We start from the raw sequence: 66,611 nt of genomic DNA on the forward strand, positions 1-66,611 counted from the left end.
TGATCCTAGTCAACACTATTGCCAAGCCACTCTATCAAACCACCTCATCTACCATGTCAATAACTCGTAACTTGAGTTACCACATGATCATGTGGTGCCCAATCATCAACTTCATACATGGACACATCCATACATACATGTCCCATAAATGTAGATTGTTAATATATATATATATATATATATATATATATATATATATATATATATATATATATATAATCAATCTATAACATATAATCAATTTGAAATTTGTATGGTTTTAAAATTTATTTCAAAAAATTAAATATGTATAACAACTCCTATAATAATATTTTAAAAATTACATATTTAAATATTAAATTAAAATATATTATTACCCATTCACATATAATTATCTTTAAAAAAACTACTTTATTTTATTCAGATACATTATGTATATCTGATGATGGGCTCATGTGTTGCCATTCCATGTATACCATCTTCATAACACTCGATTGAGTTACTTAAAATTTTATTTTTTTAAATATATTGCATGCATGTAGGCACCACATATGTTGATCAAGTTGTTACATAGTGGTGCCTGTCCATGTGGGACTAAATGGCACCTTACTTGAAACTCGATCAAGTTGCCTTGCCACCAAGGATAATAGCACATGGAACTTAATTGAGTTATGGGGTGTAGACCTCCACACTGTCAAGATTCGATGTCAGCACCTTGAAACTCAATCAAGTTAATCCCAAGCTTACACGTTGGGAAGAGAAAATCATAATCTGAAAACTGTGGCCTCTATAGTATCCGATTCACTAAAAACACCTGGCTAAAGACACACAGCAGCCTTGTAGCTATCCTCTGAACCTCTGCTCGTATAGTTGATCCACCAAAATGTCCTCCTAAGTCAGATCTGACTCTAAATAACTATGATCTTCAACCCTATTTCCTCAACTGACCTCCTCTGATAACTTACTGACCTAAACTGACCTTGCCTGACTCTCAACTAATCACAGCATGACTGTAGCCTGATTCATCAAACTGTTGCTAACCTGTGTCAGATTCTTGTTCTCCAGACCCTTAAATTTTCCTCTAAAACTTGCAATCCTCAAATATCTTGCTCAAGAATCCTACTGAACATGTCAGCTGACCTCTGCCTGTGCTGACTGCCTGCTCATTCCTATCTTACTCAGGCCTGATTGAACTAATTCAACTAACTCAGCTGATTTAGATCCTCCCACCTCTGTGTCCTCTAACACTCTGACCTTCAAACAGGTCCTGCAATCCTATAAAGATTCAACACTACAATCTCTTATCTCACTTCAGTTGACCTTCAGTCTCCTGATGACTACCTGATTCCTATATTGTTCAGCTGTGACTACCTGATTCCTGTTTGGTTCAGCTGACTGACCTGACTCAGTTCTTTTCACTTATGTGTCCTCTAAGGTTTTATAAACCCCCAAACACCTAGGACCCCTTTGGATGACTCCGTCGGTCCTCGCTATAGGGAACTCCCGGACTACCTACACAAACACTGTGGTTGGGGGGAAGGGAGCATGGATCCTCTCAGGGAAGTATACCCACCAAATGAGTCAACCTCACCAGCCAGACATGCAAGACCAATGCTCTACACCATCTACCATGCTCTCCGACCATCTCGTAGCACCGCAGTATCCCCACAGGCCACTCACTCACACCACACCCACCACTCACCACTCACTCACCTCAGAGAGAGAGAGAGAGAGAGAGAGAGAGAGAGAGAGAGAGAGAGAGAGAGAGAGAGAGAGAGAGAGAGAGAGAGAGAGAGAGAGAGAGAGAGAGAGAGAACGCCACAAGAACATAACATTGTATACCGAAATGCGTAACACTGTATACCAAAATGTGAAAAAGAATGATAAAAGAGAGATTGTGCTCCAAGAGAGAATGTGCTACTAGAGACAATGTGATCCATTTTGGAGAAAGTGCTACCCTTAACTCCTCCTTGGGTGTCCTCCTCCTTGAAGTCCCAACCCCTCATCATGTTGTGTAAAGGGAAGATCTTTCGTCGTCGGGAAAAGGGAGATGGTGCTCAAAGAGGATCTTGCCCTGCCTTAGGAAAGGGAGAGGGGTGTTGTCTCCATGAGTACCTTCAGAGTTGGCCATGCATGTTGTAAGTGCCACTAGTAGTCGGAGGACCTGATGGGTCAGAGATATCGAAGGGCACCAGCGATGACGGCGGTCGGAGATGTTGGAGGGCACAGGCGGTGACAACCATGCATGTCGTAAGTGCCACTGGTAGTGAAAAGAACCTCATGGGTCAAAGATGTCGGAGGGCACCGGTGGTGATGGTGGTCGGAGATGTCAGAGGGCACCAGCAATGACGACAATCGGAGGGTCGAAAATGTTGGAGGAATCGACGGTGATAGCGGCAATCAAAGGTGGTAGGAGGTGATAGTGGGGAGTTGCTCTTGGTAGAGTGTGGAGAACCTGGCTTCCTGCCCACAAGTTGCCCACTACTACTCAATTCATCGTCTCAATGAATGCCATAGAAAAAACAAGTAGTTCTCTGTAGCAAGCTAGACCCCAAGCAAACATCCGAGCAGTAGGTGGGCTCCCATGCATACCTTATACAATTATCTTTCCAAGAAAACCTTCTCGAGAGATACGCAAATAATAAAAATGATTTAACTGGGCTCCTAGGCAACTTCACCCAGCAAGCTAGGAAAAAAATGATTGAACTGAGCTCCTGGGCAACTTCATACAGCAAACCATCTTTGTCTATATTACCTACTATCTGTATTACCACTGCAATCGCATGCATCCAACAAGCTATCTCTAGCTGTATTACAACTGTTGCCGCGCTCGGGCAAAGCATCCGGCGCACGAAGGATACTCTTACACCAATATAAGCACAAACCAACTAAACAATAATCATTGGCCTTGGGAAAAACTTCTGGCACGAAGTCCAGGCACACAAAGAGAAAAAATGAAATGTGGCCATGGCCAGTACATGCATGTAGGAAAACAAAAAAAAATAAAAATACTTAAGACAGAATTAACCATCCTAAGTGGTGTGGAATGAGGCCTCGGTCCCAAGCCCTGCAGAACCAGTGGTGGAGGCAGGGTGTGGGCGGAGATCGGCTAACTCAAGAGCTCATGCCACTAATGGAGCTCCATAAGAGTGTGTGCATGTGCATCCTGCAAGGTGGCGAGCTCTGTCTCATGCTCCAGATGAAGCGCCTGCATCTTGGACTCATGATGGTGCTAGGTCTCCGCCAAATGGAGAGCAGAATCAAGGTGGTTTATAAGGAACAGGTGATCCACTACTCATTAATAGAAAAGTTCCACTTCTCCCAAGCATCATTATCATGTGCCAAGGCAGCGTCCAACAGAACTTACGCTTCAGGGTAATCTCATAAACTTCCACAGAGATGGCCATACCAAGGCCTCTACCATCAAAGGGTTGAGAAGAGCTACACATGCTATGTTATGGTACTTCATAGAGATGAAGAAAGGAGTGTGCCCTTGAGAGTTTCTTTGCAACCTATTTGCACCCCATGTTAAAAGCTCTTTTACACATTCAGTTTATGCACCTCAGGCCGTAGCATACAAAGGCGTGCTCCCAAATCCGAGGGTGCTTCTGCCAGATTTTGTTATTGTTGCACAAACAAGGGCCCCATTACGTAGTAGTAAGTGGACTATGGTTGGATGATAGGACTTGGCCGCCACAAGGTGTAAAGGGGTAGCTCCATTCCCATCTCGAACATTGATGAACCGGGCAAAGCCCCAAGTTTGGGGGTGACGATAGGCAATTGGGCAATATTCAAGATTATCTGAAGGCAGTAGAGGTGCCCACTTTTGTAGTGTAGTGCATGCAAGTCCTCCCACACGATGCATCAAATATGAGGACATTAGCTCCCCATTCCACCAACAGCTCAATGTAAGCTACTCTTCCATTCTTGCAAGCAACCTCAATGGTGTCTGTTTGTGATGATTCAATGCATCCACCATAGTCCCATTCCACCAACAACTCAATGTAAGCTACTCTTCCATTCTTGCAAGCAACCTCAATGGTGTCTGTTTGTGATGATTCAATGCATCCACCATAGTCCCATTCTCCAAAAGTAGCGAAAGCACATCAGGTTGGCCATGGGAAGCTGCATGGTGGAGAGGAGAGAGGGGGGTGGCGCGAGTGAGAGAGAGGGGCTGAGTGTGCGCAGGGGAGAGAGGGGGGTCAATGAAGACTGAAGCAAGGGGGGGCAGTGAGGTGGCGAAGAGCAAGGGGGGTTTTGCGCCAGAGAGAGAAGGAGAGGGGGGGTGAGAGGGAGAGGGTGGGGAGTGGTCAGTGAGGGGGGCGTGATCCATGAGTGCAAGTGAGAGGGAGAGGGTGGGGAGTGGTCGGTGAGGGGTAGCATGGTCATCGGTGAGTGGAGGTGTGGTCCGCGAGAGAGGAGGATGGGGCGTGGTCAGCGAAGTGAGAGAGGGAGAGAAGGGGGTCGATGAGGGGGGGCGTGGTCCGTGAGAGATTGGTGAGGGGAAAGAGAGGGGGTGGGGCTGGTGCACACGAGAGAAAGGGGGTGGGTTGGTGAGAGAGAGAGGGGGGGTTATGGGGGTGTGTGGTCGGTGAGGTGAGAGAGGGGGAGGGGGTGAGTGAGAGTGAGGGAGAGAAGAGATAAGGGAGAGGGGGTGGGGCTAGAGTGCATGAGAGAAGGGGGGGTTGGTGAGCGCACAAGAGGGGGGGTTGCAAGACAGAGGAGAGGGGGTTGACGTCGGAAGGGTGAGAGAGAGGGGGGTGAGTGACGGTGGGGAGTGAAGCAAGGGGGGGGTGCGCAAGGGAGAGGAGAGGGGGGGTTGATGGTGGGAGAGAGAAGAGATAAGGGAGAGGGGTGGCGTGAGAGTGAGAGAGAGCGCACAAGGAGAGAGGCTTTTTTGGTTTTTTTTTTTTTCCTTTTAAAGGAAGAAAATACGTAGAGGGGGAGTTTTTTATTGGTTTGTTTCTTTGTTTGGTGTTTTTTTTGTTTTGTAATGGAAAAAAAACTAAGAGGGGGGATTTTTTTTGTTTCTTTTTTTTTATTTTTTGAAAAAAATACTAAGAGGGGGATTTTTTTTGTTTGATTAGTGAGAAGGGGGTTGGTTGGTGAGAGGGGGTGGGGAGTGAGAGCAAGGGTCAGTTGTTGTGAGAGAGAGAGAGAGAGAGAGATGAGGGGGTCAAGTGTGTGAGAGAGAGAGGGGCTGCGGGGGGTGCACGCGTGAGAGAGAGAGAGGGGGGGTCGGCGAGAGAGAGAGAGAAAAAAAAAAAGGGGGGGTGTGAGAGAGAGAGCAAGAGAGGGGGGGTGACGATGAGGTGTGAGAGAGAAACACTTTTTGTTTTTGATTTTTTTGTTTGTTTTTTTAAGTGTAATGGAAAAAATTGCTCAGAGAGGGTTTTTTTAAAGAGGGAGAGACCCGATACCTAGCACTTCACGAACACCAGAGTGAGTTGAGGCAGGTGTTCCTCTCAAATCACCACCCTTGGCATCCCCTTTTTTCCACTGAAGTTAGAGATGTCATACAAAAAGATGTGTAAGAAATCATTCAAATACATCTAGAAAATCTTGGTGGCGGTTGTTTGGAAGGAAACTGGGGCATTGCAAAGACCAAAGGGCATCATCCTGTAGGCATATGTTCCCCAGTGTGTGACAAATGCTGTCTTGAGATGACCCTTTTCATCAATCACTACTTGGTTGTAGCCACTAAAGCCATCCATGAAGGAATAGAGCACATGGCTGGCCACATCTTCCAAAACCTTCTCTATGAAGGGTAAAGGAAACCCATCTTTGGTTGTGCACTGATTGAGGGGTCAGAAGTCTACACATATCTTGATCTTGTTGGTCTTCTTTTTGGGGATCACCACTATAGGTGACAACCACTTAGATTTCTCAATGGAAACAATGACACCGGCCTCTTCCATCTTGTCCAACTCTTTCTTCACCACTTCTGAATATTTTGGATTCATGTGGTAGATGCCCTTCTTGACTAGTCGACTGCCTTCTTTCAGTGGAATTCTATGAGTGCAAATGATTGGGTCTATCCCTCGGAGATCCTTGTAAGTAAATGCAAACACATCTTGGTGTTCTCTGAAAAATTTGGTGATTCTCTGAAGAGTGGAAGGGTCCTCCGAGACCCAAGCTGCTACTAAGATGAGGCGTGGATCCTCTGATGTGCCCAAGTTCAGCTCTCTCACCTCCTCATGGTAAGTGGTGGGTGGAAGGGGAGTGGTGCCTAGTGTTGCTTGATGGAGAGATAAGGTGTCATGGGCTGGGGTGATATCCAGAGGGAAATCACCAATGCATTCCTCCGTCCAGCCAACGGGTATCTCTGCTACTAGCAAGGCTTCCTCCCTAGTCTTGAGGTGGGCTGCCCGCTCTCCTTGCGAGTACGTCGAGGAGGGGCTATAGGCACCTTTGCTTGAGAGACCTTTTTTCTAGGTTGTCTATAAAACTTTGAACTCCTCCAACGGTTCCTCTAGCCCCGACGGTAGCTTCTACATCCGCTTCCATGGATGTGTTCGCCAAGCTCAAGAAGGAGGTTAAGGATTTCAAAAGATCACAGCAGCAAGAGGATGCGGTTGTGGCAGTGCTGAGGAAGGAGATCAAGCAGCTCAAGGCCAAAGATCCTAAGACGAGTCCATGGTGCCCGGTATGTAGTTCCCAAGGCCATCTTCCAAGTGATTGTCCCACCAAGAAATATTTCTCATTTTTCTCAAAGGCGGGCCATGAGGACAAGGAGTGTTACTACGTTAAGGGACTTTGACTTATGCAACAACAACTTAAGCAAGGTGCCAACCCGCTTAAAAAATCCATTTGCAAAGACTATATGGTGACCCCAACAATAGTGCTTCAACTTCTGCCCAGGTCCCAAACTATGAACCAAACCCAACACCATCCTTGAACCATCAATCGACATACATAGATACCCCCACTGGCCCCTCCTACTTAGCTTCCTCACACACACTCCCCTCCCCCATAGCCCCTCAACTACCCCAGGCCACATCATCTCATCTTGGATCAACACTAACATACAACCCCCTACCTATGAAAATCCCATATCAAGCAGCCAACCTATTAGTTGTACCTTCCACCCATGCCTGTTCCACAAACACCCCAATTCTATCAAAACTCACCCCTGGTGGTTTATGCGGCAACTCTCATCCAATACCTCCTCTGGTCGCTTACAACACATATGGGGCCCAGCCTAACCAAAGGTTCCCCAATCATCGTGTCCTCCCAACAACCCCACCCGACCCCTTACATGCTACCGTAATGGGGGGAGCGGCCACATGCAAGCTGCCCTAGTGGAGCTGCCATAGGGTTAGAAGAGAAAGATGATGAGGGAAGAGTAAGGGAACAAGGAAGAACCCTACAACGACTAGTTCAAAGAGGAGAATGAAGGGGTGAATTAAGGGAACAAGGAAGAACCCTGCAACGTCTAGTTCAAAGAGGAGAACGAAGGGGTGAATTAACTCTAGAAGAACCCTACAATGACTAGTTCAAAGAGGAGAACGAAGGGGTGAATTAACTCTAGAAGATCTAGTCTTCGGGGACACAACCCTCCTCTCACCACCACGATCACAAATCACCAAAAAAGAAAAAGAAAAAATTTTGAGACTATCCTTGTCCTCTAGTAGAGTCCTACTGTGATCGCTAGATTTTGTCTTAGTTATGGATGACTAGGTCGGTCCTCGCCAGGGAACTCATGGACTACCTACACAAACACTATGGTTGGGGGACAGGGAGCATGGATCCTCTCAAGGAAGTATACCTGCCAAGGATGAGTTGACCTCACTGGGTGGCTAGACATGCAAGACCTATGCCCTACACCATCTACCCTGCTCTTCAACCACCTCCTAACACTGCAGTATCCCCACAGGTCACTTACGCACACCACACCACCACCACTGACCACTCACTCACCTCACACACATAGAGAGATAGACAAAATGCGAAAAAGAATGATACAAGAGAGACTATGCTCCAAGAGAGAATGTGCTACCACAGAGAATGTGATCCAAGAGAGAATGTATTCCATTGCGAAGAAAGTGCTACCCTTAACTCTTCCTCCTCCTCGAAGTCCCACCCACTCATCATGTTGTGTAGAGGGAAGATCTTCTGTCGAGAAAAGGGAGATGGTGCTCAAAGAGGATCTCAACCTGCCTTGGGAATGGGAGAGGGGTGTTGCCTCCATGAGTACCTTTAGAGTTGGCCATGCATGTCATAAGTGCCACTGGTAGTTGGAGGACCCAATGGGTTGGAAATGTTAGAGGGCACCGGCGATGACAGCCATGCACGTCGTAAGTGCCACTGGTAGTCAGAGGACCCGATGAGTTGGAGATGTGGGAGAGCATCGACGATGATAGTGAATGGAGGATTGGAGATGCCAAAGGAGGGCACCGGCAGTGACGACGGTCTCGGAGGCAGTAGGAGGTGATAGTGGGAGGAGTTGCTCTTGGTGGAGTGTGGATGATCTAGCTACCCTAATGATTTATCACTACAATCCCTTATCTAACTCTCAAACTGACTATGTTAGATATCACGCAACCCACAAAACTGTCTGATTGGCCTCGACTAACCTCTAAACTGTACCCTTCTACACCCTTAGCTGACCGATTCTGATACTCAGCTGACCTTGTTTGACACTGCTAACTCTCAGTAATGCTATCCGACTCAGACGTTACTAAACAAACTTCAGACCTTACTCAATAGACTTCAAATTTTCACTCACACAATCTCAATCAAATTAATACAAACAAAACATCATAGCACAGAAACTCATCCATCCACTCTCAATAGATTCGACCAAATAGATATCACGCAACCCACAAAACTATCTGATTGGCCTCGACTAACCTCTGACTGTACCCTTCTACACCCTCAGCTGACCGATTATGATACTCAGCTGACCTTGTTTGACACTGCTAACTCTCTAGGAGTCAATTTGGTCCCCACAAGGTCAAACTAACGCGGCGATCTTTTGCCCTTTAACGGTCATGCCCTACTCAAAGCCAACGATGTCGATTCACCTTCAATTAATGCAGCTGCCTCAAATCCAATATGACCAACTCAAATCCATATGGTTCTTTCTTCAATGGGGCCAAGCTCTCCCAAACTTGGATGGCTTAGATCTCTTAGACATCAACGATCGAGATCATCTAATGGAACATATGCTTTCAATTGAGAGATTTGGAACACATCATGAATACATGTAGTTGCCGGTAGCAGCACATAGACTCTCTCTTCTCTGGTCCAACCCTCATCTTCTCACGCTGCTTACCCTCTTCAATGGGATAATGCTTGCTCTTCTCTTCTCTTCTCCTCTTGCATTTTGTGCACAGCCCCAACTCAAATCCATATGGTTCTTTCTTCGATGGGGCCAAGCTCTCCCAAACTTGGATGGCTTAGATCTCTTAGACATCAACGATCGAGATCATCTAATGGAACATATGCTTTCAATTGAGAGACTTGGAACACATCATGCATACATGTAGTTGCCGGTAGCAGCACATAGACTCTCTCTTCTCTGGTCCAACCCTCATCTTCTCACGCTGCTTACCCTCTTCAATGGGATAATGCTTGCTCTTCTCTTCTCTTCTCCTCTTGCATTCTGTGCACAGCCCCAATAACTCTTTTGATGAATACTGTAGCCACCTCTACATATCTTCTTCTTCAAACACAAAACCTATTTCTTGAAACACCACTTTTGCAGAGTTGAGCAAAGCCTTGGGTAGTGCCAAGTTTTAATAGAGGTCTAGACAGAGATCCTAGGGCTTGCCTTTGCAACCTTCAGCTGATCCTCTGACTCACACAGACTCTCTCTTCTTCGGTCCAGCCCTCATCTTCTCATGCTGCTTACCCTCTTCAATGGGATAATGCTTTCTGTTCTCTTCTCTTCCCCTCTTGCATTCTGCGCACTCCTTAGCCCCAAAAAATCCTTTCATTCCACCAGCAAAATACGTTCTTCTTCCTTTCTAAAATGAAAATGCCACTCGTCTCTGGCTTTCTTTTTTATCATTTAGAACTCTCCTCACATTCCTTTACTTATATCCACTCTATTTAGTAGGCGTATGGCCCTGATCTCAGTCTACTATATTGTTTCTTTACTATGTCAATTACACACTTCATTCTAGACTGGTCTATGTACATCACGTTTTTCCAGGACATGCCTTTTCCTCTTCTAAGCGTGTTTATATCATGACTTCATAGGGCTCAAAAAACTCCTCACATATTTTTTGCCCCAACCCCATGGTGAAAGACTTTCAAGTGTTTCATCCTGTCTCCTTTGCTCTTCTTTTTTTTTAGATCAAAGGGTCTACCTAGTCCTCTCCTTAGCTATTGAGATACAACCCAATATCCTCCTGGATCAAAAGAGTACCATATCACCCTCCATAGCCACTCAACTGAATCTACCCTTCCACTTGGATCAAACACCTGTAAATAACCTTCATACGAGATCTTTCCATCCAGATCACGCTCCAAATCCTTGTGCAAAGACATACCACCAAAAACATCCACATGAACAATATGATTATCCCCTGTTGACAAACAAGAGCTCTAATATTTTATAGCATTAATGTCCCTAAGCCAAACCACCTCTTCCTTAGCTACAAGACTGCAATCACATAAAGATAGACTCCCTATGCTCCAACACATACATGCCATACGTACTTGGTCACCCAAATCATCAAACCTATCAACTTCTAAAAGGTCATACATGTTTCCACTAACAACCTCACCTAGCATAGAGCCACAGGTTTCCTTAAAACACCTTTCTTCCTGCAAAGTAGAATTTGCATGAAAATCATCATTATGTCCAGTCTTCACATTAGCCAAACCCTAGATCTTCCTCAAGTACTCTACATCCACCTCACAACCACTTAGCTGGATATCCACACAACCCATACCCAAAAGGTTTAGCATCATCTTCACCAACATCCCCATCAACCACATCCAAGCAAGTAACATCAATAGCATCAAGAAAGGTATCAACAACGCATGAAGAAGCATCATTCAGCTCAACTTGATCACACTCATCATCGATAATATCCACAAGATTTCCTAACACCTCTAGTGCATATACAGGTGTTTGCTCCACAATGCCATCTTGCTTCAAATCCCTTCCTTAATACATATGATTAAATCTATGTATGCTCTCTCAATATGCATCTCAAAATTCAACTCCAAGGTTGTATGAGTATCATTGCATAGGTTTTCCACCACACTGGCTCCAACAAGCTCTGATCCAAATCTATATCATCATCAACTTCATTTGAGGATCCTGTAGAATAAGCATCATAGCTTATCCTCTTATTGGCCAAAACATCAACCTCACCTTCCTCTTCCATAATTTCTACAATCGTATTCACATTACCCAAACGTCCTTGAGGTTGCACTTGTCCTTGTATGGGCACTTGTCCTTCTATGGGCACTTGATTTCCATTAACTCCGTCCCTATTGCCAGCACCCATATTCTCCTTTAGTCTTTGAACAATAGGATATATACCTCCTGGTTCCCTTCTTGGTTGAGGACATTGAGGTGATATATGACCCCTCTCTCCACAGTTGTAACACTGGAAATGATCCATTATGTTTCTTGGCTACCTCTCCCCTTGTGGTCTTCTTACTTGGTTCTGAACTCATTCTAAATTACTTGCATAGCAAGATTTAAGTTTCCTATCTGAATCTCTTTATGAATCCCATCTTGCCCTCTATTCAGCTCTACAGCCCTTGCAACCTCCACATGGGGCTCCCTTTCTACATGCATGTCCGTAGGGAAAGGTTCTACCACATGCCTACTTGCTTTCCTACCCTTTCTTTCTAGCTTTTGTTCTTCCTCCATTGCTTTGTAGCCATCCTCACTGCCTCTTCATAAGCTAAGTAATAGGGTCCTTAAGCTTCGCTTTTTCTTTAATGCTTCCATGAAACAATCCTATAAATCAATCTTTCTTTTTAGGAAGTTTGGTGGCACCTAATTTTCTCCCAAAACTCTCAGAATCCTTCTCCAAACTGCTTCAAACCTATTGACAAAAGCTGTAATTTCTTCTTCCTCCCCTTGATATAACCTGCTTAACTCTCTCCAAAGATCTTCTAGGTTGTCCAAAGATCTTCTAGGTTGTCCACCTTTCCATATATCCTTCTCAAAGCCTCCTTCAACCTATCCCAATTTCCTTTTTCAACCTTTGTAGCCACATCTTCATACCACTCTCTAGCTGCTCCTTCTAAAGCAATCCCACCACTGTCAACTTGTAAGCATCTTTATCTCTGTTATTGTTGCTAAGTGTTGCCAATTCAATCCTCTTTAGGAATCAATCCACATCTTCACCCCTCTCTCCTTTGAATAACTCATACCCTGCTCCAACCATAGGTCTTGAGTTGATCTTCAATTGGTCTCCAACATGTTGATCAAAGCCCTATATAAGAACTCTCTGATCCTCAGTGGGGGAACCAAGACATGAGAAGAGCAAATCAAAATTTGAAAACTATGGCCTCTATAGCATCCAATTCACAAAAAACATCAGGCTTAGGACACACAATAGCCCTACAGCTATCCTCTGAACCTTTGCTCTGCTTATACAGTCGGATACCTAACTTTCCTCAACCTGAATCAGTTGACGCACCAAAATGTCCTCCTAGGTGAGATCTAACTCTGAACAACTCTGATCTTCAACCCTATTTACTTAGCTGACCTCCTTTCACAACTTTTTGAACTAAACTGACCCCTATTGACTCTCAGCTCATCACTGCTTGACTGTAATCTGATTTAGCTAACTGCTGCTAACCTGTGTTAAATTGACCCCAATTGACTCTCAGCTGATCACTGCTTGACTGTAATCTGATTTAGCTAACTGCTACTAACCTGTGTTAAATTCTTGTCTCCAAACCCTCAAATCTTCCTCCAGAACTTGCAATCCTTAAATCTCTTGCTCCAGAACCCTAGCGGACCTCTGCTAGACTGCCTACAGATTCCTATTTGACTCAGGCCTGATTGAACTTATTCGGCTGACTTGGCTGATTCAGATCTCCCCACCTCTACGTCCTCCTCTGACACTCACAAACCTTCAAATCCTACAAAGATTCAACACTATAATCTTTTATCTTACTTCAATTGACCTTTAGTGCTGATGATTGCCTGATTCCTATTTGGTTCAACTGACTGAGCTTACTTAGATCTTTTCACTTCTGTGTCCTCTAAGGTTTACGAATCCCTAGACACCGTGGAACCCCCAATGATTTATCACTACAATCCTTTATCTGACTCTTAACTGACTCTGTTAGATATCACTCAGCTCACAAAATTGTTTGACTAACCCCGACTGACCTCTAACTGTCATACTTGACCCAAATTAGCTTCCTCTCAACCCAAAAAGATTAATTCTACCCTTCTACACCCTTAGCTAACTGATTTTGATACTCAGCTGACCTTGTCTGACACTACCGACTCTTAGCTGATGCTATCCGATTCAGACTTGACTCAATAGACTTTAGATCTTCACTCACAAGTGTTTTTTCTCCATAATCTCAATCAAATTAATGCAAACAAACCATCATAGCACAAAAACTCATCCATCCACTCTTAATTAATTAGACCAAAGCACTCTGTCTTCTTCAATCTTACAAAAACAAAACCAGTCTTAACAACCCTGAGACCCCGAGCTCAAACAAGAGTAGAAAAACACAAAACTAGGAGAATCTCCATAGCATCAAACTCTTTTTGATAAATATTATAGCCACCTCTACATATCTTCTTCTTCAAACACAAAACCTGTTTTCTTCTTCTTCAAACACCACGTGCAATTGAGCAAAGTCTTGGGTAGCACCAAGTTTTAACAGAGGTCTAGACAGAGATCCTAGGGCTTGCCTCTACAACCTTCAACTGATCCTTTGACTCACACAGCCTGTCTCTGCTATGGTCCAGCCTTCACCTTCTCACACTGCTTACCCTCTTCAATGGGAGAATGCTTGCTCTTTTCTTCTCACACTGCCTACCCTCTTCAATGGGAGAATGCTTGCTCTTTTCTTCTCTTCCCCTTTTGAATTCTACATGCTTCTTTGCCTTAAAAAAATCCTTTCATTCCACCAGCAAAAGACGTTCTTCTTCCTTTCTAAAATGATGATGCCACTCGTCTCTGGCTTTCTTTTTTTATCATTTAGAAATCTCTCGCATTCCTTCGCATATAGCCACTCTATTTATTAGGCATATGGCCTTGATCTCAATCTACTATATTGTTTCTTTACTACGTCGATTACACACGTCATTCTAGACTGGTCTATGTACATCATGTTTTTCCATGACATGCCTTTTCATCTTCTAAGAGTCTTTATATCATGACTTTATAGGGCTCAAAAAACTCCTCACAATGTGATGGGGCATTGCACAACATAACTTGATCAAGTTACCCTGCTTGCTTTTTGGTCTCCTTGGCCTACCCCATTTTGGCTTGAGTGCAACAAACCTAGGCTCCCTGATCTTGCAACCATCCGTTGTTGCCTGTTTTTATAGACCAAGAAAGCATATCCCATTTTTGATAACCTCTCCCATGATTATCTCTAACTCTACAAGTTTCTCCTTGATTGATTCAACCTCCTTATGACTACTATCTTCTTCTTAATCATCCCACACACCATGGTTATTATCTACCACTCTGATCTTAGTCTATGCTACCCTATTATCAAAGTCATGCAGCCTCCTTGATTGATTCGACCTCCTTATGACTACTATCTTCTTCCTAATCATCCATACTGTACTATCTACCATTCTATGATCTTAGTCTATGCTATGCTACCCCATTGTTAAAGCCATGCACTAAATGTGCTAGAAATCTGACACTTGTTCCCATGCAAATATGGGAGGAAAACTCAAATTGTAAGGAGGATGGGGGATACTTATGTGAGGATGGGAGAGACTTATGTGAGTACAGCTTTCCTTCCTCTTTCTAAATTAGCAATATGTAATGATGAGCTTCATTAATTTATCAAAGTAATTAATCATACAAATACATTGAGATGAAACCTTTCTTCTTACCCACTTCGATATTAAGATCCCTTCTTTTAGCTACACTTGCAGTCTCTTAATAAGCTTTTAATGCTTATAAATAAATTAGATTTTATTTTATGGAAGCCCATTAGAAAAGCATTTTCTTATTTCTTGGTGGGTCCACTTAAAGTATATAAGGTAGCACATAAATATAATATAAGGGGTTTTATAAAGGAAAACTTGACATGAATATATTCACTTACAGGTTATTTGATTATAATCTTTGAAAAAAGTCACTTTTTTATGAAGATAAAGGGGGATCTCTTTAGGGTCCAAGTATACCAAGAGTCCTTACAAATATCTTATAAACACATGTAATATATGTGGTAATTTATTGAGTTTTGTTTGATTTTGTAAAGAAAGCCTATGTGATAGTGCTTCATTTTGAGCAATCTTACACCGATGAGTTAACATTTATGATATTTTAATATGGGTGTACTCCTATGTATGCATGCATGCATATATCCATACGTACATGCTTACATGACATATTTCCCTTGAAATGAAAGATTTATCAAATGAAAGGATGGATTTATCATAAACAAGATACACATATTTTTGAACAACATCATTCATTCACTACATTCTCTTTGTGTAGATTTCATTTATTTTTTAAGGTCTTATTAAGTGTTTATTAGCATGCTTCTACAAAATTGACAACATACTATACTGGACATGACCTCCAATGCATGTGATAAGCATTTGGATAAGATTTCAATGCCGTGTACAAACGTGACATTGTCAAGAGATTACGCTACCCTTCCACCTTCATTTGTTGCATGCACGATGCTACATCGTCTCGCTAGTTCTTAATGGTTGGTCAACATAGACAAGGAACATTAATACCATGATGGTTGGATAAGATTTCAATGCCGTGTACAAACGTGACATTGTCAAGAGATTACGCTATCCTTCCACCTTCATTTGTTGCACGCACGATGTTACATCGTCTCGCTAGTTCTTAATGGTTGGTCAACATAGACAAGGAACATTAATACCATGATGGCAACTTCTCTTCAATGTTTGATTTTCTTAAGTGCTAAAAAAGTCTTTTCCAACCAAGGCAATGCTTGAAAGAAACAGCCCAAAAAGCTAAAGCATTATTCAAAGTATAAGCATTGTTCATGAAAAACCAGGTTTAATGGCACATAAATGTAATTTTAAGAATTGACCTTGTAATAAAAAATTTCCCATTTTTACCTTGCAAACAAAAAAGATAAAATTTTCACAAACCACAAAATTTAGGGGTATAAAATTGTATGAGTCCTATGAAGAAAATGTTTTATGAGTCCTAGTTAGGAAAATGTTGGAAGGGTGTAGAAGTTTTTGAGTTTGATATATAGTATTTGTAAAAAATTTTATGCTGGGTCTAAGAGTTAAACATAGGGGAGGATCTATGAGGTATCATTGTCCAATCACCTATTACTCAAATTCTAAGCCATAAAAAATTATGTCCTAAGTATTATAAATTTATTTTATGTCTCTCCAGTGTTCAAGAGATGGATATCTTAGCTTTCCCGTCTGTTTTTCAGCCACCACAGCACTCTAAAATTTTGAAAATGAGTAAGCACTTTACTCTTCTCCTTCACGAAATACACCCACACTTTTCACGTGTGGTCATCACTGAATGTTACGTAGTATCTACAGCTACCCATAGACATAGTCTTCGTAGGACCCCATACATCTGAATGCATAACATCTAGTACATTCCTGCTCTCACATTTATGTCATGTGGAAATACATGCTTTGTTTGCTTTCCAAATTGACATGCTTCACATACTTTTTGCATACCTTCAACTTTAAACTTAGGCAACCCTTTGTCACAATTTCTTTAGTCTGCATAGACTTCGTTCTTTGCACATTTACATGCCCAATTCTCTTATGCCAAATGTCTGTATCTGTAACTAGCTATATTTGTACTTAAAAATTTGTAAAAATTTAGGGTCCAAGTTTTGTGATTTGTTGAGAAAATTGTTGTGGGGGAACATTAGTGGAAAGCAACGGCAACGATAATTGTAATGGTGTAAGAGGGTGTATGAAGTTGAAATTTGAAGCCTTCAGAGGGTATCAAAGCCGTTCAAATCTTCTAACGAAGGCCTCTAAAGAAGCTCACTACTTTGAAAATTTCTCCAAATTTTAGACATATACATACATACATACATACATACATACATATTTAGTTAACTTTTGAAGGTCAAGCTAGTTTATGGACTTCAAAATTGAAGGTTAGTGTCAGTGTAAGAAAAACCAGTTATAATTTTACTCAGCCTTGAATGTAAAGACGGGAAAACGGATTAAACTACAATTGAGCTTGAAACGGATTAAACTACAACTGAGCTTGAAAGACGGAAAAACGGATTAAACTACAACTGAGCTTGAAACAGATTAAACTACAACTGAGCTTCAAATAATTTTAGTTATAAAACGGATTAAACTACAACTGAGCTTGAAAGTCATCCTTTTTTTTCATGGTTTGAAAAATTCTGACAATGATTAGGGGTCGGGGGTGACCGAGTGTCAGAAATAGTGAAAAAAAGATGATTTTCAAGCCCAATAGAATCTATTTTTAAATAAAACTTCAAATTTTGGAGTCTTTAAATTCAAGGCTAAGTAAAATTATAAACGGTTTTTTTCAATTGGAGCCGTGAAAATTGCAGTAAACTAGTTGGGAACCTGTGCTTCGCACATCTTTCGAGGCTTCCAAAATCAAATTCTACCCAAACCTCCTCTTCCCCTTTCCGAACCTCCGAATTCTTGCCACATGGCAGCTTTGTGAAACTCTTCCTTAAGATAATATAGAGAATAGAGATGGAGGCCTTCGAATTTCAAATTTCAGCCCTGGTACGGCAGATTGGTTAGGGCAGATCATTAATGAGGCTCATTAATGAGTCAAACGCGTCACACTCCACAGGGTTGGCTGGCTGGTCAGGCGCGACTATCGTTACCGTCTCTCGCTCTCTCTCGGCTTAAGTTTTTAAAGCCGATGACGCTTCGTATGTTTATGATTGGAGCTAAATGAGTATATACCTGCAACAGAGCTACTGCAAGAGCTAAGCTTGAGCTCCGTTAGCTATGGAGGCATCAGCAGAGAACGGGCTGGGCCGCGCTCCCACCACCATCACCACCACCGCCGCCACGCCCTCTCCTAACCATGGCGATGAACGGCTTATACTCGATCGCACAGAGGTCCGACACAGACGCAAGCTCTCCAAAAAAGATCCGGCCCCTTGTGTTTCCATCCTCAAGCTCTTCTCATTCGCAGACGGTTTTGATTACTTGCTCATATCCTTAGGGACCCTGGGTGCTGCCATTCATGGTGCCTCCCTTCCAGTCTTCTTCTTCTTCTTTGGAAAGCTCTTGAACAATTTTGGCACCAAACAAAATGATCCTCAAGGGTTGGCTAGCTCAATAGGAAGGGTATGGACAGCAATATACTATTCTCACATGTTCGGCTAGCTATATAATCCCCTTGATTTACTGTTGTTTTTTTTTTTAAAACTTTGATTTTCTTGATGATGCAGTACGCTTTGGAATTTGTTTACTTGGGGCTGGTGGTTTTGGGCTCAGCATGGGCAGGTGAGTTTTCCTTTTTCCTGAGATTCCTTAAGAGGTTTTTATTTTAATGTGAGGGTGGGTACTGAATTGGAATGCCACTGGGGTAGATTGGAACCCACTGCAAGGCCAGGAGAACACCCTAACCTAGCTTCATCTTAGGAAAGTAGAACACCCTAACCACTCCACAACGCTTGTGGTTATGGGTGATTATGGGTAGGTGAGTAGTGCGAGACATTACTGTAAGCATAATTAAGTGAGCAGGTGAGTAGTGCGAGACATTACTGTAAGCATAATTAAGTGAGCAGGTGAGTTGTGGGGCTCCTCCCATGACTTGTCCATGTGGGCTCATTGCCCCGCCGCTTGTCTGCTCATCGCCCCACGGCTTGTCTGCTGCCTTTGTAATGTGGGGAAAATGATACTGGGAAATGTTTGGAAGAGTAGTACCCCCTTATGTTACTTAGGTTAGGTGTGAGTTTTTGAGGTGGAATCAGGATTATGTTAGTTTGTAATGTGGAGTTAAAATGATACTGGCAAATGTTTGGAAGAGTAGTACCCCCTTAAGTCACTTAGGTTAGGTGAGAGACTTATTGAGGTGGAATTAGGAATATATTAGTTTGTAATGTGGAGTTAAAATGATGTGAATGTAGAGATTGCTTGTTGGATGCACTCTGGTGAGAGGCAAGCTGCAAAGATGAGGGTCAAGTACTTGGAGAGCATCTTGAAGCAGGATGTTGGCTTCTTTGACACTGACGCCCAGACTGGCATGATCATTGACAGTATTGCCTCTGATACCATTCTCGTCCAAGAGGCCATCAGTGAGAAGGTAAATCAACCTTCAGAAACCAAACGAATTAATTGCAATTTTTATGCTCTTTCAGGTGCATTAGCACATGCAAAATGGATCAAAGTCCTTAATGCTTTTGGCTCTAGTGTTCTTAATTCAAATTTCTACAAGCTTTTTGCTTCTAGGTTGGGCTTCTTAATGGATTTGTTAGTAATTAGTGCAGCTCTAATTTTTGCAGATGGGAACCTTCATCCACTTCTTGGCCACTTTTGTGGCGGGTTTTGCAGTGGGGTTTTCTTCTGTGTGGAGAATAGCCCTGCTCACGCTTGCTATAGTTCCAGCCATTGCGTTTGCAGGGGGTATACATGTTTTAATACTAACACGCTTGTCTTCCAAAAGCCAAAAAGCTTATGGGGAGGCCGGAACCATTGCAGAACAGGTACTAGACTGAAGGCCATAAAATTAATCTTTTTCAAAGGCTTTAAAAAAAAAACAAACAGCATTTTGTGAATCTCTCTCTCTTCCTCTTACTTATAATTGAACAATTTTGAAAACAAAGGGAGAACCTTTCCCTTGTTAAAATTTGTAGCATTAAACTTCTTGACCAAGATAAAATTCTTTCAAAAAGGGAAAAAAGTGAAAAAATAGATAAAAGAAAGAGGAAAAAGAACAATGACAACATAATTTCCTTGATTCCAATTATGGAAAATAGGTTAAGGCCTCCATTTACAAAGGCCAGTCCATAAGTAAAAAATTTCTTATCACATGCCTTGAGAGAGTGAGGGGGAGAAAAAGAGTTTGTGTCTAGAAATAAAGAGAGAAAACAAATCCTCTAAAAATATAAGCTTCTAAAGAACCTCCACATCACTTGTAGTCTCTCCCCTTCCTATTCCTTTCATCCTTTTTCTTTTCCTTTCTCTTTTAACCCCTCACATAAAGTCATAAATAAACAATTTTTGTTGGATGTACAAATCTCGCATGGGTAGTGGTGATTGCAAGGGACCCTTCGTATCTCTACTCCCCCAAGCTTGCCTTTTGTGAAAGATGGAGAGTTGGTTATGTAGAGTGAGGACCTATCGTAGCAAGCTAGAGCCTTCGTAGACCCATGAAGAGAATAGCACTCTAGGGGTGCTAGTAGCTCTAAAGAGCACGTTGGGCACATATGTTGGCCAACCATCTAACCTGATCTTGATGTGAGAACCATGACACATTGTGGATGGCATGGTACCTCTTGGTCTCCAAGAAGCCCATGTTCATGGTCTTGGGCCACTTCCCTCCCTGCCTAAATTTAGAGGGTTGTTGGAAGTAAAATCTAGTGGGGATTGCAAGATTGTGCCTCCAAGGGTGCTAGCGGCTCCAAAAAGCCTGTTGGGCACATATGTTGGTGAATTGTCGATCCTGATTGTGATGTGAGAACCATGACACATCATGGGCAGTGTGGCAACTCTTGGTCTCCAATATGGTATTCGAGTCCAAGTTGATGGTCCTTAACCAATTCCTTTCATGCTCAATTGGAGGGGGTTAAAAGAGGTGCAAATCTCGAATGGGTAGTAGGGATTGCAAGATCGGAAAAGGGACCCTCCTAATTTCAACTCCCCCAAGCTTGTCTTTTATGGAAGACTCGAGGGCTGGTTAGGTTGAGTGGGGACTTGCCTTAGATCGTAGGTCCATGTAGATGTGTTTGGCTTTAGGGGTGCCAACAGCTCTAGAAAGCACATTGGACACATATATTGGCTAGTCGTCGATCTTGATCTTGATGTGAGAACCATGACACATCATACACATCGTGGCAACTCTTGGTTTCTAAGATTCTCCTCCTCGACGACTTATTCAGGTTATGTACGAAATTGTATTTTACTCAATGGCTATGCCCTACAAGGTTGGCCAATTGGTAACCACTCCCATAAAGCGGCCATGCCCCACACCTATTCTATACTTAATTCTTTCCAAGACTTGCACCTTGTAATGCCCTCGTAGTTGTGCTTCCCTATAGTTATCATTTCAAGATGGATATATTAATCTCTCTCTCTCTCTCTCTCTCTCTCTCTCTCTCTCACGGTTTGTCTTTTGGAATGCCCATACCTAATCTAGACTCTATTCTTTCTTATACATAAATCTTGTAGTGAGCCTTTAAAGTTTAAGGTGCACATCCCATTGTTCCAAATCCCTAATTTCAAGCTGCACATATAAGCATATAAGCTCCTCGAGACTCTCTATAGTGTCTATATAATTCTCTTTCTAGATTGATAATTTTGTACTAGGTGTAATTGGATTTTGAAGATACATGACGTTTTCTCATATCTTTTACGTATGTGTGCATATTTCTTGTGGGATAGAGAAACATGCTTTATCTCTTGTAATATCATACCCAAAAAGTTCATGACAAAACTTGTGAAAATCTTTAAGTGATTAAAGCACTTCCCTAATGACAACCAACTTTCACTTGTATCATGTACTTTTCTTGCACTGCAGACTCTTTATACGTGTAACCACTTATTCATCTAGCATTTAACATTTTATATTAAGACTGTTAACAATTCTTAGCTAAACTTTATGGCTTTGGCTTTTAGAATCCATTTAAAATGAGTCAAAGTAGATCATCCCTAGCCTTTTTCCCTCATTTTCTTTTCCAAGACACTTGTAAACTTTCAAGGTGCATTTATACTCCATTTACCCATAAATTCAATGGCCTTGCCGTTCAATGTCCGATTCACTCTCCACTATGTTGGTGGGGTTTGACCCCAAAGGTATTTTTTGGGCTAAAGAAAGTCCTTGTTTGCTTCAAAAAAATTAATTAAAACTCAATGATATCTAATTAAATGAATGCATATTTTTAGACAAGACAAAGATTCTATTCTTTTGACTAAAAATCTCAATTCCCATTTTGTAAAATTCTCATGAAAATTCCAAAAGAGTGATAAACTCTATATGCTTATGTCACTAAATTCTTCATGTTTGTAGGCACATATGGGACCCTTAAAGTAATTCTCTCTCTCTCTCTCTCTCCATGGAAAAGCTTTTGTTTTCCTCTTTGGCTTGCATTTTGCAAATGGCAAGAGCAGGCATGTGGTATTATTAGATTTTTTAAATATTCAAAGAACCCTCCACACGCCTCCCCTCTCTCTCTCTCTCTCTCTCTCTCTCTCTCTCTCTCTAGAAACTATACCATAGTATTGAAAATGTCTAATCTTTGTTGTAAATTTAAGAACTATTTTATTAGTCTTTACACTAGTACTCAACCCGTGCGTTGCTGCGCAATGTAAAAAAACATTAAGAAGCGAAACGCATGAATGGAATACAAAGGGTCAATCGGAATACAAAGAGTCAATGGAAATGATTTTTCTTTTATTTTTTAGAAATCCAGAATTTCTTTTTTGAATAGGAAGAGTCAATTGGAATAGAAAAGATCAATCGAATACAAATAGTCAATTGAAGTACAAAGAGTCAATGGAAGGGATTTTTTTCTCTTATTTTTTAGAAATCCAAGATTTCTTTTTTCTCTCCTCTCCTTGTGCCTTGGCTGTCAATGGTTAATAGATAAATAGATATTCAAGGATTCACTAAAATATGTTTATTGTCCCTTAACATTTCTCTCTCTCTCTCTCTCTCAAATTTAGATCTACTTTATTGCGTTCGTTTTTAGTATTCATATTGGATTCTATGTACTTAAATAATAATAAAGCTTACAAAATATTTTTTTAAAAACTTAGAAACTAGAAAAAGTTTTTGGTGAAATTTTCATTTGTGTAAAAACTAGGCCTACGTTACGATCTCGGAATGAGATGGATGTAAATTGAATTTTTTAAATTCTCATTTTTGTATTAAGTACCTTATTTAGTTGTCTTAATTTAGTTTACTCTTAATTTTCTAAATTCTCATTAGTACCGTATTTAGTTGTCTTAATTTAGTTTCTAAATTCTCATTTTTTCTATTATGTACCGTATTTAGTAATTTTCATTTGTCTAAAAACCAGGCCTACGATACGATCTATGGATGTAACTTGAATTTTCTAAATTCTCATTTTTCTATTAAGTACCTTATTTAGTTGTCTTAATTTTCTAAATTCTCATTAGTACCGTATTTAATTGTCTTAATATAGTTTCTAAATTCTCATTTTTTCTGTTATGTACCGTATTTAGTTTACTCTTAATTTGCACACATGGTTTGAGCTGGTTCAGGTAATAATTTAGCCTTCACGCAATGGTGTAAACTGTAAAGATTTCTTGTGAATTGAATGAAATACCGCGGTTTAATACTTTGGAGTATACAGGCCATTGCGCAAATAAGGACCGTCTACTCTTTTGTTGGTGAGAGGAAGGCGCTGGAGGCTTACTCTAAAGCTTTGGAGGCTCCCCTGAGATATGGTTATCGAGCTGGGGTGGCGAAGGGGTTAGGGTTGGGAGGAAGCTATGGCATTCTCTTCTGCTCGTGGGCATTTGTAATGTGGTATGCCAGCACCCTCGTACGGCATGGAATAACAAACGGAGGCCAAGCCGTTTCTGCAATCTTTTCTGTTGTCGTCGGCGGCATGTATGAACGCTGCCTCTTATAACTTCTGTAGTTAATCCAACATTACCATTACTAATCCGATCTGTTGTGATTAGCTTGATGATAAACCGCATTAATCACATATTAATAATCCGTTTGTTGTGCTTAATCTGATGATCGATCAGGTGCTTAGGCCAGTCCTTGACTTGCCTGTCAACCTTTAGCAAAGGGAAAGTTGCTGGATACAAAATTTTTGAAATGATAGAAAAGGTACCAAGGATGAACGTAGAAAGCTCTGGCGGCGGCCAAACTCTCTCCCGTGTGAAAGGGGACATAGAGCTTAGAAATGTTGCATTTAGCTATCCATCAAGGCCAGACGTGATGATCTTCAAGAGTTTCTCGTTGAGAATAGCCTCTGGCAAAACAGTAGCCATTGTGGGCACTAGCGGATCCGGCAAGAGCACTGTGGTGTCATTGATAGAGAGGTTTTATGATCCCATTTCAGGTGATTATCATTAGTGTGAGCTTATCGGTGGGTAAATAATGAAGGATAATAAGCCGTTTTTTTCCCTTTCTTTGTTTTTTGGGTTCAATAAAACACAAATTGAAATGCAAGACTATATGTCAAATTAGGGCAAGTCTTGCTTGACGGGGTGGATATCAAGAGCTTGGAGCTTTCATGGCTACGTGATCAGATGGGCCTGGTCAACCAAGAGCCTGCTCTATTTGCAACCAGCATAGTGGAGAATATTTTGTATGGAAAACCAGAAGCCAGCATGAGAGAAGTGGAGGAAGCAGCAAAAGCTGCAAATGCACACGGGTTTATAAGCGAGCTACCGGAACGCTACAAGACGCAGGCAAAGGAAATTTAATTCGATAATCTTAGTCTTAGCGAGTTGATTATAACTCGTAAAGCCAGTTGATTATAACTCGTAAACCTTAGTCTTAGACAATGTATTTGGCCAACTCTCAACAAATGGAGCTTATATTGGCAGGTGGGCGAGAGAGGGGTTCAGCTGTCGGGAGGCCAAAAGCAGAGGGTGGCCATCGCAAGGGCCATCCTAAGAAACCCCAGAATCTTGCTTTTGGACGAGGCAACAAGTGCTCTGGATTCTGAGGCCGAGAAGGTCGTGCAAGACGCCCTGGACTGTGTGATGGTGGGAAGATCGACGGTTGTAATTGCTCACAGGCTTTCCACCGTCCGAAACGTTGACTTGATTGCTGTGGTTGAAGGAGGGGAGATCGTAGAACAAGGACCCCATCACGAGCTTGTCGCCAAAGCAGAGGGAGGAGCTTTTGCCACTCTGGTCCGGCTCCAAGATATGGCTCATGACAACCACCTAAGGTAAATTACATTTTAATCAAATTTTTATTTTCGAAGAAGTACTCTATATTATTTTAAAAAAATGGATTACAGTCGCGCACAGGTGGAGTATATGTGGACCCCCAGGGGCATGGTGTCGTAGAGCCAAAGCTATTTGGGCATCTACTAAGATTCCATCCCTCAATTTCTTACTCTGGAGAGCCATCTTCCAGTAATTTCCTACACAAGACACTCTGAGCAAATGGACGAATCTTGGATTCTTACCGCTCTATACTTGATAGCAGTCTTTTCAATCCATGGAGGAGTGTGGCTGTGGGAATATAAGTTGACAAGGCTTGAGCTGCACTAGAGGTTTGCCTGATCTGCTTGTCCAATTATTGAACCAGTTGGAGAGGCATAGTACCGGGGATTTGGGCCACCAATCCGGGATGCTCTGTGCACTCCATAGAGGAGGCCTCCCTGTCTGTCATTAAGCTGGAATGCGTGGATATCTCGGCTGATCCCTTCCAGTCTACTTTCCTACAGTCCCATAGATCTGACTATCTCATATACCTTTCTGGCTGAGTTTCTTGGCAAGGTTGGGGCTCTGTTGAGCAAGGGGTACCTCGAACTCCTCTATTGTTGAGTCTTCCTTGGGATACATAACTTGGGGCTACGGAATAGGAATCCATCTTATGTGCTGGAGTGAGGACCACAGGAAAATTCTGAACAGCTGTCCCATGCAGTTTTACTAAAAGCGTAGATAAAAGTAACAAAAACCATGGAAGAGGAGAACACATGTAATATAATTGTGATCTTCCCAATCTTAGAAAGCTGTGCTGAGTTCCAATAAGTTAGCTTGGCTTGCATCTTCTTCTCAAAGAACCGGTCAAACCTGTGCTTAGCTCTGAGTTCAGCATCAATAGGGCAGCCATTTGAATTCATACTTATCCGACCATGGCTCGGGATCAGCCGGGTATAGCAATAGTGCTTCGGCTTTGGCCAGACTGTTGATTGAGCCGGAAAGCTTGCAAAATTCATCATCCACCTGCAAGGAGTCAACATTGCTATGAGTATACGCTAGAATAATGTTGTTATCATCTGCAAAAAGTTACCAGAGCAAAGAGGAGTGGGGCAAGGGGGCACCCCTATCTCAACAACCTATTCAATTTGAAAGAGCCTGCTACATTACCATTCACCAACATAGTGGCATGAGCATTAGCTAGCAAGGATTGCACCGTCCTGCAGAATTTGGGTCTGAATCCCAACCTCTCAATGACTGTTAGCATAAAGTCCCATCTCACCCTATCATATGCTTTGTCAAGGTCAAGGTTCAGAAGCACGTAGGGGGCATTATGAGTCAAGGCATGGTCAATGCCACATTGAACATTAAGGATGGCTTTGTGAGTTACTTTGCCTTGAACAAACCCAAACTAGTTAGGGTCAACAACTCTGGGGAGAGTGTACTTGATGCGGAGAGCCATGGCGCTTTAGCATATATTTTGTATGAGGTGTTGAGCATTGTGAGGGGGCTCCAGTCTCTTCGGTGTAGTCTATTGGCTGTCTTCTGTATTAGCTTGTTGATAGCTTCCTTGTTCAGTTCAGTTGAAAGGCTCCCGTTTGAAACATAACATCTGCGTTGAACATATCACACAGGTCCCTCTTGATGAGCTCCCAGAAGTGCCAATGAAACTCTATCACAGGCCATCAGGCCCTAGATATTTTTCTTTGCCCATTCTCCTGGCTGCAGATTTCATCTTCTGACAAAGCCCTCCCAATAAGGTAAACATGTCATTCGGAATCTGTCTATCTATTCTAGAGAGAAATTCTTCCACTCTTCCTTCCCTAACGAGGCTCGGTCGACCACTAATATAGCAGACAAGTGTCTGACAAAGCAAGATTCTATATCTTGAGGGGCCTCTACAGTGCTACCGTCAGGAGCAACCACTTTAGTAATGGACTCTCTCACTCTCTTTTCTTTGACAGCTCTAAAGAAGAACTTGGAAGGTCAGTAGGAACTCTTCCCTTGAAGCAGAGAAAGGCTCCGCACTTGCTGATTCTTTGATACTCGGCGCAGATCCGGTCCATGGGGAGATCGATCTTGGAGTGAAAGCCCTTCTTGGGCGTAGAGGAGCTGGCATTAGCGGAAGGCTTAGGATTGCAGTTCTGGAGCTTGTTGGCGATGGCTTTGGGAAGTTCATGCATTGTTTGCTCGTTGATAGTGCTCAGGACAAGCTTGTCAACATAGGACAAGGGAGGTCAGCTCCACAGTGCATAAAGCTAGGCATGTCTGAGGGTCCATGCAAACTTCATGAATATTTGGCTGTTGCTTGATGGTTGAACCGTCGGATTCGTGAGGCCAAGAATTTTTGTATTGATAGGATCATGGATCGAGGTCGTCATGGTAGGAATGATAACCTCCGACTTGATGAGGAAGAGCTCGCTTTGGATGTTCATAAAACTCTTCATAGATTGCAGCCTGGACCTTTCAAGAGGGTGAAGGGGAAAACTTGGGCGAGGCTGTGGAGAAGTGGATCGAAGCAATGGAAGAATACTTTGATGTCATCGGGTATAACGAGAAAAGTAAAATGGCTCTTGCAAGGCTAAAGATAGTAGAAACAGTCAGAGTGGCATGGAGAAACCACTCCGAGACAAACGTTCTGGATCGAAACACCCAGACATGGAATGATCTCAAGATTTACCTAAGGAAGAGATTTTGTCTTCCCGGCTTTTTGGGAAACCAAGATGAACGACTTCTTAGAGTTAACCCACGGGAGCAGAACTATTGAAGTGTATCACCAAGCATTTGCTCTCCTCCTCAAATACTCACCACCATTGGTAGATGAAGAACAGCTGATGGCCAGGTTCATTCGGGGATTGAACGAACCTTTGAATATCCTAGTGAAGAATGTCAGGTTAGCTTCCATGGCCGAAGTAGTACAGATGGCGAAGGATTTCAAAATTCTAGAACCCAGTTGGACTTGGTTAGAGGCCTCCCTCACCTATAAATAGATCTTTAGTCTTTTGTAAAAAAATTCGTAAGTGCCAGATTCAACTGTCTATCAAATATATGGGAGGTAGCGACGCCACATGGGCGGCATGCACTAGCAGCCCCTTCAACCCTAACCCTAGGAATTTTGTTTTTCCCGCTCACTTACACTTGATGTTATCTACAGAACTACAACCTTCTATATTTTTTAAGTCAATTTACTGAAATAAGTAAGTCTCACAATTCATCAAGCCTTACAGCCAGTGGAAAAAAGGAAAAGGTTGGAAAAACTTCGGATTTGTTGAAAAAATTTACAAAATTGATCTGTTTTCTTGAGGGGAAGCCCAAAATTTGGCAAGGATTTTTAAATTTCAACCGATAAAAAATACACTAAATATCTGTTTTTTGTGAACACAACTTGGATGCCTTGTCAGGCACTTTTTGGTGGGCCCTAGAAACACAATGCTACCAACGGTAAATATTTAAAAGAAGTGCAACTGGAGGAGTGACTAAATGCAGCTGGGTGTGGGGCCGGGGGATGAGATTGTTGGTAGCATTGGTAATTTAAAATAAAATACAATTTTCTTATATTAAGTGCAATCCAACCACTTCTTATCACGTGAAGCCAAACCTCAGGGGTAGCAATGGCAGCAAGGCCCTGGTGGGAGACTGGGGGTGGCGTGAACAGGCCCTAGGTGTGGGGAGTAGGTTGCGGATTCGAATGCTACCATTCATGGTTCCCTGGGGCCCGTGAGAAATTCGCGTGTCTCAAGTCACGAGTCGCCACAACTTTCAAGTACCACCAGTTTTCCGTTCGCACAGTTCAACCAATAGAAATGGTGCCACGTGGGCAATTATACAGTCAAAGAGCACAAATATCAAGGTGGGCCTGTTCACGTGGGGCAGTGCACCGGTCCCTCGCTCGCAACCGGATGCCTAAGCTAGTGTTCACGCGTCGCATAGCTTTGGTTGGGCTTTAGCATGCAACCGAGACTCAACATTGTGACCCGCCTGAGCAGACCCACATGGCAGGGCAGCATGTAGAACTGTTAACCCATTCAGCCACCAATGTACAGTGGGTGGAGTGATCCATCAAACATTTGAAGGTTTTGTGCGGGATTCGGGAACTACAAAAGGAATTGTGGCTCTAGAAATTTCGTGTCTAAATGCAAAAAAAAAAAGGGCATCCTCGCTCAGTAGAGCTGCTTCTAAATTGCAGAATCTTCTCCCCCTTTCACGAGACACGTGTAAGAAGTTAATTAACTGAAAAAACCTGGAGTGCCATGGCTGGCAGTGTCCAGGGACATTTGTGAAATCTCATGTGTAAAGCAAAGATCAGGGTCCTTCTGTAGAACGATTTAATCTCTCTCCTCTCAAATTCACACATTTACCATTGTCCCGTTCGGTTCTTCTAAAAACTCACACGTGTGGTGCATTTGGAACAGGCAAGGCAGCATGTCGAGAAGGTCATCCGCAAGGTTCAGCAGCGATTCGGGTGGCAGCTTTCGGGGGAGCAGCTTCAGGATAGAAGAAAAGCTTAAAGTGCTGGATTCGGCCACCAACAAGTCTAGCTATATCTACTATTGGAGGCTGGCCAGGATGAACTCGCCGGACTGGCCCTATGTTGTGTTGGGCGCCCTGGGGGCGGTGTTATCAGGAGCCATCAACCCAGCCTATGCGAGCTTTCTCAGCAGCATGCTCACCATATTCTACTACACCGACCACCACAAGCTCAAGACGGAGGTCTTCAAATACTCCCTCGCCTTCCTCGGCCTGGCCGTTCTCGCCCCTTTTATCTTCTTTCTGCAGCACTATTTCTTCGGTATCGTAGGGGAGAACCTCACCAACAGAGTCCGTCAGCTCATGTTCCAATGTGGGTGCCGTCATTCCGTCATCCTCTGTCGGTGATTTCCCTTCGTATCTGGGTTCTGATTATTGTGTACTGTCTGTTACAGCCGTGATGCGAAACGAAGTGGGCTGGTTTGACTGTGACGAGAACACCAGCACAAAACTGGTTTCCCGACTTGCCACCGACTCTACGAATGTGCGTGCCGCTGTCGGAGATCGCCTGTCGCTCATTGTGCAAAACCTCTCCGTTCTTGTTACGTCCTGCATCATTAGTTTTGTGAGCTGCTGGAAAGTAGCTCTGGTGATGATAGCCACGATGCCTTTCCTCATAGCAAATGCCCTTGCACAGGTTCGCTACCTAAAGCTAAATCTGTTTCCGTCTTAAACCCACCTTCCCAATTTTCCTGATCACTTACGTCTTGACGGATGGTGGCAATTTTGCAGCAATTCGCCTTAAAGGGATTTGCTGGCGACTTGGCCGCTGCTCACGTTCGGGCAACCATCATCGCAGGAGAAGCAGTCAGTAATGTGAGAACCGTCACCGCGTTCAACGCTCAACACAGAATTGTAGGCCTTTTTGCCGGAGAGCTCCAAGCTCCCGAACGCAAAAGCTTTCTTCGTGGCAACCTAGCTGGGCTTTTCTTCGGTTTCTCACAGTTCTCGATGTACAGCTGCTATGGCCTGGCCTTATGGTATGGGTCCACGCTTGTGAGGGACGGGCAAGCAAATTTTACTGGTGTTCTCCGTGTCTTTATTGTTCTTCTTATTACAGCCATAGCCATTGCCGAAGCTCTTAGCCTCTCGCCGGATATCGCCAAAGCGGGCAACGCGTTGGCCTCCGTCTTCGCCATTGTTGACAGACCCACGTCCATCGAGGCCGACAACCCGAAATCGCAGAGCGTTACCGAAATCAAGGGTCAAATCGAGCTCCGGAACGTCCAATTTGCATACCCTTCAAGGCCGGAGGTCGTCATTCTCAATGATCTCTCTTTTTGCGTGCACGCAGGCAAGAGCTTGGCACTGGTAGGCGCTAGTGGCTCGGGCAAAAGCTCCGTCATTGCACTCATAGAGAGATTCTACGATCCATCAGCCGGAAGGGTTCTGATCGACGGGATCGACATCCGGAAGCTAAACTTACGCTCGTTACGACAGCGGATCGGGCTGGTTCAGCAAGAGCCGGCATTGTTTGCCTGCAGCATTTTCGACAACATTCTCTACGGCCGGGAAGGTGCTACGTCAGTGGAGGTGGAGGCTGCTGCCGTGGCTGCCAACGCGCACCGCTTTATCGGTGCGCTGCCAGCTGGCTATGATACACAGGTCGGCGAACGTGGCATCCAGCTGTCGGGCGGGCAGAAGCAACGCGTGGCAATAGCGCGAGCGGTCTTAAAGGACCCAAGGATTCTCTTGTTAGATGAGGCGACGTCAGCGCTAGATGCCGAGTCGGAGAAGGTGGTGCAGGAGGCGTTGGATCGCCTTATGGAGAGGCGCACAACAATTATGGTGGCGCATCGTCTTTCCACCATACGCAACGCCTCTACCATTGCAATTTTGGAAGAAGGGCGCATCCTGGAGCAAGGCTCCCACATGGACCTGGTTGCTAAGCCGAACGGCGCCTACGCTCGACTTGTCAAATTTCAACAGATGGCGAATCCGTCCATTATGTGAATATGCCCACCCATAAGTGCTTTTAAAACTTACCTCTTCCTCTTTACTTCTCTAGGAGATGTGGGATACAGGTTCTCTCACTGAAGGGCTTATATTCCTTCTCTCTCTCTCCCCCTCTACCTCTCATACATCTCATACACAAACATACCCATGTACCCCTCTCTACCTCTCATACACAACCCATGTATACCGGTGTTCCAAAAACTTACGTCTAAGACACATACCCTCTTCTTAATGAAGTAGGAAAGTCAAAGAAAATAACCTGTACACTTAATTTTTTTTTACACTATTGTTTTTTTCTCAATCAACTTATTACTTTTTAAAGAATCTTGCCCGTTGTTTTGAGCTTTCAGTTGGCTAAAGGAAAAGCTAAGGCAATGCGTGCTTGAGCACACATGTATGCATATCTGCATATGCATGAAAATACACACACACACACATCCACATCTCCTATTTTCGTTTCCCTCAACGTAAGTAACAATGATGAAAATGAAGTGAACACATTTTTAATGCACGTGGAGGTTTAGTGTTAATTGCATGCTAGTTGCATCTGTATGAGGGTGTGTTCAAGTCCCTTAAATGTATGATTTATGAGGACTTTAAATGCACGATGAGTTCTCAAACTAGGAAAGTGTGGATGAAAAGGGAGGAAAGTGTAACCATGCAAGGAACCATAACATTCGTTTGCGTAAGTAGAAAGTGCCACAGATTTTGCTTCTCAAATTGCAAAGACCTTGCACCACAAGTTAAAGTTTGCTTCTCAATTTGCAAAGATATGGCACCATTGCATATGGACATTTGATGATGGATTACAGACTCTCTCTCTCTCTCACACACACACACACACACACATGCACACTATGTACGTGTATGTGGTTGTGAAGAGTTCGAACTAATGTGAGTATATGAATAAAGCAACATTGAGGTTGGATAATGGAGCCATAATGGATGCAAACATTGTAAGGTGTGCACTTGTAAAGAAGACAATGATGAGTTGACATTGAGGCATGGGGTTTTCCATGATTCTATCATCCTATGCTCTTAGATGGGTCTCACTCCATCTTAATTGAAACCTTCACCCATGGGTAGGGTGTTCTTAGAAGAGGCAAAGTTTAAACACCTCTTTGTATGCATGCAACTTCACATTGTAGAGAATTACCACAATGGCTTAGGAATGTTTTTGAAGCCATGTGTACACACAGCAAATCTGTAAGCAGTGGCTTATATTTTCCTTGAGGGTCCTTTGGACTATGTAGATGATGCATGCAAAACCCTATGGCCAACACACATGGAACAACTTAAAAACATTGCTTAAAGTCACACATGTCAAAAATGCATGTTATGTTATATTTGGTTAACATTACTTCCAATGTGCGATCACCTCTTTGGTAACCACCATTCTTGGTCATGTCATGCACCTAATGATATAAGATTATGGGATTTAGCCAAGCCTACAACATGTGTATTGTGTAGCTAAGATAAAATTTGTATATACATAGCCTAGATATTAGACTTATTAGCTTTTGGGTCCTTGAACATACCATAGATGGTTGGATACTTAACAAATATGATGCCAAAAAAGTATGACATTTTTGCTAATAAGAAAGTACAGAATCCCATTATCATAATTGAGTTTTTCTTGAGCTCTTGTGGTAGTAGCTTACTTGCATACTTGCTTACTTGTTTCTTTGCTCTAGGATGCTTGTGGATTATACGCATTGAGTGGTTTACTTGCTTGCTTCTCTCTCTCTTCATCTTGTTCTTCATTTGCATGCACATATGCATTGAAGTAGGTGTTGTTCTTTCATTATCTTTATCCCATTGCTCTCTTTGCTCCTCACCCTCCCAAGGAAAAATGTGACACCATTGGTGGTAAGGTTGAAGCCCTTAACTTCTCACATGGAGGGGTTATCAATTGCTTGCCGGCTACCACAAATCCTTTTTATCTTTCCACCTCTTCCCCTCATACAAGGCTCAAGAGTTCTTCGTTTAACAACCTTAAAATAGTCGTCTCATCCCAATTGCTCATCTCAGAGCTTGTAAGCACCTATCTCAAAGCTAGCCAGTGCCCAAAATGCCGCTCCATAGCCAACTTGTGCTACCAGCCTAGTTGGAGCACTCGATTGTTGATATTTAATACGCAGAGTTGACATCGAGATTCCCACCATTGACTACATCAATTATGTGCCTTATTTTTTTCTTATTTTCTTTTTTTGGAAGTAGATATATTTATAATATTAACACTGAAAGTTCTTTACAAACCAATTCAAAGGGACCTAGGGCTAGAACCAATTCAAAGGGACCTAGGGCCAGAACTAATTCAAAGGGACCTAGGGCTAGAACCTAGACTAGGTTATTTACATTGCAATTCAAACAAAGCATGTTCCACCTATCTTCTTCCCAAACAAAGGAAGACTGGCTGCAAGAAATTAACACTGAAAGTTCTTTACAAACCAATTCAAAGGGACCTAGGGCCAGAACCTAGACTAGGTTATTTACATTGCAATTCAAACAAAGCATGTTCCACCTATCTTCTTCCCAAGCAAAGGAAGACTGTCTCCAAGATACATGGTACCCTAGTTGCATTCAGGCTATTATCATTGCTTCAGTAGTGCATCCTTTTGGGGGCAGCTTCTCCAAGATTTACTTTCTTGTCCACACCTTTAGCATTGTTTTGCTTCTAATAGTCCACAAAAAAGTACACCGAACGCTTCTAAGTAGTCTATATACAATTCAAAAATTACGTAGGGACACTTCCAAATAGTTTGCATATGGTTCCAAAGGTAGCCCGAACACTTTTCGAAAGTCTCCACTTTGTGTTTCACGCTATAGAGAATCTATATGTGTGTTCAATGGGTATATTGGAAATCTCTTATCTTTAAATTTTGAGTATTTAAAGTGACTCCTTTTTCTATACAAACTTATAAGTTTTTTTCAAAACTCATTAAAAAAACCTCTCATGTAAATGTAAACTTATCTTTAAAAAGTGAATTAAAAAATACCTTCTTTTGAACTCACGTAATACATTCACATATTTTTGAGTGAATCTCGAACAAAAAATACATGGGACAAGTTCAAACTTGTATGAGTACAATTACTACCATATGTCAGTGAAAACATATATCGAATAGGTTCAAAAAGCAAGCAAGTTCTACTTGTATGTATACAAGTAGAACTTGTATACATATGTCAAGTTCTACTTATATGTATACAAGTAGAACTTGTATACATATGTCAATGAAAACATATATCGAATAGGTTCAAAAAGCAAGCAAGTCCTACTTGTATGTATACAAACCCATTCATACGCCATATTTTTTGAATTGAATGCTAGACTTTTCTATCATACATTGGACAAGTTCTACTTGTTCGTACATAGATTAATTCATGCGTTAGATATCTCAAATGTTCATGTATATATTTAGGTGTTATGTAGATGGTAAGTTCTACTTGTATGCATACATATCCATTCATACATCGAACTCTTTGAATCGTATACTGGAATTTTTCAATCATGTGTGGAACAAGTTCTACTTGTACTATCCATAGATATCTAAATAGGTTGAGACTAGAAACATACTCATACCATCATTACACTTGGTCGTGTGAAATGCTTTCAAAATTTCTCATATATACTTTTGCTGAGAATTGAAGACTCTATCTGACGCTTATCAGACCTTAAGCCTCGAATAGGATGCATAACCCCAAGGTTTATCCTTTTAAACTTTGAACATCGCTTATATGTTTATTGGATCTTGTCTTTGTGGTTCTTTGTCATAAAATGAGGTCGTTCACATATAGAGGACAATGATCACGTACATGCCTTGCTCAGAGAAAACATACAAATTTACATTTGACAAGCTTTTAGAAAGACTTTACTTACACAGAAAGCATCTATCCATTGGTACCTAGGAAGCTTATTTCAGCATGTACAATATCTTTCAGAGTCTGTACAGTTTATTTTTAGATTCCAAGTGTACATAGTTTCTCAAAATTGAGTCATACTCTGACTACATGGCTCCCCTCCATTTCGGATCTACTAATACTTCTTGCAAGCTCGCAAGCTTTAGTTCATTATCTCAACCATCAAGACCATATTCAAAATGTGAATGGAGGCTTTCTTTTGCTCCTCTATTCTCTTAGACCTCTGAACAACTTTTGGCTCTTTTGTTATTGCCAGTAGAGATTTGACATCTATGAACTTCTTCATCCATTTAGGATATGGCTGCTTCTATGGTGCTATAGGCTTCTCTTCTTCATCATTTAATGAAGCCACCTCTTGTGGAGTTGGTACTATTGGTGGATGTGTTTGTAGGGCTACTTCTTTGTTGAAGGATAGTGTGGACATAGCCTTCTCCTCTACATGATAAGGTTGTTCCAAGAATACCACATCATGTTGGAAGATAATTGTGCTCTCCTACCTGTGCTAGAACATGACCAATAGGAAAATTTGATGCATCAATGTGCACATGGAAGATTATGTTCCAATTTGTAAATCTTAAGACAAATACACTTGCTAAGGCCTTCTTGAGCACATCATATGCTTGGTGACATTCCTCAGTCCATCAAAGACTACTATTAGTCTATGTAAAGGCCTTGCAATCTTTGCATAGAATATAATAACCTTATGTAGTACTTGACATGTCCCATAAATATTTGCACTCTCTTAAAATAAGTAGGTGAGGTAATGCCCAAATCTATGTCCTAATATAACCCTATGTCTTACCCAAAATTGGTGTTTTAAAAGATTTAAGGATATTCGGTATAATAATACCTTTGAAATACTTTTTCAAGCAGGCTAGATGGTATTCCACTTTGAGTGAGCACACAAATCATCAATAAAACGTTCCAATCACTTCTATAAGTAGTCTTTGAAAGCTGTGCACATAAGCTACTGAGATGTTACGGGGGCATTGGTTAGGTATAATAATACCTTTGAAATACTTTTTCAAGTAGGCTAGATGGTATTCCACTTTGAGTGAGCACACAAATCATCAATAAAACCTTCCAATCACTTCTATAAGTAGTCTTTGAAAGCTGTGCACATAAGCTACTGAGATGTTACGGGGGCATTGGTTAGTCCAAAGGGCATAACTTGATAGGAAAAACATGCCACCCATAGTGGTAAATGCGATCTTATGTTGATCTTTGGGTGTGATAGACATTTGATTATAGCCAAAGAAATTATCCACCAAGAAGCTGTAGGCTTCTTTACTAGTAACTCTTTCTAAAACATGTTTAGTATATATGGCAATGTGGGTAATGATCTTTTCGTATGGTTGCATTGACTTTTTCAAGTCCACACACTCGTATGGTTGCATTGACTTTTTCAAGTCCACACACTCGTAACTTCCCATTTTTCTTCGGCACAATGATAATGGGTAGCATGCTCATTTTCATTAATGAATCCCATAGCAATAAGCTTGTCAATTTCTTCTTGCACAATGGTAGAATATTTGGGATACATTTGATAAGGTCTTTGCTTTATTGGTCTTGATCCTTCCATGATAGAGATTGTGTATTGTACTACCTCAGGCAGTTCTCCCTTTATATTAATTTACTTTTGAGAAAAGTAATCCTTATATTCTGTCAGCAAGTTTATCAACTCCTTTTTCTCATGTTGAGTTAGATCCTTAGTGATGAACACTAAGGATCCTCAGCAAGTCTATTAATTCATTTTTCTCATCCGGAGTTAGATCCTTAGTGATGTGAACACTGGTTTGGGATTCTCCCCAAGTTCAGCTAAGTCTACCTCCTTGAGTACAGCGGGGTCCGTCATATGAGACTCCTTCTTGCCCTTCCTTACAGCATTGGGCTTTAAGGTAAACAACTATTCATTCACCCATTGTGTATGATTTATAATGCTCTAGGATTGGTATTAAGTCCATTATATCATCATCTTTTACCTTGGTCTCTAGGCCAATATCCTCTTAGCTTCTTGTTCCACTTTTGTCAAGGGTTTTTTTCTCTTGCGTGTTTTGATTTGGAAAGTCAAGGCTTAAATTTTTTTGAAGATTGGGTTCTGTCTTGTGTATTACCATAGATAACAATTATTTCAAGTTCTTTGCCCTAATTTTGACAAAAATCCTCATGCACCTTTATAGCTTTGACCTATCTTAGCCCTATGCATCTATCCATTAATAGTGCTTTCACCTTAGTCATTTTCTATGGCGCATATCTTTTGGTAATGATTAGATATCAGAGCTTATTGTTACACATTAGCAATAGTCCCAACCCTTATCATCAAGATAGAAGTCGGAGGAACTCACTTCATTGATTCCAAATCCATGTACTTGGTTCCCTGATAAGAGAATACATTAATTGTTGACAACACATGCATAGTTGTCACTAAAATTTGGAGGAGGAATGCAATGCATACATCATGTCATCCTCCTCACCCTTCTTTGGAGCGATTTCTGGTATACACACTTATACTAGTGTGGTGTGGTCCCAGTGGGTGGTAACTAACTCATTTCCAAAGAGCTTACCCTCCATAGGATGAATCTTCCATGTTTATAAATCCACCTTCAAAACTTGGGCACCTTTTTGTAATAGATTTGGTCTAAGGCCCAATCATGCATCAACCTTGCCTCCCTCGTAAAAGGCAAGACTCCCATGGGTCTCACAGATGTTCCATCAGCCATTTTTACGATAAGATTTGTTCATTCTAAGGTCGATTTTTCCCATTTTTTCTAGAATTTCCTTATAATGATACTCACCCCATCTCTACCATCCAAGATTGAAGTTGCCTAATATTAGCTAATGGTAGCATGTATAATATGAATGGAAGCATTTTTGTTATCATTTTTGTAGTAATGTCCCAATTGATGATATTGACTAGGATCTATAAGAGTTTAGAAGCATTACTCTCTGCCCTTAATTTCTATGAGGTCTCAACCTCAAGTTCATGCCCTCATTTGTCCCATGGTTCTGAAGTTCCTTCTACCCATTCTTTTACATCCCTCCCCATAGGGTAGGATTGAAATAAAGCAAAGATATAATAGGCATTTTCACCTCTAGAGTGACAAGAATGCTGTCAAGCTAGCTACATCATATCGTCCACATGCTATCTCACTTTCCCTAACCAGATGTTCAATTCCATATTTTAGTTTAGGAGAACACACCTTATCCATTATTTCAAACATTCTATTCATGAGGTCATCTCTCGACCCCTCCATGGATCTAAGCTCTTGCTCTTCCTTTGAATTAGCTCTAGAATGTCCAAATCTCTATTTTACCTTATCTCCTCTCAGGAGTATACTATGTTGAGCTTTACTTCCTTAACTTTTGTTCAATTTTCCCTTGGGCTTCTCGAATTAAGCCCTTTGTTGTTTCTAGTATATTCTCCCATGCCCTTTAGGGTTGATGGAATTTCTAAGGCCATTTATTTGGGGGCTCTTTGTATAGGGACACTCTCTTGATTGTATCTTATTTACCATGTTTCTATTGTTCCCTTATCTAGAACCATCCTCGAATAAGGACCATTGACTTACCCTTGCATGTATACCTTTTTTGGTTGCCTTCATGTACATTTTTTAGAGGTAGAAGCCGTTGACTAGTGAACATCCATCTTGTATTCGTTTAATTGGTGGGCATGAGCTCGAGTTAGCAAAAGATTTAGTGGGGCTACAATGCATCTTGTTTGTATACTTATCAAGGAAAGGCTTGTTGTATGATTGGTGGAAGTTTTCTCTTCCCCTCTTCTTGATTTATATGAACACTCCTTAATTAGATGGTCTATTCCACACTTCATACATGTAAACACTGGTGTTGTTAATTCTCGATGGTTGTTGTGGATCTTGTTGACTAAGCAGGAGCAACCATTTTCTGTGGACACTTTGCCACTTGATGAGGTCCTTGACAGACAATGATAACATTGCAAAACGGGGCCCTCTGAGTTGTTGCTTTCATGTCTCTCCCCTTCCATTGGACAGAGGTTTGAAACACGGGCATTGGCATGCATTGCTCCTTGCATAACACAATACACATATCAATTCAATCCCAATTAATATGAAAAATCAAAGAAATTTATCTTTCATGACATAATGCACATATCAATTCAATCCTAATTAATATAAAAAATCAAAGCAATTTATCTTATCTTACCCAAGGCTTAACCTTCTAAAACTCAGGTACACAAATATCAAAATATAGTTCTTTATCCCTTAGCCTAAATTTTATCCTAAGGTCACATCATTAAACTATACTAAGGAAATTTCTAAAGTCAAATAAATTTTCTATTTCTAAGGTCTTGGGCATAAAATATTCCCTACTCAGGAATTAATCCAATCCTCCAATTTAATAGTATCAACAGAATACTCATTTAGATCATCTAATTGATTCTTTGCACGTAGCATTGTGGAAATCTATTGCTCTGGGGGGGTAAAATCCTTAGGTGAAATCTTAAGGTTTCACATGATTATTTTTACAAAGAATACTTTATTCATAATAATTTACTTTTTACTTTATTCATAATAATTCAATTTAGACTAATAAAAAGCTAGAGAAATATACGAAAAACGTTAAAATGAGCTTTAAACGCAAACAATACCTCTTGGCCTAGCTTTGAAGCTTGATGTGATGTAGACGCTATTGAGTTGATAAAGTCTTGCACAACTTCCTAGAATCTCACAAATTTTTTAACTCCCTCCTATAGGTAAGATCTAGCTACCTTGGAAGATTAGAAGTGCTAGAAAGTGACTGTACTTGATTGGGACATGTACCAGGCACTCAAAACTATGAAATGGTCTATTATAATCCCTAGAACAAAATTTTTCAATTTCTCAAGGAGGGGAAGGGGTATTTATACTTGAAAAGGGTGGCTAGGAGTCTCTACATGCACCTAGTCCACTTGAGTTAATGTAAGGCCAATCCATGTAAACCATATAAATTGGGAGCTAAACTCAAGCTTAGAATTACATGCATGAACTTTATCTAGAATGAACTAATAGAAAATGTACGACTCTTGTTTTGCATAAACCACACACCACACACAAAATACCATGGGTAGATTAACCACCACACCTACAAACCCAATTCCACCTTATTTTGGCCAAACCATAGTTTTTAAACTTTAGGTGAATTACGTTTATCCCAATTAATTGAATTAATGTGTATACACACATAGTGGAGCATACCCATTTATATTTTCCAAGGGAAAGCCTTGTATTGTAATTTTTGGTCCTAATATTTTTTAATTAAATATTAGCACTTGGCTTAATGATTTTTATTCTCTTTTCCTAGATGTCACTAGTAGACAAAACTTTTTGGATAGGCAGGCTGCCCTCAAAGGCGCATATGCTTACATAGGGGATGAAGTAAACATCTCCTTAGTTTGTTGGAAATTCTCCTCATGGTTTCCCATCAAAAGAGGTTTTCCACATAAAGATCTATACCTCTATACCACATAAAGAACTATACCTCTCTCGCTCAAAGAAAATGTACCAATTTGCATTTACAGGACTTTTAAAAAGATTAATACTCACAAAATATGCGTCGATCCATTTGTACCAAGCATACCAAGCTTGAGGGGCTTGTTTCAGCTCGCCTTCAGATGTCTATTTAGATCATATCATACCAAGCTTGAGGGTCTTGTTTCATATCATACCAAGCTTGAGGGGCTTGTTTCAGCTCGCCTTCAGATGTCTATTTAGATCATATTATACATTACTAGAGCCACTTCTCATGAGCAACCAAAGCAAGCAATGTGTGGTCAATCTAGCTATGGGGTAAAATTGTGGGGTAAAATGTCTCTTAAAAGTTAAATCCCTTGACCTTTGCAAAGCCCTTCACCATTGGTCATGCTTGTTGCTTTTATAATATACCATCATTTGGCCTTCCAAACCTATTTGGCTCCAATGACCTTGCGTCTCTTTAGCCAATCCTCTAGATCCCAAGTGCAGTTCGTCCTGTGATGGAGTTATACCCATTTTGCATGGCCCCTGTCTAGTTTTGGATGATGATATTGTCATATGAATTTTGTATGGCCACTCTTTAGTTTGGATCTACGTCTTCTTCTTCCTCCCAACTTTCTTGCTCATGCACCTTTATCATCTCATCCACCATCAAGGCCATATTGACAATGTTTGCTTGTGCTCTCTTCTACACCTCTAATCTCTTGGATTGGCAAAGAGGGAGCTTTCTTGTCAAAAAGACCCACTTTGGATATGAATGTATCCTTTCTGCTTCAGTAAGCATGTTCTCTTCATCTTCAGATGCTACCTCATATGGAATAGGTGTGGGCCTCCCCTTTGCCGGAGCCTAACTAGGCTACATCTTTGTTTATGGATAAAGTGGATGGAGCTTCTTCTTCCACATGATGGGGTTGTTCCACTAATACCATAACTAATGGATATGAGGAGTTGTTTGCACATGTGATTGTGCCTCCTTGAGGAACAAACTCAAGTGAGGAAAATAAATCACATTAAAAAGTAATGTGCTTGCTAGCACCACTATCAAAGTACCAGATATGTTGATATGTCATCACTGACATGTATATATCATGGATAGAAGGATCATAACTATAGTGCATAATGAATGCCCAATCATGCCCAAGAGTGGTGCTTGCTCTAGCACTGCTATCAAAGTACCAGATATGTTAATCTATCTCATCACATTGACATGTATATATCATGGGGACAGAAGGATCATAACCATAGTGCATAATGAATGCCCAATCATCCTATGCATAGTTTGTTAACTCCTTGCATTTGGTATTGATGCATTAACCACAACCATGCTGACTCTTTCTTCTTCTCCTTCTCCAGCCTTTTTTTGTATTCATTGATATACTGGCCTAGCTTTTGACAGTAGTTGTATTTGCCTTTCTTCTTAGTCGTATCACATATCTTCTTAGTGTCCTTTCTAGAAGACTGGGCTAGTTCTACTTTCCTCCCTAAGAAAAGGCTTTTTCTTTACCTTTTTGTAGACTGGCAGCAAATACTTGATCTCCCACTTGCATACTAGTTTGATTTTACCGAGATTGCTCTTCTTGTAAAAGCAATGCAACCAAGTCATAAAAAATAAGGGCAGTAGGGTTACCCTTCATTCTCATGAGCCAAAGTGTAGATGCGAAAACCTGGTATGAATTTGGTAGAGATATGAGAATAGTAGACACCAAAGAACTGCCATATAAGCCTCATCAATACAAGATGCCAGGTGCTCCTTGAGATCTTTGATTCTTGTGATGAGGAACTCATCCATTAAATCTCCTTCATTTATATGCTTGGACTCTTACTTCTTACACAAGTAGGTCGCTAGTGCCTCACTTATACGCACCTGGTAAAGCGTAGCAAGTGTGTCCCAACAAGTGTGTCCCAAGCATACTTCAAAATTTTACATGAGATAATGAGAAATAATGCTCCTTTTCAATGAAATTCCCGTAATGCATGTGCTTGTATGCATCCTTACCATCCCACCTGGCTTGTTTCATTATGAGACATAATGCTCCTTTTCACTGAAAGTGCCACTAATGCATGTGCTTGTAAATGCATCCTTACCATCCCACCTGACTTGTTTCATTGTGGGAGGTGCGAAGGCAAATGCCACAATTACATCAAACCTTGTATCACCGTCCAAAAACAGGGCATGCCTTAATGGGTAGTTGGTGAGATAGGTCATGCCTCAATGCCAATAACAACATTCCAAAGCCCTTTGGTAATCAATATACTACAATGGGTAGTTGGTCCCGTCAAGCTTATCCTAGTGAAAATCATCCCAGATACATCATTGAATGCTATTAAGCCTATAAATAACTAATCTCTGATATATAATGCAAATATCCTAACTACATGCATGTACTGTCAACGCCCACTGAGAATGCAATGGCTCTGCAAGTTGCAAAGTGTATGAAAAATTGTAGAGTGTGGAAATGATACTTAGTAGGAATGCAAAAATCGATGATAATGTTGGGGATGTTGTTGAAGATAAGCTCAAATATGTGATGTTGAAGGTGACGAAAAACCTGTTGTCAGCACACCAAATACTGATGTTGTTGTTGTGTAGAAAACCAAAAATCGAGCAAAAATAGTTCAAATTGACACTCTTTGGGATGCCTATGAAAACCTTACAGCATGCAAACGAGCCCCAAAACATGCTCAAAATGATCTGAATGCATAAAAACTTTGTTAACATAGATAACATCACACTATAGAGTATACCTTCTCCACCTAAGAGGATAGCTTAATCTAAGATAATTAAAAGAGCATCCCAAGGAAAAGATGACAACGAGGTGGGAGCCAAGAGAACTTGCTCTGATACCAATTCTTGGAGTGGAGATCAATAAAGCAACACACACATAGATGTAGCAAGTAAGGAGAGATAGATGGAAGCATAACACTCAAAGTAGATTGTTTGAGAATGAGTAAAGTACAAGTGAAATGACATGATAAGGTTGCTTACACACACCCATAAGAGTGCATACATAGACTCAAGGAAAAAAGTACCATGGCCCATTATTACCCTACATCTACACACCACGACCATATAAATGGCTACATCCCCTCTTGGCTACTAGGAGCTATACGAGTCCTTCTTACTAGTCATGTTTTGGGGCTCATCCATTGGGCACTGTAATCCTTTGCCTTTACACAGATTTCTATAATTTCTACAAAGATCTCCAATTCTACTTGAGCACTATTACTTGACTCCTTTGACAACTTTAAAGTACCTTCTCATTTGCCTCCCACTGCATGCATGCTTTTTGCATGTGTTTGGTTAGTCATAGTAGAAGCATTTCACCATCTTCTTTTTTTCATTCTAGAAGAAGAGGGTTACAAGAGTCCTTCCCCTTACCTTTCTTTATGCTAGTACAAAAAGCAGAATCTCCACCATCCCTAATCTTCTGATGCAGCTCATTCTCTATACGCATGCCTCTAATTAGAGTTGGCCTCACATTAATCCTAGTAGTTGTCTTCCTCCATAACTCATAAAAATAAAAAATAAACCTTACTTTGAACTTCCAAAGGGGGTATAGTTGGTTACATCAAAATTCCCATCGCCAAATGATGGTGGTTGAGCCCTTACAATTACATGTATCTCCAAATGTGCTCATGAAGCACCACTTGCTCTGAAGATTTATCTACATCATGAGTTATCATACCATGTAAGAAAATACACCAACTCAAACTTCATCATAAGATAAAGTGCTATGGAGAATAATGTTGAATTAGTGTTGTAAACCAGAGTTACAAATTAATGACATGTTTGTTGCCACCCGTGCACACTGATAAGAAAATGTTATAGTGATCTAGGTAGACTCTAGATTTAGAATGTCATGCACATACAAGCATACAAGGCTCAACAATGCAGTGAAGATAGATCTTAAGCTGTTAACCTCAATATGAAGTAAGGATTGCTAAACTAGTCTATATATAGTATGCAGGGTTAGTCGTATCATAGGATTGCCAAACTAATCTATATATAGTATCTAGAGTTAGTCATATCATAGGTCCTCGGCCTATGTAGGCCACCTTAGGACTAATCCATGTGGACTAAGTCAACAACCGAATTGACCACATCACTTAGAGAGAAACATATTAGACTACGATTAAAGACCTTAGTGAGACACAGCTTCTAGACTTGTCCAAGGTCATCATGGTGCTTGTTCGGGCTGCCCTATAACACAAAGATAAGGTGTCCTAAGAAGATTTCCTTCTAACCAAGAGTGCATGCACTCAGCTTGCACTAATGTGTTAAAAGTCATGGAAATCATGTGCATGTGTAAAGTGATTAGTAGTAATCTTATAATAATCTGGTAATTAAGCTAATCTAAGGTGGGTGATGTTGCCTAAGCATAAACATGATGATTAATTGCTAAACTAATTAAGTAGGAGACTTAAGCACAATTAGGTTACAATTAGGTTACAAGATTGAGCCTTGTAATTAAGCATAAACATGATGATTAATTGCTAAACTAATTAAGTAGGAGACTTAAGCACAATTAGGTTACAAGATTGAGCCTTGTACTCATATCGAGGCTTAAGAACTTGCTTCATATTTCATTGCTTGAAATGCTCCCTTTTTATATAGGTGGGTACAAAATTGGCTTTGCTAGCTCATGTGGGATAATTCAGCTTTGCTCATGTGGCTTCTTGCTAGAATTTGCTCTTGCTTGGCTTACTCAGCTCACTCTCTATCTCTTCATTGTGCTCAGTGGAACCACATTTCTCAACAACCCCCTTGGTGCCATTTTGTTAGGCTACTACAAGGTGGTCAGATGCAAGGTTTACAATTACTTTACGCCCCCTTAATGTAGGTGGTAGGTGGATTGACATTTGGATCTGGACATGGAACATCACCCCCCCTGCTGATGCTTGATTAGCTACTCTCAGGTGGTCATGAATGTTTACATTTTCATCACCTCCGCGAGGTGCTCTTTGGTTACTCATAGGTGGTAAATCATACTTACAAACACATAGATTTTCCTACTCATTTGGTGGCTTACAACATATGAATTAATTTGGTTAGGGTTGTGGTTGGTAGCTCCTTTGTTCCTCAATGCTGCTGCTTGCTTGAAATCTCCTTGCTTTTGCTTGATGAAGATCCCTTGTTGCTTCCTCCATGCTTCCTCCATGCTTCATATCGATGTCGTGCCCTTCTTCGCATTGTTGAATGCTTCTTAGCTCTTGGTCTTTGCTCTTTGGCTTGACTCTTGTCTCTTGGACAACTCCTTTGATGTGGATCTCCTTCTTCTTTCTCCCACTTGATGCTTCTACTTGGTGCTTTGATGCTTCCTTGTTCTTGATTTCCTTATGTGCCTTTGATGTATTTAGTGTGGATGCCATGCTGTGTGTTCTGGTCATTGTGAGGCAGCTCAAGACCACAAGAAGGCCACTATAGCTCGCCGACTCACCACCTTCGGAACACTCACAAGCACAAGGGGCACCACCAGCTTCTCTAGTTGGAAAGAAAATCAGCAACAACAGACCACACCTTTCCTCATATCCTTACTCCTTTACCCTCATCCATTCACCACTATCACACACCACAGGCTCAAATTGGAAAAGCAAGACACCTCTATTGCTTAATCTGCAATTCAATCAGCGGAGTACAGAGGGAAATTTACAATTGTCCAAACACAAATACAGGAAATAGTGATAGAAGCTTGTCGAGCTACAACCTGATCACATTAGCACCTATACTGCCAACACACAAAAAAAAACCAAGGCTCTCTCTCTGGTCAGCATCCACTCTCTGCCTGCAATCGTTGCCCACACAAAACCAGCTACTCTCTCTTCTGAAGGCGCCCACACCAGCTAACCTTCAACTTCAGCAGCTCCCACTCTGTGTGCCGAGACCAGCAGCTTTGCTAACACCAGAGCCTCTCAGCTCGTCAGTTCCTCTCACTCTTCACACTGCAGCTCTCTCTTCCTCTTGTATCCAGCCCAAGCCACATCAACTCAAGGCATCGTCGGCTCTTCATCACGGCTCCCTTCTCACACGGCCCACACCTTCTACTCTCTCCGCAGCGCCCTCTGCATGGCGATTCTCTCTCTACCTGGCGGTCCTTCTACTTGGCAACTCTTCTTGCTTATACGAGGCGACCAAAACTACTAGGCGGCCATACTCTTTCTTCACAGCGCCTCCTTCTCAGCGACCTCTGCACTGCACCCCTTCAGGACCCGGGCTCCTAAACTTGGTGGTCCTTTTACTCTCGCCTCTGGCTGCTGCAACACCTCTGCGCTGTCTCTCCAGCCACCTATCCATGCTCTCCTTCCTCAGCGCGCCTGCACAGCAGCTGTTGGAATTAGGGTTGCAGGAATGCACACACAACTTCAAGAAGATGAGGAAGCTTGAGCACAACACAGTAGTGTATTATGAGTGCCAAAAATGAAAGATAACAAGCCCTAGAAGATAATGGGCGTATATACAATGCACGGGGGAAAAAACCTCCTAGTGAGGGAAAAAGTGCCCCGGCGGTCCTAAGTGTGTTCACACACATCACTACTATAATATGGTAACAAATCCCCCCTGGAGTGATGCGGTGAACAAGAGCTAGCACTCATGTATAGGGAAGTGTCTAGCTATGTGGACGAATCCACAAAAGGGAGTAAGCCCAAAGCTTTGCGAAAAGCTTCGAACTTCTCACGAGGCAGAGCCTTTGTGAAAAGGTCTGCAAGGTTATCCTGTGTTGGCACATAAGCCAAACTGATCTCTCCTGCAGAGAGTCTCTCCCTGACATAATGGTAGTGCACCTCAATGTGCTTCGTACGAGCATGGAACACTGGGTTCCGCGCAACTGCCAATGCGCTCTGACTGTCAGTGAAGATGGTGGTGGCAGATGGCTGCCCAACACCCAAATCAGCCATAAGGCGTCTGAGCCACACACACTCAACCGTAGCTGTGAAAGCTGCCCTGTACTCAGCTTCACAACTAGAAGTGGCCACAGTAGGCTGCTTCTTGCTCAACCATGATATGCATGAGCTTCCAAGCATGAAGCAAAAACCACTCGTGGACACGCGTGTGTCATAACAACTAGCCCAGTCAGAATCTGAAAAAGCATGTAAATCTGGCGGCAATGATCCCCCCTTGGGATAAAACAACCCAAGATGCCAAGTACCACTCAAATAGCGAAAGATACGCTTCACTGCCTGCCAATGCTTAATGCCTGGGCTATGCATAAATCTGCTCACCTGTGAGACTGCAAACTGAATGTCTAGCCTCGTAATGCATACATAAATGAGGCAACCAACAGCTGTCTGATAGAGTGTGACATCAAAGTGATCTCCAGCATCATGAAGACTCAACTTCAAACCTGTCTCCATTGGAGTAGCAATAGGCTTGCAGTCTTCAAGGCCAAATCTCCGCAACAATGTTTCAATATACTTTGTCTGACACAAAGCAATACCTCCATCACACTGCTTAAATTGTATCCCCAAATAATGATGCAAATGCCCCAAATCTGACATCTCAAAAGAGGCATTCAAATCAGCCTTAAAATCAGCAATATGACTCTCATTTGGTCCTGTGAGCAGCATGTCATCGACATAGAGAGCAATGATTAGATGTACACCATCCACACGTTTAACATACAAAGTGCTTTCTGTTGGACTATTCTGAAACCCATGTGCAGTCAAATATGCATGTATTTTTTCATACCAAGCTCGTGGAGCTTGCTTTAAACCATATAAAGCCTTTTTTAACCTGCACACTTTGTTTTCCTGCCCTCTTTGAACAAAACCACGAGGCTGCGATACATACACCTCCTCATGCAAATCTCCATTTAAGAACGCAGTCTTTATGTCCAGCTGATGTACATTCCAACCATTATGAGCTGCTAATGCACAGATGCTACGAACAGTGGTCATACGACATGTGGGAGCAAAAGTCTCATCAAAATCAATGCCCTTCTCTTGAGCATAACCTTTTGCAACAAGCCTAGCCTTATGGCGATCCACTGTGCCATCAGGCTTACGCTTCAATTTGTAAACCCACTTAGTGCCAATGGCCTTCTTGCCAGGGGGCAAGTCACATAAAGACCATGTACCATTCTTCATAATAGCATCGTATTCTGCTTGCATAGCAGCCATCCAATTTTCTGAACTTTGTGCCTCATCAAATGAAACAGGCTCACTTTCATCGCACATACTAGAAACAGCCAATGCATAACAATCTGACGCATAAGAGGCACCATGAGAGCCAGAACGAGTGCGACTAGACAAAGGGGCATCCAACTTGCTGTCACGCAAAGTCTGCACCAGCCATCTAGGCATGTTCCTAGAGCCCTCAATCTCTTGTCTCTCATCCTCAAGTGCATCATGCACATCTGCATCAGATATAGGCTGATCTGTGCCATCATTTAAAACCTGCATAGGCTGAAAAACTGCCTCATGAGGTATTGCACTTGACTGTGCACCACTGAAAAGAGGCAACAATGTATCATAGACATCACGTGAGCTGATATCTGTCTCCTTAGTACATGAAACCAAGGGCTGAACTGCATCTTCCACAAATACAACATCACGGCTAACCAAAATGCGCTTTGTCTGTGGATGATACAAACGATAGCCTTTGCTCTCAGCACTATATCCAACAAAAATACATTTGACAGCTTTGTCATCCAATTTTCTGCGATGTTGCACAGGCACTAATGCATATGCCAGGCAACCAAAAACACGTAAATGGCCAACAGATGGCTTGCGGCCATGCCAAGCCTCATATGGAGTGACAACCTGTAATGCTTTGGTGGGACACCTGTTTAGTACATAAGTGGCACACATGACAGCCTCAAGCCAAAAACCATGTGGTAGACTTTGACTCTTAACCATACATCTTGCCATTTCCATGAGAGACCTGTTTTTTCTCTCAGCCACACCATTTTGCTGTGGTGTATACGGCACTGTACATTGGTGTTTTATCCCACGCTCAGCCAGAAATGCATTAAATTCTGAAGACATATACTCCCCCCCTCGATCTGAACGGAGGGTGCCCATCTTACTTTCTGACACATTTTCAGCCATAACCAAAAACTGTTTGAAGCACAAAAACACTTCGGACTTTGCCTTCAAAGGATATACCCATGCATGCCTGGTAAAATCATCAATGAAAGTCACGAAGTAAAGGTAGTTTCCAAATGATGGAGTTTGCATGGGACCACAAACATCACTGTGAACAAGCTGCAATCTGCGTTCAGCTCTCACTGATCCATCTTTGGGAAAGGAAGCACGCTGCATTTTACCCAATATGCAGCCCTCACAAACATGCTTGACAGGTGCCTCAAGCTTAGGCAAAGAAGACACCATTTCAGATTTCTGCAGGCGCAGCAAACTTGCAAAATTCAGATGACCAAAACGTGCATGCCACAGTTTTGCATTTGAAATAGCCTGCGTATCCATAATAGCACATGCTGAATCCTCTACACATTTGCCATCCATATTGAGCTTATACAGCCCCCGACATAGTGAACCAGATGCTACAATGATGTCACCACAAGAGAGATCATGAACAGTACATCTGTCATCCACAAATTTTACAACCAAACCTGTTTTGGCAAATGCGGAGACTGACAGCAGATTCTTTTTGATCCCTGGCACATACAATGCATCAAAAAGTGTAAAGGTGTTGCCATTTGCAACATTCAGCACAATCTGTCCAACTCCTTTAACGGGATAAGAGGAGTTATTGGCACAAGTGACAGTATTCCCTGTGGGAGCAGACTCAAGGAAAGTGAATAAACTGCGCTGCGAGGTGATATGCTTAGTGGCACCACTGTCAAAGTACCATACATCTGAATCTACTGCAGACATACATGTGTCATGCAAAGATGGGTCATAACTGCACTGCGCATTGAATGCCCATTCTGTATCTAGCACAACATTAGCAGATTCATTGTTAGAAGGAGAGGCATCTGCAACAGCCATACCAGCCTCTTTCTTCTTAGCCTCTTTCGCAGCCAGCTTAGGACACGCTTTGATGACATGATCATTTCCCTTACAGTACTTGCAAAATGTCTTCTGTTTGTCACCCTTCTTCTCATCTTTGTCTTCCTTCTTTGGTTGCGCAGCATTTGCAGATTTTTGCTTACTAGAAGAAAAGCCAGCTTTACCTTTCCCGCTTCTCTGACTAGCACCGAAAGCTTGATCTGCGACACGCATAATATTCCTGTTTTGCCTTGACTGGTCTTCTTGCAGCAAAACAGAAACTAACTCCTCAAATGATAAGGCATTGGGATTGCCTTTCATCATCAAGCGAAGAGTGGAAGCAAAACCCTGATAAGAATCTGGTAGACCATTCAAAACAGTCTGCACAAGTGAACTGTCTGACAGGATTTCATCTGCAGAAATGAGCTGCTCTTTGAAATCCTTGATCTTTGTCAAAAAGCTATCCATAGAATCACCTTCGTTCATATGCTCACTCTCCAACTGTTTTCGGAGGTAAGCAACACGAGCCTCATTTCTTGCCTGATACAATGTGGCAAGTACATCCCAAGCATCCTTAGAAGTCCTGCAGGAGCGAATATGTGGGATAATGGTACGTTTGACAGACAGCGCAATCAAGGCATGAGCCTGCGCATCTCTACCATCCCAACGAATCTGCTCTGCTGAAAGTGGTGGTTCTCGAACAGCTGCTACAGCACTTGTGCCTGCACCATCATCAACAGTACCTGTTTCTGATGTGTTTGCAGCATTCCCAGCCACAATAGGACGTGCATCAATACCCTGCACAATGTTCCATAACCCCTTTGCTACCAATACATGTCGCATCATATATGCCCACAATGGATAGTTGGTGCCATCCAACTTATCCTCAGCAGCCAACATGCGGAATACATCATTGTTGTCAGCCATGGCCAATGACTGTACTTCTAGATGTAAATGCTGTCTGTAAGAGGTAAACCTGTATAAAATCGACCTGTGCTATGTAGCACAGCCCAAAACAGACGAATGGGCACCTGTCCTGCAGATTTCAATCTTGACAGAAAATCTGCACAGTAGGACGATATTGCCTGCGCAGTACTTGGAATGCAAAAACGGAGGGCGAAATGACCTCAGATCAAAATTCTGAAACGACCGAGGCCTACGGGCTCTCCCAAAGCATATACTAACCTGCAGACGCTCGTGAAACCTCGTCGCAATCGGAGGAGATGAAGCGGCAGGTGCCGGTGATGCTGCCCGGGAGGAGGAAGCCTGCTCTGATACCAATTGTTGGAATTAGGGTTGCAGGAATGCACACACAACTTCAAGAAGATGAGGAAGCTTGAGCACAACACAGTAGTGTATTATGAGTGCCAAAAATGAAAGATAACAAGCCCTAGAAGATAATGGGCGTATATACAATGCACGGGGGAAAAAACCTCCTAGTGAGGGAAAAAGTGCCCCGGCGGTCCTAAGTGTGTTCACACACATCACTACTATAATATGGTAACAGCAGCAAGGCCGTCGCTCTCCCTTCTTACCCAGCTCTACCCAAGTTTACCCACCAGGCGTCTTTGCTTTTTCACTAGCTAACGTACTCCAGCACCACAAGGCGGCTCCTTATCCTTCACTGCTTCGCCTCCAAGCACCTGCAGCATGGCTGCACACCTTCTTCCAGCCGTCGCCAGCCTCTGCACAGACACCACAGCCGCCTCAGCAACAACTGTCTTCGCGCCTCGCCTCTAGTCTCTACACCCTCCAGGCATCTCCAATACCAGTAGGCTGCCTGCGTCTTCACGTCAGCTGCTGCTGCAGCATCCCCCCAGGCATCGCCTTCCTTCACCTCGGCTTCACCAGCCCCCGTCTCCAATACCTAGGCGGCCAACTATTTTGCTCTCTTCGCTGATCTGGCTGCGCTCCACCAGCCTTTCTCTCCGCCTCCTCTACTGGCTTCTGCACTCTCCAAGCATCTCCCCTTTTTTCCTGCTTTTTCCAAAGAGCGCCCCGGTCTCCTTTTTCTTCATGCCTTTGCGCTTCTCCACCAGCTTCTAGATGGCGAGTTGGCAGCCACAAAGAGCTTCCACTTAGCTCTTTGTTATTGGCCATGTGATATAGTATATTTATTATTTTTTTTAAAGCTCTAAAATGATGGCCACACTAGCAAACAACAAGGCTCCTCCTCTCACACGATGATCCACAACTTTCCAAAACCATATGAGAGCTGCCCACCGCTCATCATCATCAGCATCATCATACCAAACCCGACAATTTCCCAGTCGGTGGCCTGCTTTAGTAACCATCTGCAAACCGCACTGTTACCATAAACTCTAGATCTCCAGCATTCGCTCCCAAAAAAAACACGTGCATAAACCAGCTCACAACAAAACCACTCAGCCTGTACATTTGCCAGGGCATTTAAGGCAAAGTTTTATTGCACACCACGCATCCCATATGTACACGGACTCAAAACATCTTTACAGAAAAATACCTGACATACTTTGCCCAACCCTCAGCCTGCTGAATCATTCATGATCAGCAGTAAAAAGCATTTCAAGACCTAAATCCATATCCAAAAACTGCCCTTTATCTGGAATCACATCTTCAAACACTGCATCCTGCATAATCACCATCAAACGTGCATAATACTTCTTTAGCATGTATCCATTTACCCTGGAAGCATGTAAGGTCCCATCTAAATTTGCCAATTGTAGGTGCCATTTGCAAATCCTTGCATCACCAAGAAGGGTCCTTCCCACTTAATTTGAAACTTCTTATGAAAGGCATTATCCAGCCTGCTATTATAACGTAATACCAAATCATCCTTCATAATTCCTTTGCTTTTAATCTTCTTGTTGAACTTCTCCAACGTCCTTGCCTGCATATCTTCATAATGCTTCAAAGCATCATCCCTATTCAGCTGTGCTTCTTGTAAATATAACAGCCGCTCTTTAAGGGCATCTTTAGGCTCTTCCAAAAGCTTTTCCAACATTTTAACAGCTGGTATCTCCACCTCAATAGGCAATAAGGCTTCCTTCCCATAAACAAGATGAAATGGAGTGAAACCCGTACTAGTCTTAATTGCTGTCCTGTATGCCCACAAGGCAGCAGGCAACTCCAGATCCCAATTCTTGCCTTGTTGCTCTGTCACCTTAGATAAAATCTTGATCAATTCACCATTGAACCACTCATTCAGGCCATTACACTGTGGATAGTAAGGTGTGGTAAAACTGCGACTGATCTTCATCTTTGTACACAAATAATCCATAAGCTCTGCTCTGAAACCTGGACCCTGATCAGAAAGCAATTCTAATGGCACACCAAATTTACAGCAAATATCCTGATATACAAACTTTGTTACCTCCTTAGCAGTAATTTGTTTCACTGCCTTTGCTTCTGCCCATCTAGAAAGGTAATCAACTACAGTCAAGATGTAGCACGTCCCTCGGCTAGTAATAGGCAATGGTCCAACAGCATCAATTCCCCATTTTTCAAAAACATCATAAGCAAGAATTGTCTTCCTCATTTTAGGCTTTAATATCCGTCTACTGTGAGCTTGGCATTGTTTGCATGACCTGCACCAATGATTAACATCCTTATGTACACTTGGCCATACATAACCTTCCTGCAATACCTTATGCAAGGTAATCTTTGAGGCGAAATGTCCACCGCATGCTCCTTCATGGTTTTCCTTAAGAATTTTGTAGATTTCTTCCTTCCATGGTACCCGTCGCATTATCAAATCAATTACTTTCAAATACAAAGCATCATCAACCATCACATACCTTGCAGCTTTCCTGATGAAACCATATTTTTTTGATTTTTCAATACCATTAGGAATCATTCCTATCAACAAAAACTCCTCAACTTCCTGTAAATTCTCCCTGCCCACAATAAAATGGTGCATGAGCTTTAAGAACAAAAACTTCACCAATCATTCCCTGGGCTGCTTCATGAGCCTCCTCATTATGGCCTCGATGCACATGCTTGAGACTCCAAGCTTCAAATTCCTTCAACAGACCTTTAATCTTGAAACACATTTCCTTGAGTAACATATTCTTTGACTTCCAAACTCCCAATACCTGTTTTACCACGAGCAATGCATCTCCTCGAGAATGCGAATCCTGTGTACACCATGCTTCAAACATATTTGCAATTCAACTTCCAAAGTCAGATACTCTGCTTCATTGTTGCTATGTGCATCCACAACACCCTTCTTAAAAACAAGGCAACCCTGTGTGGATCATAAAGCACCAAACCTCCTAAGGCTGCAATATGGCTTTTCCTGTAAGAACCATCAAAATATAATAAGTGTGCATTCACCAGCTCAACCGCAATGATGGTCTCCTCTTTTATAAGAAGAGGACTCTCCTTATATGTCAGTAGATCAGCTAAGGTAGCCCGGGTACTCTCTTCCACCAAGAATGAGAAAGTAAATTCCTGCAACTCAATCACCCACTTCATCATAGCCTTAGATAAATTTGTGCCATTTATCAACTGAGGCAAAAAGGTGTAGCTCGTCAAAAACACAAAGGGGCGAGGCAACAAGTAATGGCGGAACCGCCTACATGCATAAAGTACACTTATCCCAGCCCAAGCCACATCAACTCAAGGCATCGTCGGCTCTTCACGGCTCCCTTCTCACACGGCCCACACCTTCTACTCTCTCCGCAGCGCCCTCTGCATGGCGATTCTCTCTCTACCTGGCGGTCCTTCTACTTGGCGACTCTTCTTGCTTACGAGGCGACCAAAACTACTAGGCGGCCATACTCTTTCTTCGCAGCGCCTCCTTCTGAGCGACCTCTGCACTGCACCCCTTCAGGACCCGGGCTCCTAAACTTGGTGGTCCTTTTACTCTCGCCTCTGGCTGCTGCAGCACCTCTGCGCTGTCTCTCCAGCCACCTATCCATGCTCTCCTTCCTCACAGCAAGGCCGTCGCTCTCCCTTCTTACCCAGCTCTACCCAAGCTTACCCGCCAGGCGTCTTCGCTTTTTCACTAGCTAACGTACTCTAGCACCATAAGGCGGCTCCTTATCCTTCACTGCTTCGCCTCCAAGCACCTGCAGCATGGCTGCACACCTTCTTCCAGCCGTCGCCAACCTCTGCACAGTCACCATAGTCGCCTCAGCAACTGTCTTTGCGCCTCGCCTCTAGTCTCTACACCCTCCAGGCGTCTCCAATACCAGTAGGCTGCCTGCGTCTTCACGTCAGCTGCTGCAGCATCCCCCCAGGCATCGCCTTCCTTCACCTCGGCTTCACCAGCCCGTCTCCAATACCTAGGCGGCCAACTATTCTGCTCTCTTCGCTGATCTGGCTGCGCTCGAGCCTTTCTCTCTGCCTCCTCTGCTGGCTTCTGCACTCTCCAAGCATCTCCCCTTTTTTCCTGCTTTTTCCAGAGGGTGCCCCGGTCTCCTTTTTCTTCACGCCTTCGCGCTTCTCCACCAGCTTCCAGATGGCGAGTTGGCAGCCACAAAGAGCTTCCACTTGGCTCTTTGTTATTGGCCATGTGATATGGTATATTTATTATTATTTTTTTAAAGCTCTAAAATGATGGCCACACTAGCAACAACAAGGCTCCTCCTCTCACACGACGATCCACAACTTTCCAAAACCATATGAGAGCTGCCCACCGCTCATCATCATCAGCATCATTATACCAAACTCGACAATTTCCCAGTCGGTGGCCTGCTTTAGTAACCATCTGCACACCGCACTGTTACCATAAAACTCTAGATCTCTAGCATTCGCTCCCAAAAAAAACACGTGCATAAACCAGCTCACAACAAAACCACTCAGCCTGTACATTTGCCAGGGCATTCAAGGCAAAGTTTTATTGCACACCACGCATCCCATATGTACACGGACTCAAAACATCTTTACAGAAAAATACCTGATAGTCATCGCATGCACTTGTGCTTTGAGCATGCTTAGGATACTGTTTAATGCATCTTTTCTTTGCTTTTGATGCTTATGCACATGTGTTTTTCCATGATGAGGTTCCCGAGGATTTAATGCTTCCCTAGATGATACTTTGAAGTGCAAAATACTTGCCATTTAAGAAGGTCTTACTAAATGAGCTTGTGTTTTACTTCACTGTTAGTGTCTAATCTCTTACAAGATTGGTGATGTGCTTTGGATTTTTAATTAAACTAATGTGAGTTAGGATTAGTGATAGAGAAGACTCTAATACCATGTTAAAAGTCATGGATATCATGTGCATGTGCAAAGTGATTAGTACTAATCTTACATGGATCTAGTGATTAAGGTAATCTAAGGTGGATGATGCCTAAGCATAAGCATGATGATTCACTGCTAAACTAAATAAGCAAGAGACTTAAGCATAATTAGGTTACAATATTGAGACTTGTACTCATATAGAGGCTTAAGAGCTTGATTCATATTTCATTGCTTAAAATACCTTCTTTTAATATGGGTGGGTACAACATTGGCTTTGCTAGCTCATGTTGGGGATAATTCAGTTTTGCTCATGTCGCTTCTTGTTGGACTTTGCTCTTGCTCGGCTTACTCAATTTACTCCCTATCTCTTCCTTGTGCTCAATGGCACCACATTTCTCAACATAATGTGCATCCTACTTGGCATGCTGCCAGGTCTACATAAGTGGTCTCCTAACCATCCAACCACATATGGCCAACATCCCAATGTCTAGGGTCTGGCGCGCGCACTTGGGTGCTCAACATAATAACTACTCCTCATATAGGAGGCCGTACAAAATAGAGCAACCCATAGCCCATGTATCACCCACATAGTAATAATGATGAGGGTGGACCATTGATTTCTAACATTGAAGTGCACTTGGTGCTTTAGGAGTCACTTAAGCCAGAAGCTCGAGTGGTCACATGCTCGCAAAAGCTCAAGCATGAGGTACTATATGTAGACTAGGACTAAAAAGATTCTTAGCATGGGTGTAACAAAAATGGCTTCTTTCACCCTCCCTTGATATAAGAACCTCACCTCAATAGAGAGGTTTGAAGCCTTGACTATGTATGATTGGGAATAGGAATAGATAGACGCTTGCCATCGGCAAAGAGTTAACACACGATTGAAGCCAATTTCAACTGTGGCACCGAGAAGAACATATGACTCAATGGAAGCGATTAGATGAGGAGCGGTATCACTGGGATCAAGAGCTATTAAGATTCCTAAAGGTGTTGGAGAACATGATGGCAATCATGAAGGACAAAGAGATACCATAGACATGTCAAGGACAATGTTAGATCCACAAATCAACGTCAACCAAGTGGTGCACACTAATGGACAAGGTCCAACACATTTCCAAAGTGGTGGCAACACTAAGGCAAGTATTACACAACTTTTGTAATGATAGAAGAATTTCTCATGTCTGAAAGAAACAATCTGGGAATTATGCTCTTCTGGGTCTTGTAAGATTCAAATGTGCAAAGTGTCTTATCATGGAGCTAATGGCTAGAACTGGCTAGGAAGTGAAAAACCAAATTAGTTCAATAGAATTGTCTAAATTGCTATAGTAAATGTTTATACAAACTAAATGTATTGTGTGTGTGTGTGTGTGTGGAGAGAGAGAGAGAGAGAGAGAGAGAGAGAGAAAGAAAGAAAGAAAGCTATATTAATGTCTCCAGAAGGCCAAGATGACCTATGAGACAAAATACAATAACATATACCATGCAGGTCAATCAATCTGAGACATGCACCATGAACTCATACTCGATGTACATTTAAAATCAGTAACTAAGAGGTTGAAATTAATGATGTGGAGCATTTAATTGCCTAGGGTATAGCATTTGAGCAAAGCATTGATATCCTAGTAATCCCAGCCATGTAAGATATGTGCTTCCGTCGAGCATTGTCCTGTGATAAGTGCAGTGAAGTTTGAACCCTAACATGATCAGCATTGTTCTTTGATGTGCTAACATGTCGAGCATTATTCTATCATATATTTGTAAAACCCTAACATGTCGAGGCCTGTTATTTGTTGTTGAAATAAACCCCTGCATGTACACCATTGCCATGTGATGTGGGAGAAAACCCTAGCCTATAAGGAAGCACATTACCCCAGTTGTAAGCGCTTACCGGGCAGTAAGGGAGCCATGATGCTGTATGAGTGCTAAGGTCGTAGACAATGCCCTTCCTTGCCCATACTAGCATAACACAGAGCAAGGGACCATGCCCTGCAATTATTTGTACGAGTGCTAAGGTCGTAGACAATGCCCTTGCCCATACTAGCATAACACAGAGCAAGGGACCATGCCCTGCAATTATTTGTATGAGTGCTAAGGTCGTAGACAATGCCCTTCCTTGCCCATACTAGCATAACACAGAGCAAGGGACCATGCCCTGCAATTATTTGTTGTCGAAATAAACCCCTGCATGTACACCATTGCCATGTGATGTGCCCATACTAGCATAACACAGAGCAAGGGGCCATGCCCTGCAATTATTTGTTGTCGAAATAAACCCCTGGATTTACACCATTGCCATGTGATGTGCGAGAAAACCCTAGCCTATAGGGAAGCACATTGCCCCAGTTGTAAGCGCTTACCGGACAGTAAGGGAGCCATGATGCTGTATGAGTGCGAAGGTCATAGATGATGCCTTTCCTTGCCCATACTAGCATAACACAGAGCAAGGGGCCATGCCCTGCAACATCTTTCTCTCCGCAGAAATGCTCAACATTGAAAACTTGGGGTGCAATGCGGGTGAAAATTAGCCATGCGGATTCATCTGCAGCAAGCTTCCATATGGTCACTGTGTTGGACAGCTCCCCGGCCATAAAAAGGCTGCCCTCCCATGCCCATAGTGTGTACGGCCAGCAGTCCTGCGGCCACCATAAATGTGAGGAAGCACCCAGTATGCTCCAGCTCTCATCGTCATCTCTGAACACCAGCACATGCTTTCGGAGGCTTCTTCTCGACAGCCAATAGATTCTGCCGCCGGTGCTGACCGGATTCGCGTACTCAGCCGCAGCGCCACGGACCATGCCTGCCATTCTCCAGCTGTTGAATTTGGAATCATACACCTGGACGGCCAGATCGAGATCCACGTCAAAGATCTTGCTGCGCTCTGCGTCGGCTTTGTGCCCGGCGATGATGATCTTGAAGCTGCTGTTGCAAGGGTTGGGAGTAGGGTTAGGGCAGAGGGCAACGAGAAGGGGTGCATGGCGTTGCATAGCCTGGGGAACGCAAAAATGGGAGCTTGTAAGGGGGTTCCATATGTGTAACAGGGTGACATGGGGTTTGCTGAAGGAAGAAGAAGAGAGACAGATCAGAGAGTTGGCTGTGGCATGGAACGATGCAGGGTGAGAGAGGAGAGGCAGGGGCAGCCATCGAGGGCAAGACGGGTCTGCGTATAGCAGAGTTTGAGAGGAGGAGGGAGACTCAATTGCAAAACCTAATGCACAGGGGGATGTGGGTAGGTCTGAGCTTGCATGCCTCCATGACCTACACACCAGCTTTGCCCTCACCAGCTCCAGTGGATGCAACTTGCTCAAGATTTGAGCAAGCACATCCTGTGGGAGTTCAATCCACACCATCGAAGCGTTCACATAACCTTTTGAGGCAAACTCACCTATAACAAGAGAAAATGAAGACTGAAGGGCCACGGATCCCGGGCTGCCGTCCTCCCTACAATGTTGCGCGTCCATGTAACCGGAGTTGGGTGTGTGGGTAGTGTATAGCAAAAAGAGTTGTGTTTCCGGCTTGATCTCATGGGGATGGCTATTGCATGTGGTAGAGGAGGCAACTCTTGAAACTTAATGAGCTCACTCTCATCTTTGGAAACTTAATGATCATGTCATCATTATTGTGTCGCTTGGCGTGCTAAAAGCAGGTATAGTCCAAATGCATGATGATAGGCATGTTATGGTCATTTGTGAGAAGCCAGTGGGTAGGTCCTTCCCAATGGAGAAATAGACATTACCTTTTGTTCTTAATTTGTTAACCCTCGTTTTTAAAGATTAACCTTACACATCAATGGTGAACTTTGAACTTCAATTTGGCTTTTACTTAATTTGTACACTTTTTTGAACTTTTTTCTGAGCATAACTTTTGAGTAAATGTATATTTGAAGCATGACTTTTGAGTAGATGAAGCATGCTCATCTCTAACCCCGGCTCGAAAAATAAAAACAAAAAATGAATATTTGAACATTTTTTTGAGCTTGATAGTTTTTTATTTATTGCTCAAGTTGTGACACGGCTCTGGTTGTGACATCTAGCTCGACTCTAGTTGTGCCAATTGGACCAATCTGGCAAGTGAGATCTAGCTCGACTCTAGTTGTGCCAATTGGACAAATCTGGCAACTTGCAAGTGAGATACCTTAGTTTTGAATTTTTTTGTTAATATGAGGAAATGTACTTGTAATTATAAATGTGCACATACTATTATTTCAGTACTTGGTTGATCATTCAATTGCTCTACATATGGCTACCCTCCATTAAACAAAGGTAGGAGCGAATCAAACATGTCCTGTGAGCTTACATTCTCCTGTTTTTTGCTTGGAAGCATAGGCTGAACTAAGTTTTTGACAAAAACATCTCTACTTACTAAAATCCGCTTTGACCAGATGGCAGAGATAACCCTTGCTTTATATCCCACAAATATGCATTTAACTGCCTTAACATCAATTTTACCTGCGTTGTTGCTCAGGCACAAGAGCATAAGCAAGACAACCAAAAACACGCAAATGAGCCACAAAAGGCTTCCTGCCATGCCAAGCTTCATAAGGAGTTTTAGACTGCAAGGCCTTGGTAAGGCATTTGTTCAACACCTAGTTGCCTCTAACCAAAAACCATGAGGTAAATCTTGGGCTTTCACCATACATTATGCCATCTCCATGAGAGACCTGTTCTTCCTCTCAGCCACACCATTTTGTTGTGGTGTGTATGGCACTGTGCATTGATGCCTTATGCCTTTTCCAGCCATATATGCATGAATTTCCTTGGACATGTACTCCCCCCCCCCACGATATGAACAAAGGGTGCCAATCACATATATTTTCAGCCACATGGATACAAAGTGCCTAAAGCACATAAAAACCTCTAACTTCTGCTTTAATGGATACACCTAGCTATATCTGGAGTAATCATCAATAAAAGTGACAAAGTAGAGATATCCCCCAATAGATGGTGTCCTCATAGGACCACATACATCACTATGTATAAGCTGTAATTTCTTAACAACTCTCACAGATCCATCCTTTTGGAAATGATGCCCGATGCATTTTACCAAGAATACACCACTCACATACATGTCTAGTAGGGGTCTCAAGAGTTGGCAACTCAGACACCATATCATGCCTTTGAAGGCATAACAAACTACCATAATTCAGATGGGGCCAAATCGTGCATGCCATAATTCTGCATCACTCATAGCATAAGTCGTAGAGACTGAGCAAGTAGATGGCCAAATCGTGCATGCCATAATTTTGCATCACTCATAGCATAAGTCGTAGAGACTGAGCAAGTATCATGCTGCAACTTCTCAAATACATCCATCTTGTATAGGCCATGAAATAAGGTACCTGAGATAATGATAGAATAACCATCATTTCTATCATGAATTGTACATCTATCATCCATAAATTTCACCATCAAGCCTGACAAGGCTAAGGCTGAAACTGACAGTAAGTTCTTCTTAATGCATGGCACATATAAAACTTTTGAAAGAGTAAATGCGACCCCATTTGTAATAGTGAGCATAACTCTACCAACTCCTTTGACATGATATGAGGAACCATTTGAACATGTCATGGTTCCTACACTCGGGACAAATTCTAGAGATGAGAACAAATTTTTTTATGAAGTAATGTGCTTACTAGCACTATTATCAAAGTACCAAGCATCCGATTCTACCACTGACATACATACATCATGAACAAAAGGGTCATAATCGTAATGTACAGTCCATGCCCAATTGAGCAAAACTTGCAGATTCCTTCTTCTCTGCACTTGGTTTAGATGCACCCATAGCCATGCCCGATTCTTTCTTTTTCTCCTTCTCTAGCCTTGTCTTGCACTCATGTATGTAGTGCCCTGGTTTCGTGCAATAGTGACACTTGCCCTTCCTTTTAGGCTTATCACCTTCTTTCTCTACATCCTTACCTGAGGATTCTGATTTTGGCTTATAGCCACCATGTGAAGAAGCTTTACCTTTGCCTTTCTGATTGGCAACAAAAGCTTGGTCACCAACTCGCATATTAGATCTGTTTTGCCTAGACTGCTCTTCTTGCAAGAGTACTAAAACCAGCTCATCAAATGTAAGGGCATTTGGATTTCCCTTCATCTCATAAGTCTAAGGCTAGAGGCAAAACTTTGATAAGAATCCGACAATGCATTGTGAACTGTGGGCACCAATGTACTATCAGGATATATCTCATCCACATTAGCAAGTTACTCCTTAAAATCTTTGATCTTGGTCAAGAAGTTGTCCATTGATTCTTGGTCAAGAAGTTGTCCATTGATTCTCCCTCATTCATATGCTTCGACTTCAACTATTTGCGTAGATATGCAACACGTGCTTCATTGCACACCTGGTATAATGCAGCAAGTGCATCCCATGCCTTTTTTGAAGTCTTACATGGCTGAATATGAGGAATAATGCTTTGCTTCACAGAAAGTGCAAGCAATGCATGTGTCTTTGCATCTCTTCCATCCCATATTGTTTGAGCAGGAGTGGGAGATATTGGTGGTACATGTGGAGGAGCCACATTTGTATCAGTTTCTACTTCAAATGCACCTGCAGCACCTGGTTGCATTGGTAGTTATGAAATAGGCCGAGTTTCACTACCATTGACCACATTCCAAAGGCCTTTAGCAACCAATACATGCCTCATTATATAGAACCACAATGGGTAGTTAGTCCCATCAAGTTTGTCTCAGAGCAGACAACATGTTGAATACATCACTACTGCAAGCCATGACTTTCTACCAAATGCAAAATCTTTCAACACACCACAAGTACTCAGTATTCACTGAATGTGACCTTGGATGGCTGCCAAAACTGATTGAATCACCTGCAAAGAGTAGAGAATAGAGTGTTACTAAGCGAAAGTATGATGGTCAATGTTGTTGAAGACACTGTAGATGCTATTGCACACCAAATCTTTGTTTTTGCTTGAGTGCCAAATAATTTATTGAGTTCATCCCATGCATCTTTTGCCCATTGTATCCCTGTGATGTGATGAATGATTTCATCATTTAAACTGAGTGCGATGAGTCCTAATGCTTTCTCATTCCTGATCTTCCACTCACCTCTGGGCATTCATCTCTTCCTTCAACTAGCCCCCATAGATTTTTCCTCATGAGCAAATACATGGTTTTTGTTTGCCATTTTGTTTGCCATATATAAAACTGCTCCCCATTAAATTTAGTTCTCTTGTGCCGTACTCATGATGATGTGAAGGGGGTCTTAACTCGATCCAATTTCAAGATTCAAGGGCAGGTTTTAAGTGATGATTACAATAGATTTATCAGCATAAATTCACCAAAAATTACATAAAGCACAGGGTAACAAATTTGTACTAAATGGTTGGAGTATCAAACTATCTCCGAATTGCAATCTGAAGTTATAGGGATCTGTATCAAATACCCAATGGTTAATTTGAACCCTCAATTGCACCAAAATACAATGATTAGTGTTGATTAATCACACTGATTAGTAAAATAATCCTCTGTTTTGTGTGTAAAAAACAGAGTATGCGAGAAGTCCAAATCTGGGGCTTTAGAGTTCAAATGAGCTCAACTCCTTTCAAAGCCATCAATAACAATTAGTCTAGTAGAGGATTAAGCTAAGAAACACAAGATTTGACCAAACATTGAATGCTTAATCTCTGTTTTACCAAAGTCACCTACAGATTTGATGCAGAGCTTGGATCTCACTGTAGACTTGATGAAGTCTTCACCAGCTTGTAGAGCGCCCTTGAAAAGCCCTAGGGCCCTTGAAAAGCCCTTGAAGAGCTTGGATCTCACTGTAGACTTGATGAAATAAAAAACTGTCTTCACCAGCTTGTAGAGCGCCCTTGAAAAGCCCTAGGGCCAAGAGGAATCAGGCCAATTGTATCTAGTGGAGAGGGGATCTCAGTTTTCCTTCAAAAGAACGGCGCTTGAAGAATCGCGAAAATCAACAGCTACTATAGAAGGTGGTTTAGCGATTCGACTGAAGCACAGGGAGTGTAGCTATGTTTGGCTAAAAGGGTTTGGGCCAATGTTATGTGTGAAGGGAGAGAGAGCTCCTCCACTAGCTGGGGGTACAGAGGTTAATTGAAAATGAGCTAATTTTTTGATTTTTTTGCTAATCCTAATTAACTAGGTGATTAGCAAGATAATGGGCTCATAAATTTGATGGATTCTAAGCTAGGCTCTGATATCATGTTAAATTTGCAGCAATGTGATGAGCTATGGTGGATCAAATGCTAGAATCAACATCATTAACAAAGAGATTAGATGATGATTAAGATGTGATTAGTGAGCAATTAACTGATAGCTTAATGTAGGCATGGATAATAAAAAACCAGCAAATTCTCATTAGGCCAATGCCTCAATTTATAGAGTTTACATATCCACGCATCTAATCCCACTGATCTCTCCTTGATTCACTCCACCTCTTTTGCTTGATTCTCTCCATCTCTTCCCAAAATATCTCCACACATCCTAAATCTTCTCATGCTACCCTTTATTCTCTCCCAGTAGATACTTCTCACCTTTTCATAGCTCCTCTCTCATTTACAGATTCTCTTTTACAGCCTCTTGCTAAGGGCTTGTTCTCGCACACACCCTATTCACTTGTATATTTCAACAAAAAACAGGGTCATGATGAGGAGGGAGGCAGACTACTAGATCGTGTCAAGAAAGCTAGCTCTGATACCAATTTTTAGAATTAGGATTAGGGTTGCAACAATGCACACACACAAGATAGAGAAGATTGAGAGCACACAAACTCACTAGATTAGAATGAACAAATTTGTGCCAGATACAAACACACCCCAAAATGAGTAGATAAGAGGGTGTACACATGCAGGGGAAAAACCTCCTAGTGAGGGAAAAAGTGCCTCGGTAGTCCTAAGTGCGTTCACACATATTACTACCATATAATGCTACACTAGTCACCCCCTTATAGGCCAACACAAGCAGTAGCACCCACCACTATGACAGCTACCCCCCACCAAGGAAACCGAGTAGTTGAATATCTCAAAAACCTGGGGGATGACCATCTTAAATTATGAAAAATCTCACTCCCATGATAGTCCTCCTATTTGAGAAGACAACCATCCTCGATTGTAACTATTAGCACACACAGGTGATCAAACACATTAATTGTTCCCACATTGGATTCACTCACAATGTCATTATGTATTCAAGTAGATTCACTCCCACATATCCTCACACGCATCACCCGTGTCTTAAAGTTGATTGGATTCACTCATGATCAAACTCACAGAACCTTTACACGCATCACATGTGTCTTAGAGTTAATCGGACTCACTCACAATCAAACTCCTACATTGGATTGTATGCGTCACACGTATTCATGAAGTATACCACATATTTCACATGTGTCGTCACGACTGGTTGGACTCACTCACAACCAACTAGGGTCACTCTCATCAAAAATTAATTCAAAAGAGT

The 66,611-nt window shown here is 42.2% G+C and overlaps 2 protein-coding genes across 2 annotated transcripts; one reads left to right on the forward strand and one right to left on the reverse strand.

Annotated features, from left to right (window-relative positions):
• Positions 1–17,981: 17,981 nt before the first annotated feature.
• Positions 17,982–31,969, forward strand: LOC147622669 (ABC transporter B family member 19-like). Its single transcript, XM_086822241.1, has 11 exons — positions 17,982–18,430; positions 18,535–18,589; positions 19,216–19,391; positions 19,591–19,791; positions 23,623–23,882; positions 24,026–24,345; positions 24,474–24,697; positions 24,836–25,185; positions 29,578–30,005; positions 30,088–30,329; positions 30,425–31,969. The coding sequence occupies exons 1-11, from the start codon at positions 18,086–18,088 to the stop codon at positions 31,643–31,645; spliced, it is 3,822 nt and encodes a 1,273-aa protein (XP_086678367.1). The 5' UTR covers positions 17,982–18,085; the 3' UTR covers positions 31,646–31,969.
• A 26,611-nt stretch (positions 31,970–58,580) lies between these two features.
• On the reverse strand, positions 58,581–60,606 carry LOC147622670 (F-box/kelch-repeat protein At5g15710-like). Its single transcript, XM_086822240.1, has one exon. It carries the CDS (start codon positions 60,519–60,521, stop codon positions 59,427–59,429), a length of 1,095 nt encoding a protein of 364 aa, XP_086678366.1. The 5' UTR covers positions 60,522–60,606; the 3' UTR covers positions 58,581–59,426.
• Between the last annotated feature and the right edge of the window lie 6,005 nt (positions 60,607–66,611).

This window comes from Cibotium barometz, chromosome 28 (assembly GCF_041138505.1).
Source record: "Cibotium barometz isolate CiBa-2024 chromosome 28, ASM4113850v1, whole genome shotgun sequence".
NCBI classification, from domain to species: domain Eukaryota; kingdom Viridiplantae; phylum Streptophyta; class Polypodiopsida; order Cyatheales; family Cibotiaceae; genus Cibotium; species Cibotium barometz.

What these genes read in the sequence shown, in the direction of transcription:
- LOC147622670 (XM_086822240.1), bottom strand. Translation starts at nt 60,521, where the DNA reads ATGGTGTGGATTGAACTCCCACAGGATGTGCTTGCTCAAATCTTGAGC.
- LOC147622669 (XM_086822241.1), top strand. Translation starts at nt 18,086, where the DNA reads ATGGAGGCATCAGCAGAGAACGGGCTGGGCCGCGCTCCCACCACCATC. An exon ending in TGGCTAGCTCAATAGGAAGG is followed by an intron (nt 18,431 to 18,534) that starts GTATGGACAGCA and finishes TTGATGATGCAG; the next exon opens with TACGCTTTGGAATTTGTTTA. An exon ending in CCGGAACCATTGCAGAACAG is followed by an intron (nt 19,792 to 23,622) that starts GTACTAGACTGA and finishes TGGAGTATACAG; the next exon opens with GCCATTGCGCAAATAAGGAC.